This window comes from Lolium rigidum, chromosome 7 (assembly GCF_022539505.1).
Source record: "Lolium rigidum isolate FL_2022 chromosome 7, APGP_CSIRO_Lrig_0.1, whole genome shotgun sequence".
NCBI lineage: Eukaryota > Viridiplantae > Streptophyta > Magnoliopsida > Poales > Poaceae > Lolium > Lolium rigidum.
Window position 1 is genome coordinate 53902911 of NC_061514.1, and position 71677 is coordinate 53974587.

General features: G+C 44.2%; 3 protein-coding genes across 4 annotated transcripts; all 3 read left to right on the forward strand.

Moving 5' to 3' along the window:
• Nucleotides 1–3778: 3778 nt before the first annotated feature.
• LOC124677394 lies at nucleotides 3779–8637 on the forward strand. Its single transcript, XM_047213382.1, has 7 exons — nucleotides 3779–4242; nucleotides 4553–5935; nucleotides 6005–6208; nucleotides 6590–6682; nucleotides 7383–7838; nucleotides 7951–8049; nucleotides 8367–8637. The coding sequence occupies exons 1-5, from the start codon at nucleotides 3823–3825 to the stop codon at nucleotides 7833–7835; spliced, it is 2553 nt and encodes an 850-aa protein (XP_047069338.1). The 5' UTR covers nucleotides 3779–3822; the 3' UTR covers nucleotides 7836–7838; nucleotides 7951–8049; nucleotides 8367–8637.
• Nucleotides 8638–16410: 7773 nt separating this feature from the next.
• LOC124670913 (protein FORGETTER 1-like) lies at nucleotides 16411–34610 on the forward strand. Its single transcript, XM_047207373.1, has 32 exons — nucleotides 16411–17034; nucleotides 17258–17323; nucleotides 17455–17628; nucleotides 17717–17847; nucleotides 18023–18099; nucleotides 19746–19927; nucleotides 20080–20157; nucleotides 20906–21038; nucleotides 21846–21906; nucleotides 22104–22185; nucleotides 22485–22613; nucleotides 22841–22984; nucleotides 23073–23175; nucleotides 23725–23853; nucleotides 26129–26202; nucleotides 26672–26841; nucleotides 26927–27020; nucleotides 27788–27885; nucleotides 27963–28098; nucleotides 28189–28295; nucleotides 29273–29368; nucleotides 29446–29533; nucleotides 29629–29746; nucleotides 29949–30060; nucleotides 30131–30254; nucleotides 30328–30405; nucleotides 30559–30677; nucleotides 32132–32185; nucleotides 32347–32449; nucleotides 33084–33212; nucleotides 33928–34039; nucleotides 34223–34610. The coding sequence occupies exons 1-32, from the start codon at nucleotides 16534–16536 to the stop codon at nucleotides 34252–34254; spliced, it is 3834 nt and encodes a 1277-aa protein (XP_047063329.1). The 5' UTR covers nucleotides 16411–16533; the 3' UTR covers nucleotides 34255–34610.
• An 890-nt stretch (nucleotides 34611–35500) lies between these two features.
• Nucleotides 35501–39026, forward strand: LOC124679012 (organic cation/carnitine transporter 7-like). Of its 2 annotated transcripts, XM_047214847.1 has the most exons (6): nucleotides 35501–35923; nucleotides 36410–36681; nucleotides 37077–37314; nucleotides 37696–38251; nucleotides 38350–38552; nucleotides 38692–39026. In XM_047214847.1, exons 1-6 carry the CDS (start codon nucleotides 35843–35845, stop codon nucleotides 38914–38916), a joined length of 1575 nt encoding a protein of 524 aa, XP_047070803.1. In that variant the 5' UTR covers nucleotides 35501–35842; the 3' UTR covers nucleotides 38917–39026. The 2 variants fall into 2 exon arrangements, with proteins under 2 accessions (XP_047070803.1, XP_047070804.1); XM_047214848.1 differs by lacking the exon at nucleotides 35501–35923 and having other exon boundaries at nucleotides 36564–36685.
• Nucleotides 39027–71677: the final 32651 nt, after the last annotated feature.

Below are 71677 nucleotides of genomic sequence, written 5' to 3' on the forward strand. Positions count from 1 at the left end.
ATAAATGAAATCCACATTGCTCTTATTCCTAAAAACATGTTCCTTTAGTCCTAGCTGATTGTAGACCTATTAGCCTTTGCAATGTGATTTACAAAATTATTGTGAAATGTGTTGCTAATAGACTTAAACCTCACTTGCCGGACTATGTGCATCCCTCTCGACAAGCTTTCATTTAAGTCAGACGTATAAGTAACAATATCATTGTTGCTCAAGAAATTACTCACTTGTTTGCCTTAATTAAGTACTTGGAAAAATAAGTCTTTCATGCTTAAAATTGATCTAGCAAAAGCCTTCGATAGACATGAATGGGATTTCATTGTGTCAGCTCTCGCACGTAAAAGGCTGCATGGCCATTTCATTTATTTAATTTACTCATGTGTTTCCTCGCCAACTTTTTCTGTTGCTATTAATGGATAATCGTTTGCGAAGTTTCAAGGTAGTAGAGGCATCAGGCAGGGATGTCCTCTGTCACCTTACTTGTTTGTGCTAGCCATAAATGCACTATTTATCGCTTTGCAGCAGGCTATGTCTCACAATGGTTTTGCAGGTATTTCTCTTGGACCAAACTACCCTTCAATCCACTCGCTCCTTTTTGCAGATGATTTATTAGTTTGTGAGCAAGAGACACTTCAAGAGACAATAAGAATGAAAGAAATTCTTCATCATTTCTGCCGAAGATCAGGCCAGACTCCAAATTGGGCCAAATATGGAATAATTTTCCAGTAAACATGTTCCTAAAAATATTGCTCAAGAAATCACTAATTTTTTTCCAGTACCTCCGATTTACAACACCTTTGTACACCTTGGACATCCTCTCATTCTTCCATAAAGAAATAGAGCTTGTGCCTACAACTTTGTCCTTGACAAATTCAAATCCAAACTAAGTACCTACTAAGTACCTACAAAGCCGATAAGCTTTCTCAAGTTTTTATGTCCAACATCCTCTTCTCCAAATAGTTTATTGCAAAGCTTAATGCTATCATCAGGAATTTTTGGTGGACAAGAGTAAGAGAAGAGACAAAGTCGAAATCTCTGTATTAGATCTTGGAAGGACATTTGCACTCCGAAAAAAGATGGAGGTCTAGGAATTCAAAATTTGCTTGCTATGAATAAAGCACTTATTCTCATGTCAGCTTGGAGAATTGTGGAGAAGCCAAATGAATTTCTACATGCCGTCCTCAAACCCAAATATTTCCCAAACACCTCCATTTGACTCCCAAATTCAAATGCTCCCAAATCGGCCTTTTGCGCCTCAATCCATAAAATGCTTCCTCTTCTTATTAAAACCCACTCTTTCTACTAGATAACCCAAGGCCGTGTATCCATATGGAGCACACCCTGGTGCAAAATTTGTGCTAACATTTATGATACTCTTATAACTCAATCCACAAACTACTCTTATCCAGCCCAAGTGAGAGATCTTTGGCTGCAAGACCAACAAGTTTGGAATAATCAGCTCATTGACTCGCTTTTTACTCAAACTATGGCAGAAAAAATAAAATCCACGCCTATTATCTGCTCACTTGATGAAGACATTCTCTGTTGGAAACTTACCAGTACAGATAAATGCAACACCAAAAGTGCTTACAAGGCTTTTCTTCAACATCTTCAGGGCAATGGAGAACCGAAACCAAGAGAGGTAAGCCCAGACACTATTCAACCTTTTAAAAATGATTTGGCAGAACAAGCAGGTTATTCTAAGGGTTCAAGATTTTGGTTGGAGGGTCCTTAGAAGAGCATTGCCTACTAGTGCATGAGCAGGTAAGTACTCCAAACATATCAACAAGCTTTGTTGTAGATGTGGCATGGAGGAAACAAATTACCATCTCTTCTTCTCATGCAATTGTGCAAGAGTGGCATGGTTCTTACATCCTTGGTACATCAAAACTGATATGCTTCTTCAAAACACAAGTTCCATAACAAATGTTATTATGAAACTCTTAGGTATGAACCACCCTGCATGCCACTATTCCAAATGTCCTAACTTTTATGTGGTGCTTATGGAAATCAAGAAATGATCATTTATTTAATAGGAATCACAGGCATCCTACCCAAGTTTATTGTATGTCTAATGCTTTACATAAAAACTTGGAATTTCTTGATATTCTACAGGACAGAAAGCGGAAGACACAGGCACATAAGTCGCAGGTACATATGTAGGAACCATAAGGTGCATAGGATCCAGACAATAATCAACTACCACCAAGAGGGCACACAATCAAATTTGATTTGCTCATCACTGGATCCAAGATATTCTTGGATGCATCACAGAAAGAAAGAAAAAGGCGCCAGGCTTACCTTGGGCAACAACCACAACAATAGGTACCCAATGTGCAGGTTAATTAGAGAGAGCAATGTTGAGTATTTGGTTATGATCAAGCATGTGTACCCAATGTGTCTTCAGTCTTAAAGGCAGAAGCAGAGGCATTGATTACTGCAACAAAATTTGTTGCAACTATGTAACTTTAGGGGCATACTTTCCTAGTTGACAATATCATCCTTGCTTCTGTTGTTGCTTCAGCTTCAACATCTTTGGAATAGGTTCCTTGGAGATCAGAGGCCAGATTGCTGAATATTACAACTTAACAAGATATTCATCAGCACATGTATACCACATTAAAAGAGATCTGAATGGAATAGCTCATAATTGTGCTCATCAGGCTCTCAGGCATACTTTGTCTCACTTCTTCTTCTTCTTCTTCTTCAGCTCGTAGAGGAATAGCTTGTCCAATTTTTCTAGTTCAACGGATGCAATCTTTGAATCTTGTAATACATGTTGTAAACTAGCTATGAGACGAATGAAAGTTTGGCGCCTAAGGGGCCCCAACTTGTTCAAAAAAAAAAGCCATAACATGGACTGCCGACCCAGTCGTGGAGCGAAGAAACAAAAACTGCCAAATTTTTAATGTTTCGCTGTTTGATTCATCTTAGGAGCCGTTGGATGAGCCACAGAGAGTGAATATAGGGGGCTTCGAGAGCGGCGATGCGACGCCTTTTGCAGTCGGCCATCACCGTGGAGCAGTGGCGTTTCTCCTCCTCCCACGCCTCACGCGACATGTTCGTCGGCTTCTCCTTTGGCGCCACGGTGCGCGTCTTTGACGGCGCCTTCGTCAGCGCCTTCGTTGCCTTCACCGGAGCCTTTTTCTTCGGCGGCGAGGGTTTTTCGAGTTGGAGTCTGGATGGGAGATGGAGCGATGGGCGGGAGAAATGAGCGGCGGAGGGGAAGGGGTTTTGGGGGGAAATGATGTATAATTTTGGGATGTGTGGCTGACAGGCGGCTTCCACGCCCAAAATTATTTGTTGCGTGAGGCGTTGGCACGTCCGATTCGCGCCCTTCGCGAAGGGGCCGACACGGGGTTGCCGAGGCTTCTATTGGGCTCGAAATTGCGTCGGCGCGTTTTGGCGCGTGCCGGTGCGCGCCTATTTTTGATGTTACCCCCAAAATGCTACCGGGGCCGCTATCGGGGGGCGCCGGTGGAGATGCTCCTCTGCGTCTTAGTATTTTTCAGAAAGCATCCAATCAAATCCAGAGACCAATAGTTGTGTCAAATATTAGACTATTGCATTTTAGCTAGATTGTTGCAAACCAAACACGGGCTTAATTTTGCCAAAATTTTGGTAAGTACAATGGCTACAACCCAAACAAAAGAACCTTACCAAAATTTTGGTCATGCCCTCTCATTGGTCATGCCAAAAGTTTGGTCGGGCTAGTTGGGGCTGAAACCAAACGTACCCTCAGTGACTTGCCTTGGACCTTCTTCCAGTGTTCCCCTCCCAGCCGCCGCCAAAACAGAAACCGCGCCCTACCTTTGCTCGAATGCGATGGCGCCACCGCCGCTAGCCACGGCGGCGGCGGGGGCCAAGCCTCACGAGGAGATCCTGGAGGTGCGCTGCGTGGGATGCAGAGAGACACTAGAGGTGGAACGGGGGCTGACGGAGTTTGTCTGTCCCGACTGCGGCACGCCGCAGTCGCTCCCGCCGGAGCTCATGCCGCCGCCCCGGCGGAGGGCGCTTCCGATGCCGCGCAGCGCTGCGGACGCGCGCGGGGCTCGGCTTCCATGCGGCGCCTGCGGCGAGCTCCTTAGCGTGCCGGTCGGGCTATCGCGCTGCGCCTGCCCCTTCTGCGGCGCCGAGCTGGCCGTCGACTCCGCGCGCCTCCGGAACTACATCCTGTCCTCCGCCGCCGCGGCCGTCGTGCCGCTCGCCCCCGCGGTTGTCTCACCCATCGTTGCTGCTCGGGAGGTATATACATTTCTCGAGTATGTAGGGCAGTAGGGTTTGTGTAATTTTCGTATTGCGGAATCGAAGAAACTTCAACTCAACTGAAAGCTACCATTTTTTTGCATCGTAATACCTTGCTTCACCTGAGGCTGATTGCAAGTGTAGAACAAATAGCCTTTCTCCCCTCATTTGATGAGTTCATGTATGTAACTTTGTAGTGTGCCTAGCTCTAGACCAGTCGGCCAGAGATCTGGATGCACACTCATGCTGGAATTTGGGTATCGGTCAGCTCTTTACCTAATAGTTCGCATTTTCTTTTCCTGTGATGCAGACATGGCAGGAGCATTCTAGTTATGCAATGTATGCAGGACTACCCCGAGCAGAACCTAATGCCAGGCTAATTCCTACGGGGAGGACACCGATAGAGCGTCCCAGCCGTCTCATTCACGTCCATCGGGATGAACAGAAGTATCCTCATCATATGACTGATAGAGAGGAGATACCTGTGGCCAATGAGACTGTTGCAAACAATAGCCTTCAGAGAAATCGACTTTCATCTGGCCATCGTACTTTGGGTAATGAGGAGAGACATGTTTTTCCTCTAAATGAGGTCAGAGATCATGTAAAGGATCAGCACCCTAGTTACATAGTTCAGCCAAAGCGAGCGAAGATGGCACACCTGCATAGAGTCATTCATTCAGAGGAGATGCAGGAAGAGCCTCTCAGCCATGAAGTGTGTAGAGAGGCGAGACGTACTGAACTGATATACGAGACTGCTGCAACTCATAGAAACCAGAGAGTTGGATGCTCCGCCGCCCCCCAGTCATTAAGTGTAGAGGACAAGCATATGGAGACTCCTAGTGAGATCATACAGCAGGCGCACAAACACCCTTATCATGAGAGTCATGCAGAGGGCAGTCATGTAGGGTGTCTGGACATGGATGGGGTGGTTCACCCGCCGTTCAACCAAGCAAATCATGAACCTGTAGAAAGTGACCATGATGACCTGCAAGATTTTGCTCCTAATATCGAAGTGCCATCAGTTGCTATGGAGGACGACCCAATGGAATGGGGGCCTTTTCAGCGGCGTTCCGCCTCTCCAGATTGCGAAGTGTCAGTTGCCACGGCAAACACTGAATCTGTAGAAAGTGAGCAGGATGAGCACCATGATGTATCTCCAGATCAGAGCAGACATGAGTCTGAACCTCCAGACATTGATGGAATCATTGCTGATCTTTGCCCTAGCACACCTTCTGCGCATAAGATGGCTCAAGAAATCTCTGATGAATCAGATGCGTCTGATTCAACCACAATTCCTTCAAATACTGATATGTCTGACCCTGAGCGTTTCGCGCGTAATTATTGTCTGGAGGTCAGAAGGGCCCTTGGAAAGAAGAAACCTAACGTGTTTCTTAACCGTTTGATGTCTCAGGGTTCCAATAAGGCATCCCTGCATGATTTAAGTGATTCTGAAGAGCAGCAAGAAGTCAAAAAGGGAAAGAAACGTCTTAGTGTCAAAGTATGGACCTTACCCAAGACTGTACGGATACCAGTTTCCTTGAACACTTCGGGCCTGCCAGTTGGAGAAAATGCAACCATGTTGATTAACTTTCTGGGTGTACTAGCACGAGATGCAGTATTGGCACCTCTCACGTATATAAGTTGGAAAAGTATTCCAACAGAGAACAAGAGTGTAATGTGGCACATTGTTAAGGTATGCATTATTAATATTGTTCTTTTCCCTGCCTGTAACGTTTTTCACACACACTATTCTTTGGTGTAGCTTAAATTTGATGTGGATCCATCTCATGAGTTGCCGGTCATGACATTCATAAGAAACAAGCGGAGGGTTTGGAAATCTCAATTAAAACGGACACATTATGATACCCATGTATCTGAAGAGGAACGCCTTGCTGATCGAGATCCTCGTGTCCCAAAAGAACATTGGCAAGTCCTTCTTGCGTATTGGAATACTGAAAAGTTCAAGGTAGTGCTGTCCATTCTCTTTTATTTGTTGTAACATGTATCCCTTTGTTTCAAAGTATATGTTCTTTTAGCCTCCAATCTTTCTCAAAATACTTGTCGCTCTACATTTCCAATGCAATTTAAGTCATTGTTTTTCTACTTTTCCCTTAACCAATGTCATCAGGAAAGAGGTAATTAACTCCCCTTGTGCTTGCATCCCATGCTTTGGGGAAGAACAAGTGGTAAGTTAATGACCTTTTGAGGAAAAAAGAGATGGGCACTATAAACATTTTACCAACACTCTTAATTCTCTATACCCAACTCTAAAAGGACATCTATTTTGAAACAGAGGAGTAGATGCTTTGAATAATTTTGGATGATTGATATATGCCTTTGAACACAGGCTATAAGTGCTGCAGGTAAAGCTTGCAGGGCCAGATCAACCTATATCAATGTTACCGGATCAAAGAGCTTTGCACGGATACGTCAGGAAGAGGTAGCTCTTGTTTCTTTGTTTTCAGTCTGGATGATTTATTTGTATGTTACTCAAAGTTTTATATAGCGCGCTATCTCTTCGCTATAGCCGAATCACAAGGCTCCCGCTAAAGATATGCCCTTTTAACGCTAAATAGAATCTCCCGCTAATAGCTCGCTAAATCCCGCTAAAACGCTAAATAGGGCTAAAAAACACTGCTATTTCTCCCGCTAAGCCTATATTTGGATTTGAAAGTTATATCTGCGTATGTAACATTTATGCACTACTTTTATTACTACAGTCATCATTATTGTTCGGTACAAGTTTGTATCATTGAATTTCTTTTCATATTTATAGATGATATGAATATTTGATGCCTAATTTTTCTAGGAATTTACTTGTTTTGTAGAAAATGCTAAACGGCTTAGCTCGCTATAGTTTTCTTAGCGCCTGGAGATAGTCGCCGCTTAGACACATAGCCCGCTATTTTAAACTTTGATGTTACTTGAATGAAAAGAACGAAAAAACTATGAATTATACCAGCAAGTCAATTACTACCTCTGTCCATAAAAGGATGTTGGATGTATCTATACACTTTTTAGTGTATAGATACATCCGAATTTGGACAAATCTCCGACATCCTTTTATGGACGGAGGGAGTATTAGAATTTACATGTAACAAAAAAATCCAAACTTAAAGTTTTTGCCCTGGTCTTTGCAGTCACGATCCGGTGACCCAGCTCACGAGAATCTAGAAGGTTCAGGAGGCGATTATGCATCTGTCATGGGTGCAGAAAGGAGGGGTAAGACACGCAGGCATAAATCTGGGCCCTCCCCCGAAGACCTGCAGGGAAGGTCAGCCTCGCAAGCTGCGAGGACCAAAAGAAAGGCTGGAGATGAAGCCTCAAAACTGAAAGAGGAGGTTGTAGTAACAGAGGAAATTCGAAACCCCCAGGTCTGGGCAGCCTCTAAAGATGCGAGGGCTGAAAGAAGGGCTGAAGAAGAGGCAGCCGCTCTAAGGAAGAAGGTGATAGTGATGGAGGAAAGCCAGAAAAAGCTGCAGGAGGACTTGGCAAGAATGACGAATGCAATGAGTGCCATACAGAATATGATGTCCACCGGTGGCTTACCAAATGGATCTATGGGTGGACCAATGGTGCCACCAAAATTATAACAGGTAATAATCCTTATAGTAAACCGATTTACCTGTGTGAGATATGTAGTAGCTGCTATTGACTTGTGAGTCGTGACCATGTATCTGAATCAAACTTTTTCTTGTTACATGGCAGGACCAAAGTGCAGCGGGCTTCCACGATGTTTTACAGCCATATATTGATTACTCAGGGTATGTGATCCTTCGTCGCCTAGTCTTCAGACTGGATGAGACGGTAATGCCATCTAAATATCCCAAATATGACTCCTCAAGGTCTGAATTGTGAAACAAAAATAAGAAACCAGCAAAATGTCAAGAGTATGCACATTTTTAGCCACGAAGGAACAACTTTAGTGGTGTAAAAAGAGCATAATGTTATAGCAGTGAACTTCTCATTTTGCACCAGGCGCCAAAACAATAGTTTCCATGAAATTTACAGGCATAAAAAGGCCTAGATAATATACATGAGTAGCTATTCGATGTTTTTTTTTGTACCCTGTGCACATTTGAAATATCGGCCATTTACTTTCTTTGCCTCGTTCTGTTTTGCAGATTGACCTGATCGGCTGATGCTTGGGGGTACATAGCTGCAGTAGCTTTTGCCTTTTACGCTTTGATTTTAATTTTAGATGCACTGTCTTCGGTTTCTCCGGTGGAAGTGATCACATTCAGCCATATGGTCGTAATCTCTTGTCATGTTTTTTCTGTTGTCATGATAGGGTAATTAGTTATTTATTGGCTATGTAGAACTAGGAACGTATAGCATGTTCTACCGATGCATGCTACAACAACGGGATGTTGCCCAAATGCTTCTTAGTGTTCACGGAGTGTTTCGTCGGTTGTTCATGGTACGCACGCCTACCACAACGCTGTCACTGGTTATCTCTACGTTCCGCTCCTCCACAAGGACTGAGAAGTTCGGTGACAGAGCTGGAATCTGTATGTAGCATTGTACGCGTCTAAAGATTTAATCTAATTAAAGTTTTGGTGTCTCATTCCAAGAGAGCTTTAGAATAGATAATTGGTTTCTTATATGAGATGATATCAGTGTAAATTGGTGGAATCAAAAGTAGGAATTGCATATCTGTGCACTTCTGTTGCCGCTTTCTGAATATTCCAACGAGCAAAGTTCTATTTCGCCACATGCCACTTCGTTGGAGATACGCAATTTTTAAGCACTATCCTCCCTGCTAGTTTGTTTCTCCTCTTCGGCCGTCTCTTTGCCTCTTCTTGTTTTGAGCTCGCCTCACCCCATCTGCGTCCGCCTTGCTGCCCCCACGCCCGAATCATATCTAAAGGATTAAGAATGTTGACTAGAAAAGGAATGGATATATGCAATGCAAGGTGTTTAGTGGGGTGCTTATAAAATAAACCAAGCATTTTGTTAAGCTCTAGTGTTTATTTGTATAGCAGAGGAGCCTAGTTAGGCATATGTCTAGTGTAAATGAACACCAATATTTATATAAAAACCGATTTATTTTTCTAAACATCTCTCTAAGCGCTCCTGTTGTACATGCCCTAATGAAGTTAAACAAATTAATTGATTTTAGAAGGTTCACCAAAATATAACTATATGACTTGGCACACTAGCAATTATAATAACAAGAAAAAAACTAGGACTTCCACTAAACAAGACGCACAAAGCATACAGATTAGCCAACAAGATATAAATAATCGAAGGGGCATGGAGACAACGGTGTATTTCCGGAGTTGGAATAGGGTCCAGTGTCATCGTTGGAGAGGCTTCAACACAAAGTTCCCTTGACTACAAAAGCCTTCGAGAAGGGGTCCTATACTCCTATGTCTGTGGCTCTGTGCCGATGAGGCTTGAACAAAGCTCACAAAATCATGGTTTTTTCTGTCTCTCTTTGAACCTCGGTCACCAAGTCCGAGCTCAACCACTACTCTGTCCGTTCTCAAATAAATGGACATTTAACCTTAAACTTTGTCCATAAAAGAGTATAAGTCTATCTTTTCAATGCATTTTAGAGTAGCAACACGGAAATCAAACTCAATAATATTCAACACATGTTATCTTAATTTTTTACATACACTTAACTTATTGAAGGTGAAAAAATTAAAGATAATAGATGTTGTTTTGCATCTTCCCAATTCATTTTTCCCCTTTTGCTAATCTATCTTGAAAATCCTGCACGTCCACTTATTTTTGGACGGAGGGAGTAAGTTAGAGGTTTGAACACATAGTTCCCTCGAAAATAACAGCCTTTGGAGAGAGAGGGGGGTCATGCGTCTTCACTAAAGAGGCTTGACCACAAAGCTTCTCGACCACTAAAGTGTAATTCTTATTCTCATTGGGTTTTGTCCATGAAGTCTGAGATCAATCACTGAGGGCAGATCTTGAGGCAATCTCTGAGGTCAGGACAACTTGGAGCAAAGATCCAAGTTGTCTAGAAGTGAATATGCCAAGTTCAGAAACAAATCTTGACCCCTGGAAGTTCACTATAGATTTTGCAAAGAAGATCTTATACAACCTTGACAACAAAGATCCTCTGGGTCCACTCGGGATTTCTTTTGGCCCTTAGGGTAGGAGTAAATTAGTATAACTTTTGGCGACAATGAATGTAGCACTTGTTTACGAGTTTTATTTGTCGAACCCCTCATCGTGGTATTGTCTCCCTATGAATGTGACAAAAGTCACTAAACCATGGAAACTGAAAATAATAATTTCAAGGTGGGATATCTTCTTTCCCATTTCATTGGGTGGGTTGGAGACGGGAGGATAGTCTAAAAAAATCCATGAGTCCCCACAACTCCAAGAGCAACCATCATGATGAAGAGCTTGAAGGGGATCAAAAAATTTCTTGGTCGAATCTTGGATCCAGTCCCAAATCTTACGCCTCGCCAGATTTGTGCTTGGCACGAAGAATAGAAGCCATAGCCCAAAAAATAGACGAGTTGCGAGAGCCCCCAAAAGTCTCTCCATCCATTCGGGGAAGAAGGGGTCTATATAGATCCACTTTTGCACTTACCCGTGGTGCACCTACGTGTGCTACCGTGGCGCACTGTGCGCCACTGCGATCACGCCATTTGTAGTAGCTTACCGTGGCGCACCATGAGTGTGCGCCACGGGTATGTACAAATACGAATAGCGCACCATGTGTGAGCGGCACGGATAACCCAGGAAAAGATTTAAAAAAAGGTGTCGCCTCGATCAGCTCGGGGAGGCAGGGGCTGCAGAACGAGGCGCCGGTAAACTCCGTAGCGGTGTTGCCGTCCATCAGGCCGCGTAGAACGCCCCATCAGCGACATAGTAGGGTAGGTCGAAGCCGGTGTTGAGCGCCAGCCGCCCTGAATCAATCTTGCAGCCATCGGGGTTGTAGGGGAGGACGCGATCGATGTTGAGCACCTGAGGCTGAGGCTGGCGTTGAGTGCCCTACCACCCGAATCAGGCTCTCGCTGGCGGTGTTGCAGGGGTAGCTCAGCCATGACATTCGGGGGTTGCAGAGCTCCATGCACGGTGGATGAGCTCGGGGACGGAGGAGTTCGTGTGAGCTCGGGTGAGAGAGAGATGGAGGAAGGAAGAAGAGAGGTGGGTGAGAGAGAGGACGAGGAAGACCAAGAGAGAGAGAGGATGGGTGTGTGGATGCCGCCTCAACCAATGGTGCACCACAGGTAAGTAAGACCATTTCAAATATTTTTTTGCAGCGAAATCTAAAACGTCTGAAAACTCTATTTTTCCTTTTGAATTTGAGGATTCTAAAAAAGTATCGGTCATAGGCCGTCAAATTTGGATGTAACTTTTTTGCAGATGCGGTTTCATATAAAAAGCCTTCTCGATCCGATGTCGTATGCAAAATCTGGAGCCGCTTTACCAAAACATAGCATCTTTTTGCAAAATATGTCAAAAATTATGTTTGTTATTTTTCTTACCAACTATATTATGTAGCATAACTACATCTCAAAGGATTTTAAAATTTGAAATTTTTATCATTTTTTCAAGATTGAAAAGACGATCCAAGGGGGGTACTTGTGGCCCATGGGCTTATTTATTGGGTCACAAGTAAGGTCATATACTAGTGCCCCACCTTTTCCTTGGTGCGTCACGGACAATATTAGCGGCGAAACAAAAAATGGTTCAGCATGGGTAAACCATCCATCTAAGAAATGATTTTAGAATCCGATTCATTCAATAGAAATAGAAAATGAAAAAAATATGAAAACAAATATAGAAGAAACAAATGTATATAGGGTATTATATATACCTAGGTTAGATTCATTATGTAATCCGATATATGGAATTCTCTTCTATATAGTTCAGACAATTCACATTATCATTTCAATTTGTACTTTTTGAGTTACTTCTCCACACTAGAGATAGAGCTTAGAAGTATACTTCTCCCTAATAGAGCTTATGAAGTAAGAATTTCTTGGTTGATTGTATCCTTAACCATTTCTTTTTTTTGACACGAGGAACTCACCATGAATCCACTAATTGCTGCTGCTTCTGTTATTGCTGCTGGATTGGCCGTAGGGCTTGCTTCTATTGGGCCTGGAGTTGGTCAAGGTACTGCTGCAGGACAAGCTGTAGAAGGTATTGCGAGACAGCCAGAAGCAGAAGGTAAAATACGAGGTACTTTATTGCTTAGTCTAGCTTTTATGGAAGCTTTAACAATTTATGGACTAGTTGTGGCACTAGCGCTTTTATTTGCGAACCCTTTTGTTTAATCCTAAAAAGTAAAATAAGCTCTTTCGATTAGATACTTTTTTCTTTTTTTAGTAAAATGGGTATTTGCTTCTGCAATTCCAATTATATCAATACTTTATTTTATTTACTCCTATTTATTACTTCTGGAATTCTCTATTTATTGGGACAGGCAATACCCCGCCCCAGGAGGGGCTCAGTTGAGTATGATTAATTTAGAAGATATGCTCGCCTTCTTCCTTCCCGTCCTTAGTTTAGGAAAGTAGAAAGTTTTTTTCCTTTTATTTTAGGAATTTTTGGAACATTTCAACAAAGAAGGTCTTTCTTTCACAGGTCAAACAAGACCTAAGACTTAATCTAAAAGAAATTACTAGATTGAATCTATTTGCATTAAAAAAACCGATCAAAAAAGGGCGAGCGAAGTAAGTGATCGAAAAACTTTGTTCTTTGTTCGTCCTATCTATAAGACTATAAGAGGAGAGCATATGAAAAATGTAACCCATTCTTTCGTTTTTTTAGCTCACTGGCCATCCGCTGGCAGTTTCGGGCTTAATACCAATATTTTAGCAACAAATCTAATAAATCTAACTGTAGTGGTTGGTGTTTTGATTTTTTTTGGAAAGGGAGTGTGTGCGAGTTGTCTATTTCAAGAATAGATTGGATCTATCCGGCTGCACTTTAGAATATTTTTTATTATTTTAGGATAAATAAGAAAAGGGTGCACGATCTCGACGAATTACTTCTGAATAAATTTAGAAATCACATAATATGGAAGAACCATAGCATTTCGCGACTCATTGGTAAATCCACTTTGATTCTCTATAAACCAATAATGTGAGACTATTAACACGGTTAAAGCTAAACTGCTTGAAGTCCAGGCAAAAAGGGGTACTCTTTCTACAACTATATTAGTATTAGTACCGAAATGCTTTAAACGGGAAATAGCTAATGTAGAATTTATCTGATATAGAACACTCATCTATAGCCGCATTCCTAGTAGTGTTGAAAATATGACAGTTGGGGTTTTATGGCAAGTCCAGATACCTAGAGCTCACATACAAATTTGGGAAAGCTCCAAGTTGTACAAAGGAGAATATGGCAAGAAATAAAAATTTAAATCCTCCAAAGTTCACTCAAAATTTCTCAATTAAGATCTTGGGCATCCTTGACAATAGTCATTATTTTTTGGATCCACTCTAGATTTCCTTTGAGAGAATATTTAAAAGTAGAGTCAACTCTTACATCCAACATGTATAATATATAGCTAGCTATATCAATGTACTAATTTTGTGATATATGTCCCACCTCACACTCTCATGAAGTTCCTAGAAGCATGTGTTGCTCTCTTGCATGAGAGTCTAGTTCTCATCTCTCTCCTCTACTCCCTCCTCCAACTCAGCAAAAATATATTATTCTAATCCTTATAGACATATTACATCATTGTAATGTACTTGCTCTGGATCTTATGATATGAGTAAATTAGGACACATTTTGGCGAACAAAGCGTAACACATGTTTACTAGTATATTTTGTTGAACCCCTCGTCATAGTAGTACAATCTCCCTGTTACTCAAGGTGACAAGAGTCACAAAACAATGAAAATTAAAATAAGTAATTGGGAGTGCCTGTTGGAGGTAGGGGGGCGGGAGGATCGAAACCATACAGCTTCCACCATTGTGGTGACTCTCACTATGTACACATCTCGATACATATAATATTCCCTTCAATCACATATCGAGTAAATTTTTAGTGGCAACTTAAGAGTGCATACATCAGTTATTCCTAGTTGGCTTGCAGTTATACCATTGATCGGTTGGTTGCCCAAGTGGAACATGATCTTATGCATTAGTCGTTTTACAGATACATGTATAACCATGTCAATTCTACATCTCAACTAGAATCATTAATTTTGTTTGGTTTATAAACCTTGCCGCATCTCAAGCTATGATGCATTCTCTATAGACTATTTGACATTTGAGTTACAAATGTCTCCTTTTGTTTTCTTCAGATTGAATATATCGATCATATCTCATAAAAACAACAATGTAGATCAACCTACATGCAATAGATATCATGAACAAGGACAATCTTGTTAAGATACCACTCATAACACTTCTCTCGTCCTTCACATCCGCCCTCCTTTCTTTTGATGCTCATTGTGCATGGCTACTACCTCCCACACGCCGCTCGGCTACCTCGCCAATGCTAACAAAGACCAATTCTATCTTGACAAGCCTTCATTGTACCTTCCTTGTGTTACTTGTACTCCTCTCCTCTCTCAACACCCTTAATCAACATGTATTTGTTCTTCAATGTCAGTTGATCCACTCTCTAGGAAATTAATCTTTAATTATAACATATAGACTCGATCTCTTCTTGAACGTGCGAACTAGCATTTAGTATAATCTAAGCCCTACCTACGGTTTATAATTTCTCAAGATGGGAGTCTAGCATTGTAAAACATCTCATTATCTAAAATGCTTATTAGTATAGTTGAAAGTTCAGGTGTGACATCAAAGTAGGAAAATACAATGAGGAGCATAATTGGGCCTATAAGGTGGGCTAGCTTGCTCAAGTTTGATTTACAAATCCCAAGCTAAAAGAATCTCGTCCGTAACTTCTGCTTCAATAAATTCACATATTATCTTTGTCTGATATTTATTTTGTCACACTTTGGTTTGTTAGATGTTATGAAGCCATGCCATTCTTTCTTTCCTTTGAAGGATTTATTTGCGGACAAACAAGTCAAGATACTATTAATACTTTCTCGCAAAAAAATGCTATTAATATTTAAGTTCATTTTATCATAGTGCAATTCTAAAATATTCCTTCTTGTATAGTTGTGTTTTCTTATTTGCTTGTTCCGTCACTATGTCCTAGCTACTCCGAATAAGCAATACATGGGTCATAGTAATCTTTACAATGTGCAATACATGGTTCAGTGATGAAATTGATTTTTTACCTCGAAAATGGTTCGGGGGTCGAGATAGACTCAAGATCTTTGCAAGCCAAATACGAGTCAACTCTTCAATTAATTTCTAGCTTGAGTCAAACTGAGATTGCTGTAATATGAGTTGAATGGATAAAAGTTAAAATACTCTAAATTTGCGACACTAGGTGTCACAATAAATTAGAAACATTGGTCGGAAACCTTCCTCTCCAAAGTCAAACTTCACAATTATATCATTCCGATCTAGAAAACCATTGCAAATCCATAAGTATAATAGGAGCCAAAAGCCGAGTTTAGTCTATATTGCCAAACTCAACTCATATTTTACCTTTAGGCTAGCCATAGTGGTAGTATCATAGCTAGTATCATGCACGTTGGTCCCACAAAAATGCTGATGTGGCAGCTAATTAAGGAGGAGAGAGGAGATTAGAGTAACATAGGTAGATACTGTATCATAGCGCATGTCACGAGAAAAGTTAATGCCAAACAAATCTTGTGCACAAATTTGCATTGAGATTCTAAAAAGCAATAAATATAGCATGACTATGATACTACTTCATGATACTAACCACTATAGAGATAGTATCATACACAAGTATCATATGCATGATACTACTATATGATACTTACCACTATGATCAGCCTTAGTGGCGCACCGAACATTCTATATGAGGTGTTTCTATAGATGACTCGAGAATTCACCTATCCAAACTAAAACTTCACAAGTACTCCTTCCGTCGTCAAAATTTGAATGTATTTAAACACTATTTAGCACCTGGACACATCTAAATTTTAGCAAAGTTAAGGCAAGTTCGATAAGACAGAGGTACATCAGCCCAGTCTACAAAACCATCGCAAATCCGAAGCACATTCGAAAACAAAGACGAAAACAAAATTCAAACCCGACCCTTGGAATGTTCTATAGCCAGGCCAGTAGGCAGGCACAGAGTCGCAGACCCAGACCGACCAACCCACTCTGCTGCCGCTTCGGTTTCTCCCCCCTCCTCGGCTCCTCTTCCTCTTCGCTACCCAACGAAGGAGGACCGAAATCAGGCACAACACCCCCGTTCCCTCCTGTCCCCTCCAAACCCTCACCGCCGGCGCCGATGGCCGGCGGCTCCTCCTCCCCCTCGCCGCCCCCCGCGCCCCTACAGGTGCGCTGCGCTGGCTGCCGCGGCGTCCTCGCCGTCGCCACCGGCATGACCGAGTTCATCTGCCCCATGTGCCAGATGGCGCAGCGGCTGCCCCCGCAGCTCATGCCCAAGCCCTCCTCCTCCCCGCCCACTTCCTCAGCGCCCGCACTCCCCGCGCCGCCGCAGGCCCGGAGGCGGGCGTCGCAGACGTCGCAGGCGCAGGGGGTGGACCCCACGAAGATCCAGCTCACCTGCGTGCGCTGCCAGGCCGTACTCAACGTGCCCCACGGCCTAGCCAACTTCCGCTGCCCGCAGTGCGGCGTCGACCTTGCCGTCGACGTCTCCAAGCTCCACAACTTCCTTACCGCCACCACCACCACCAACGGCGCGCCCCTGGCCTCAGGGGCCACGCCTCCATCGTCTATTCCTGCTCCCGTGTTGCCCACCGCAGAAGTGCCCGAGGAGATCAATGAGGTAATGTTTGCAGCATTTGCTGTATATACTGATTCATCTAACATTATCCACTGTTCAAGTAGCGAGGCTGCTAAATAGTTTGTCTGGATTGATTGTGACATTTCTCACAAACCAGCCAGCTGCTCTGGTGTATTATCTTACTTGAGCATTAATGTCCGCTTCATTGGTGTATAATTGGGCTAGCAGCCATGCCCTTACTGTGTTTAATTTTTTCCAAACGCAGGTTGCAGTTGATGTTGAGCGCGAAGAAGATGAAGGTGGCACCGTCGGAGAAACTTTCACTGATTACGTAAGACCTCCATTTACTTTAACCGCTGAGTCCGTAAAATGCTTTCTAGTACTTCTTACAGTTATTATTATTATCTCTTTATCCAATTGCTTTATAATTTTCCGTATCTGCCCACATTTCCACTTCTCCAGAGGCCTCCCAAGCTATCTCTTGGTCTGCCTCATCCAGATCCAGTAGTGGAAACTTCTTCGCTGTCAGCCGTACAACCTCCTGAACCGACTTACGAGTTGAACATCATGGATGAATTGGACAAGACTAAGACGTTATCTTGCTTGCAAATTGAGACATTAGTTTATGCTTGTCAGGTCAGTTGGCATTCAATGATTCGTCTATTCATGGTTATCTGTCTTACTTATGGAACCTCATGTAAATCCTGATGATGTTGTATGACAGAGGCACCTTCATCATCTCCCTACTGGTGATAGGGCAGGTTTTTTTGTTGGTGATGGTGCTGGTGTTGGCAAGGGCCGAACAATTGCTGGATTAATCTGGGAAAATTGGCAGCAGGGAAGGCATAAGGCAGTGTAAGACTTCTGGCAAGGACCTCCCAGCCAGTTGCTGCTTTGCTAAACTTTTGAAATATAATTGTAGCCATTCTGTATTCTTCATTACTTACCATTAGCTAAATTTGTATAATTGTAGGGCATTCTGTATTCTTCATTACTTACCGTTAGCTAAATTTGTACTCGCGATTTCCAGGTGGGTATCTGTTGGTTCTGACTTGAAGTACGATGCACGGAGAGATTTAGACGACGTTGGTGCAAAATGTGTGCAAGGTATGAAACCTATTAAAATTGAGCGTTCTTTTAATCTCAAGTCAATGCCTCTTCATGACACATGGATGTAACAACACAATGCTTATCAAGAAATGCTAGCAGGGAGTGATCGAGTGTGAATGTTTCTCTTTATTTACAGATTGCAATAATTCGTAAATCATAGACTATTTCAATCTAGCAATAAATGCATCGTAATATGCCGTATATTTACTATATTTTGCTCTAAATTATTAATGAAGTTAACCAAACATGATATAGTCAATTTGTGTACTCTGTTGCAAGTAGTTGGCAGGAACTGGGAACCTAGCTTTGTAACTCTTGTGAGTCTTCTTCCTATTTCCTGTAACTATAGCAGTAGCATTTTAGTCCAGTCCACCCATTCTATGTCTGCTGCCTAGCTATGAATAGTTACTGATATCCAGCAATTTGGTCCTATGGTGACTTGACTCAACGATCTGCAAATCATTTGCGTACTTTTCTCTCTAAAAGATGCAATAAAGAGCCTAATTACAAGCCTAGGAATTGGTCAATATCCACAGTACACGAACAGCACACTCATGGCTCGAATGCCGTCATGGCAAAACAAGTTGCAGCCCTGTCGCACTGCATCCACAATCTTTCCTCTCTCTTGACGGCGTTTAGTGTCACTGCGTATCTGGATGCCGGCCATGGCATTCAAGACTTCCAGATGCATCAAGTGAAAAGCCAGACAAGTAATACAGTGCCCTTTTTTCCGTTGGCTGGGTGGGGTGGTTATGTGTATGTTTAAAATGTTTATGGGCTCGTTTGGTTTTAGCACCGGCAAGACCTAACAATCTTGGCGTGACCAACTTTTTTGGCAAAGGAACTGTCTGCCCGCTGTTTGCCTGCGAATTGGCGCGAAATACACTATCCCGGGGCAGACACTAGGCTGGGTTAGCCAATTGGTGTCCATCCAAACGAGCCGAAGAGTCACGGGCGTGCCAAGTTCTTTTGGCAGGGCCAGCTTTGGCATAGAACCAAACTAACCCTATATGTGTATGGATTTGGTATGTATATGAGCTTATTACATTCTAAATTTGAAATATTATGGTATAACTCTAAAATACGACGCCACAGTATGAAATTATGAATGGTATCTGTGGCACATTGAAAAACCACGAGAAAAGTTTAAGCAATAAACTGTAATGTGTAGCGACAATAGAAGTGCATGTGTTCCCTACATGTTTGTTTTCTTACACAGTGCACTATCTAAACATAATATTTTGTTTACAAACATACAATTAGGGTTGGGATATCTTGTGATCACAGAAATGTCCAGTAGGATCATTGTATGATCATATGCTATGTATTAGGATAATGAGAACCTCAGATAAAAGACGATGCATAACCTTTAAGTTGACTTGTACCAGAATATTGGTGCTGTCCTATTTATTTAGATAATTAAATGATTGAATACCAAGGGTATCAACCGGCACTGTACTCACATGACTTTATTTAGGAGTTCCATGAGACTTCTGGTTCTCACGCTTTACACCGTTCGAGAGAAATTCTCCACAAAATAGAAGTTATTTTCTTCCAACTGCTAGGTAGATTGTTTTGTGTACTCAGTTTGCATTTCATATTTATGGTTGATATTTCCAACTCTATATTTCATATTCATGCAGTGCATCCTTTGAATAAGCTACCATATTCTAAGCTAGACTCAAAGGCAATTGGGATCAAGAATGGGGTAATTTTTGTAACATACAGCAGCTTAATAGCATCATCTGAGCGAGGCCGTTCTCGTTTGCAGCAACTAGTCCAATGGTGTGGACATGAGTTTGATGGCCTTCTAGTGTTTGATGAGGTAATGTATGATTTAAAGATTTGGATTTGCAGCGAGAAGAAAGAACAAACAGAGCTGAACTTTCTGTCTTTTTTTGCTATTGCATAATGTTTGTTTTGTTGCCATGTTTGTATACCTGAGTGTACTGTGCTTACATCATATTTCCCTTGCAGTGCCACAAGGCCAAGAATCTGATTCCTGATGCAGGGAGCCAGCCCACTCGCACTGGTAAAGCAGTTCTTGAGATCCAGGTGTGTATACAGCTGGAATCATAATTTAACCAGAAAATAAGTCTTTATTGTTCACTGTGTTTGCAACCGTGCATTAATCTAATCTGTACATAGTGTATCTTTGGTACTCCCTCCGATCCATAATAAGTGTCGGGGTTTTAGTTCAAAGTATTTTTTAAAGAAAATTAGGGTCCATTTACGTTCAACAAGAGACAAATATTCCTCCTACTACCATGATCTGATGGGTTGTCAATATAAGAGTGTGCAACTTACATTAATTTGTTGCTGCATGCCAAGTTTGGACTTTTGCAGTATGAAAAAACAATATGATATACAGTTTTCAAGTGTGCACCTGAAACGCATATCATGCTATGCATTTTATATTGTAAGGTACTTCAGAATTAGACAACAACATTTTATTGGTAAGTTTGCACCCACAGTGCATATCTTGCTAAACATTTTTCTAGAGTAAGGTATTTTAGAACTAGAAAACAACATTTACTGTGTGTCATTCTTGTCTTATTTTAATAACTTAAAATTTTGTAGTGATAAACAAATTCCAAAGACACATATAATGCTGAAGGCATTATTCAGATTTTGATACTATCTCAACATTTTAACCTTTAGCTCAGTTCTACCATGATATTTGCTTCAATGATGCACATAAATTATGGTAATATTCGATATTGCTTCGTCATGTTTGAAATAATATATATTTGATATATATATGTTAAATTAATACTATGATATCACCAATATGACATCACAGGAAAAATTACCCGAGGCTCGTGTTGTGTACTGCTCAGCAACTGGTGCATCGGAACCAAGAAATTTGGGCTATATGGTTCGACTTGGACTCTGGGGCGATGGAACATCATTTCAGGATTTTCCTCAATTTTTAGGTTCAATGATTTATCCTTTTACTTTAATCTTTCATGTAATAGTTAGTTGAAAACAGATGCTTTAAGCTTTATAACAGAATAAGTAAATGTTCTCCTAACTAGATAGATTTGAGCGTGCAACACAATACAATGTTGCAAATGCGAGCTGTCCTTAAATATGTTTAGATTGCAACAGTAGAGTCATTTGTGCAAATAATGAATTGGTTGGAACCACATACATCTCATAAGGATCACTGGAAGTTTATGGAAACAGACTGCTAATATAGTTGTGGGACAGTTGAGATTGCATCAGTCGGATCACCTGACTTTACTGTGGAAAGGATGACTTGGTTGGTACCAGACACATCTCGTAAGGAACCAGCAGAAGTTTATGGAAACAGACTGTGCTAATATAGTGGTAGAAGACTGCCTATGGTTTATTGCTGCTCCGAGTATTCAAGATGCACCTTTAGTTAATTTAAACTACTCCCTCCGATTCATATTAATTGACTTCAATATGGATGTATCTAGACACATTTTAGTTCTAGATACATCCACATTAGAGTCAATTAATATGAACTGGAGGGAGTATCATTTCTGGAGTGCACCCGGTGCCGCATGTTTAGTTTTTGTGCAAGACACTGAGTATTTGTGTTTTGCGTTATGTTCAGCAGTTACTGTGTTTTTTTGGGGTTCTACGAGTCTTGTTAGTGAAGCATTGCATGCCATATATTACTTCTCTATGCTTTATTGGAAGCAACTGCTGTAAATTCCAGTAGAATCAACCAAATGTTTGTAGTCGTTCATACTTTATGGAAACATTTGCAGGCGCTCTTGAGAAAGGTGGTGTGGGTGCTCTTGAACTTGTTGCTATGGACATGAAAGCTAGGTTAGTGTTCTTTCCAGATCTCATGTACAATGACATGAAGAGTCCAGCTGAATGTGTACCAACTACCATGTGCCTTTGTGTTGTGTGAATGGGAAATTGACTACAATTCATCTGACCTTTTCTGTTCGAAGTATTGTCTGATGCTTGCTCTTTACAGAGTGATATATTGAGTGCTCCTTTCATTAAATGTCCTGCAGGGGTATGTATGTTTGTCGTACACTAAGCTATAAAGGTGCTGATTTTGATATTGTGGAGGCTCCTCTTGAAGAAAGAATGATGGTAAAATCACAAAATGTTGGCATTTTTTTTTCCCGTCTAGTAGCTTAATTTGTGGTGGCATGGTTACTTTGCACTTTATGTTTTTTTCACACTCGATGTTTCCTTATTCATTAAAGTGATACTCTTTGTAGTTTGTATCCTAATTTATTGTTTGTTTATTTGTGTTTGAGAAAAAAAAGTTTACTGGTGATATTTATGTGTTACAGTCAATTGATTTTGCGCAGCCTTTCTATCCGTGTCTTCACAAAAATTACTGTTACCTCATGATAAAGTTACACCATCTTGTATTGGCAATGCAGAATATGTATGGAAAGGCAGCCGAATTCTGGGCTGAGTTGCGGCTTGAGCTCTTATCAGCAGGTGAATTATCTGGAGAAGAGAAAGGCACTTCAAATCAAATATGGCGGTTATACTGGGCCAGCCATCAGGTGTTGCTTCCTTGCATCTTTTCTAGAAACTAACTTCTCAAATTTTATTGCCTTCTCCAATTCTGCATCCTTTACAGTTCCATGGCTGCACTGTTTTCGAACATCATATTGCCCTTCTTTTCAGCATAGCTTACAATATAGCATAAGGAGCATTGGTAGATAAGGATGCCTTCGAAAAAGTAGCTATACATGTTATTCATGTAAAATTGATGCCTTATATTTTGCAGCGTTTCTTCAGGCATATGTGCATGTCTGCGAAGGTGCCTGCTGTTGTGAAGTTGGCTAAGGAGGCCTTGGCTGAGAATAAATGTGTGGTGATTGGTCTCCAGAGCACCGGAGAGGCTCGAACAGAGGAAGCTGTCACAAAATACGTGCGTTAATGTCTCCTGCTAAACTCCCCCCCCCCCCCTCTCTCTCAACGTTGCTCCTTACAAATTGATTATTTCAACTTTGAATCAGGGTGTTGAAATGGAAGACTTTGTTTCTGGTCCTCGGGAGCTTCTTCTTAAGCTGGTAGAAGAAAATTACCCTTTACCCCCCAAACCTGATTCTTTTCAGCAAGGTTTGTGCTTGTTGTTCATTGTTTCAGCATTAATCTTAGCCATGTTTTACCAACTACGGCATCGTTTTCCTTGTTGCATGCAAAATTGTATGTGTAATGCATGAAATACTGTTACCGATAAATTAGTATTCAGCCTAGCGGTCTTTCATTTCTTGTTCAACTATACATTTCAAAATTTATTTCCATTGTCACGCATATTCACACAACAACCTAATATGTTTGAATGTAACCCTTTTCCATCTAGGGAATTCGTCCAGCGTTCCATTTAAGGGTATTTCATATTTCATGCTAGTGATCTTTCCTTTTCCTGTTCAACTATACATTTCAATTTTTTATCCATTATCACTCATAGTCACATAAACATGCTAATATTTTAGAATGTGACTCGTTTCCATCTAGGGAAATGGGCCAGCATCCCGTTAGGTGTATTTCATATTTCATTTTGCATCCTTCCTGAATTTTTTCATTTTGTTCGTCATCTTGTTTCAGGTATTTTTGTTCTTCTAGGTGTCTGCTTCTATGCTATCTGATGTAATTAATTTTTTGTAGGTGAAGAAAAACTTGCGGAGATCCAGCGTAAGCGGCATTCTGCACCAGACATATCTTTTAAAGGGCGATTTAGGAAAGTAGCAAAAATGGAAGATGTGAGCGATGATGATAGCGGCGACTATTCTCCATGTAAGTTTTTTGGGAGTCTCTTGATTATAGTTTCAGTTGCCAACCACTTAGCAAAACCTTATTGCTTTGTACGGTGGTGCTCCTGGGTGTGTCACTTTATGTGATAGCATCGCTGTGTTGAAAGATAAATTTAAATGTCAGCACTAATATGATTTTGACAGCCTTTCAATTTAATTTGTTCCAGTAATCCTGTATTGTGGTACTGGATACAGCTGTCTAATTACTTTCTGGGAATATCGTGGTAACTTTTGGAAATTACCAAATCAAGCAGATGATATCAGATACAACTGGTAGTGTACTCACTGGAAACAACATTACTGAAATCACCAAATATATATGTATAATCTATACTCACAGGTGATGAGCATATCACTTTTTGTATATTTAGGAAAGACACCACCTTTTGTATATATGTATGAAAGACACCACTTCTTATCAATGATTACGAGTCGACGAGTTGCTAGGGTACCGACTCATAGACTAGTCGCGTGACTAATCACGACTGGCCGCAACTAGTTGAGTTTTTGGGTGAAACGCAAGTAACGACTCATAGACTACTTGAGCGACTCTTAATCTTTGCTTCTTATACCTTCATCTATAATCTATATTTGCTCTTGTGTTGGCTGTATTCAAGATTAAGTTATTTGAGCTGAGCAACAAAAGAAAGTAAGTGACCAACATAAAATATCTTCTGTGGGGGAGGATTACTGGGTCAGACACTCCTATCATTGGAAGCAATGTATGAATGCTTACTCAGTCCTCAAGTTATGCATATATTTTTCAAATATCGGGAGTGATGGCTATGATACATACAAAATTACACATGTAAGATTGCTACAAGCAATTTTATAGCACTCTTTTCAAAGTGCAGCCTTTTTTTTTGAAAATGCAATCTGCTGCTGGAAAGTAAAACACCTAGAATGCAGTCACAATGAAAATATAACATCCTAAATATAAAGTGTACTCATTGACTCCCCAATAGTGTGAAAATGTCAAAATGCGATATCCTGCAATTCCAATAGAAAAATACCATTTGTGAAAAATTGAACGTACTTAATAAAAAGGGTGGATCCAAGCACAAGAATGCTACATTTTGAGAATAGAAGCACCAAGTGTGTCCCCTTGTTGCAATGAGTGACTACCAGGGTTGCTGCCTACTGTTGCTACCAGTTACACCAGGACCTTCACGTGCAGCGCCCTTTTACTCGACTACCTCTGTGCCACGTGCATTCATATGCAGCTGTGTGTACACTATATGCCTCAGCTGGTGTCCATCTCTATGTGGACCTTGAGGTGCAAATGAGTGGATATTGTTGGTGCCACAGAGAAGGCAGCGAAGGTGGGTCACAAAGAATGACGGTACACTGAGATATTGGGGTTGGAGGCGATTGGTGGTGGAAGGTGCAAAGCAATGGCACTGCAGAGCTTAGAATTTGGTCTTGCACAACTGTGCACAACTGCCGGTGATGGACGAGAGGTTGTGCAATGGGGTCCAGAGGGTGGGGTCTGGAACTGCGGATTGTGGGATCCCAGGGAGAAGACGATGGGGTAGGTGGAATGATGACAAGTTAATGTAAGGGGATCTTCTTAATATGTTTTAGTGTCTAAAAGCGTGTAGATATCAAAGCCACGCCAAATAAAGTTGTAAATTGTAAACTGTGATGTAGTGTGCTTAATATGCTCAGGCATGTTTCCAGAAATTTAAAATATAGCAACTTCAGTTAAATTTTTTAAATAGGAAAGTAATGAATGGAAGATCTGTGTGACACGATATGAATATAACAGTGGGAAATTGGATAAAAATATTAACAGTGAGGTATAGAAGTGTTATCTCTTGCCCTCTGCCTTTGTGATCTCTTTATCACTGATTAGGTAGACCAATTAGTGCTTTACAGGCAGACATGGAACAATCAATATGATTAGATGAGAATGAGTTCCCTAGATAACAGGAAAAGGACTACAAAGTATCCCCTGTCATATTTAGCAATAAGATGTGTAATGAATGTGCAGAAGGCTCCAGTCTGAACTTAAATACGCAACACATAATTACCCAATATAGCAAAATATCTCTTACATGCCCACTGCATGCCACACTAACTTTGTGCTGTAATAGTTGTGCAGGTTGCAACTATACTTGCTGAGACAGCTGCTTTTAGCAGTCACAACAAATGCTACACTATAGCATGATGTTTTAAAACACAAACCATTGCTAACATGCTGAGCTTGTTAATTTATGATCTCTTGATTGATTGTTAATCTACTTACAATGTTTCAGCTGAGTCGTCAGATCATGAATCGTCATCATCAGATGAAGAGTTCCACATGTGTCAAATCTGCAACTCAGAGGAGGTGACTTTTATCAGTTGCTATTTGCTACTTTCGTGTTAAACATACAGATCTGTATTATTGAACACCATTATTATTAAATCTATCACTTTTTTTTGTCCTTATTGATCTGTTTAAATTATATAGGATGTCACGCCATTTGCTAACTTACCTCGTGACCCTGGCTGTGTTTGTAATTTTCTTTTACACTGGTTCAGTACTATTTGCTAGATACATCCGAATCAGTGACAAATAATATGGAACATAGGGAGTATTTAATATTGTAATGAGTAAAACGTCTATGGTCATTGGTAACAATTGCAAAAGTTGATTAACACTGTAGAATGTTTGCAGGAGAATATCATGTCTGTCAAATAGTACAATTTTTTTGACTGTGAAACTGTAGGGGCTTCCCCTACGGTGTGTCAAAGAGTACATTCAGTTGAGTTTTGCATTGTTAAGCTTTTTATATAGATATTATTTTTATTTTCAGGAGAAGAGCCTGTTGCTCAATTGCTCTGGTTGCTCTCTACGTGTTCACCCTAGATGCTTGACACCACCTTGGACTGGTATGCTGACTGATGATTGGTCATGCTACTCATGTAAGAAGGCTGAAGGCCAGGAACAGGAACATGATGCTAATGTAGCTGATTTTTCAAAGAGGTATATGTGCATTTGATGAATCAGGGTCCTCATCAGTTTATGGTCATCTGCACAGTTTGTAAATACTTGTTTGTCTTATTGTCAGGTACGATACCGCAGTAGAGAGAAAGTTAAAGATTTTGGATGTGATACGTTCTTTGGATCTCCCTAATAATCCTCTGGATGATATCATTGATCAGGTAGTTTACACTATTTTTTAGATGTAATCATTGATTCGGTAGTTTCAACTTATTTATGCCTAATAGCCGTCTTGAATTTCTAAGATTCTATTGGAACTTGTAAGCATACTGACTGACATGAAAAGGAATGAATATGTTTAAGTTATAATCAACTACTCTTCACGAAGATTGTCATTCCCCACCCAGTTAGTGGTGGCCAGTGTGGCCCAAATGTAGTAATGATATGCTTTGTCCCACATAATGCTTGTGGATCCAAGCATAGCATTTTTGGATTCACTCTTTTGGATGAAGTGAGGTTGAATATCCAAAGTCTTAACAGGCTGCTACACATTTGTAAGCCCATGTCATATAGGGGACTGAGCTGTAGATATTTTAGCCCTTGGCGCACTGCAATATTCTCTTACACCTACCTTGTTATCCTCTAGTATGAACTCATGGAATATTATGACGAATCTTCATTTTGTCTCCTGCTTTTTGGTTGTCTTGGTATATGATTATTATGAGTGGTGGGCGCTAGGGTAATGGATGGTATCACAATAGTGCATTTCAGAGCAGAAGAAAGAGATGTTGGAGGTGCAAAACCATTCGCGCTTGAGTAAGCATTGCTGGAAGAGCTTCTTTGGTGGCATCTGCTTTTGGCTGAAGATGAAATCTTATATCTAGAACCTGAGATTAATATGATACGGATAACTTCTATAGATTTTAATTAAGCTCGTTCTTGGCTTTAGGTAGTAACATATTAAGCCATTTTATTTGGATTTTTGTAGCTAGGGGGGCCTGACAAGGTCGCAGAAATAACTGGACGACGTGGTATGCTAATAAGAGCTTCAGATGGGAAAGGCGTTGTTTATCAGGCCCGGAACGCGTGAGATAGCTTACTTATGGTATTGTCTTGCATTTTCTGGTTCAGTTATCCCATATGCGTATGTTTATTGCCTGCAGGAAAGAAGTCTCAATGGAGATGATCAATATGCATGAAAAGCAGCAGTTCATGGATGACAAAAAACTAATCGCAATTATATCTGAAGCGGGATCAGCTGGTGTTTCTCTACATGCCGACAGAAGGGCAAAAAACCAGGTTTGTTGTACCTCCATTTTTCCATCTGTTGCATCTACACCAATTATCCATTTGGAATGCTGCTAAAAAATGCTTGAACACACTTTGCAGAGAAGAAGAGTACACGTAACACTTGAACTCCCTTGGAGTGCAGACCGTGCAATACAGCAGTTTGGGAGAACCCATCGGTCTAACCAAACTTCTGCACCGCAATATAGGTCTTCTATCTGTTCATCTGTCCAGCTTGGGGCTTTCTTGTAGATGTAGCTTTTGAATTTGCACTGTTTTTTTCTGAAGTTGCAGTCTGCTATTTAGTGCAAACTATAACCAAAATGAAGATTATTTTATGCTATTGTCTGCTTCTGCATGAAGAGTTAGATCCAGACTGAAGTTCTTTCATTTAGTGAAATAAACACATGTGAAGCATACGTAGAACAATTATTGAATTGGCAATGTATATGTATAGGAACAGGATTTAGTGAAATAAACACATGTGAAGTTTTTTCATTTAGATCCAGACTGAAGTTCTTTCATTTAATGAAATAAACACATGAGAAGCATAGGTAGAACAATTATTGACTTGGCAATGTATATGAAATAAACACATGTGTATGGCAATGTATATCTGCTGATGGCCTGGAACCTGGAACACTTGGTGGCTTGCTAATGCATATGTATAGGAACAGGATTACTTCTATTTTTAAAATAAGTATAGGAATGAATATGAGCTTGTTTTGTACGCAGTATGTTCCAAGTTGCAAATTTACAAGGGTATATGTGTTTTCCAAAATGCTTAGGCAGGTTAAGGACTAGGTCTAATTGTTAAAATTAGGCAGGTTATAGTTACTGCATTACATGCCATATTTCCTGCCAGCTATCTAGAAGGCCTTCTAATGTTTTGAAGTGATTGTGGACTCGTTGTAGAGAAATCTAGTCAACACCAATTTATCTAGACTGGTTAGTTTCAGAGTTAGTAACTAGTGCTATGCACGATCATCCAACACTCATATGCTGAGGTAAACAAGCAACTGTTGGTTCAGTGGGTGTGGGATGCGCTCTGCTAATGATGGTCATTCTGGCTCAGTTCATGTTATGTTGAATTATTTTCTTTTACATTATATGTGTGATCTAGATGGTACTTAGGTAGATAAATTAGTTACATATCTTAATAACTAATTTGGAATGCCAATTGTAGGCTTCTTTTTACCAATCTTGGTGGTGAAAAGCGATTTGCATCAATTGTGGCAAAAAGGCTAGAGTCTCTTGGAGCTTTAACACAAGGAGATCGCAGGTTTTTTGCTGGTCTCAACTCTCAACCAACTTTGTAATGAACATCAACAATTCTGATCCTAGATTTAACTTCTGCAGGGCTGGACCTTCTCTGAGTGCTTTTAACTACGATAGCAATTACGGAAAGAAGGCACTAACCATGGTGTATAAGGGAATAATGGAGCAGGTTTGTATCATTACAGTTATTTTATTTTTCTACGATTTTTCCTTTATTTTTCATGCCTTGTACACCATTCTAAGAGTTGGTTTCAAGGTGACCAGGATTCTTTTCCAGTTGTTCCTCCAAGTTGTTCTGACAACCAGGCTAGCATCCAAGAATTCATTACTGAGGCAAAGATTGCTCTAGTATCAGTTGGAATTATAAGGGATTCCATAGTATGTAAGTTTATCTAAAGACTCGGTCCCTCGTTGACGTCATTACCATTTCATTGACGTCATGCAGTATTCCTACATTGAACCATAGTAACTCATCCAGCTTCAGAATGATCATAAACTGAAGTTGCACCTGGCAGTATTATCTCAAATTTATGTGTCCTATCTTGTGCCTAATGGAGAAAAAAGCTCACTAAATTTATTTACAGGCAATGGGAAAGATGCAGGGAAGCTTTCTGGTCGTATTGTTGATTCAGATATGCATGATGTTGCTCGTTTCCTTAACCGCCTTCTGGGATTAGCTCCGGACATCCAGAATAGGTGAGGCATAATGCACAATATTTGTATTTATGCATAATTGTTTGGTCATGCTAACACATTTTGTGAGCAGGTTGTTTGATCTTTTTACTAGTATACTTGATGTTGTCCTTCACAATGCTCGAAGAGAAGGACAGTTGGATTCTGGAATTGTTGATATCAAAGCTAAGAATGTTGAAATGAAAGAACCACCTAAGGTAATGCTTCTTGCTGATCATTTTTTGGGAGGTTCTACTGTCAATTCTAAATTAATATCAAGTCTTGGTGCAGACCGTTCATATTGATAGCTTGTCTGGCGCTTCAACAGTACTGTTTACTTTCACCATTGATAGGGGAGTTACTTGGGAGGTAAGAAGACACATTTGGAGACAACAATTTTTTTTGTTGATAACCATGTGGACATGATTGGTAGTTCTATTTGAGCGCAATAAACACTTACCGTACACTGCTATATTTATCATATGTGCGTGATTTCTTTCATGAACATGTTAACGCGTGAAGTCCGCAAAGGCAATGCTTGATGGGAGAGAGAATGATAGTGCTGGCTCTTCTAATGATGGGTTTTATGAGTCCAAAAGGGAATGGATGGGGCGAAGACACTTCACTCTAGCACTTGAAGGGTATGTTGTGTTGAATGATCAAGATATTTATTGTTTGGCTATTTATGTGAGATATAAGTTGGCATTATTAAGTAAATCCCCCTTCCATCAATGGGGAGAGGGAATGATAAAAGTTGGAACCGTTGCAAAGAGGTATAAATCTGATAATACCACACCCGTGAAGACTTGTAGGTCTGGAGGCCATACGTATGTTGCAACGATTGTACTAAGCAATATTGTCGATGTAGAATATTCAACGGAACGGCTGCCTAGAGATTCTCTTCCACAGACCCCACAATATGTGTGAGCTTTCAACATTGGGTACGCCCTTTTAGGATATTGAGTGGAAAGATTAAAATGAATTATGATCCTTTTAGTACTTGTTGGGTTTCAGGATTCTGCAGGGAAAATTGTACCATGCTAGTTTGGCATATTGCATAGAAAAATATACTCCCTCCAATTCATATTACTTCATTCCAATATAGATATATCTAGACACATTTTATTTGTAGATACATCCATTTTAGCATCAAGTAATATGGATCGGAGGCAGTAATAAAAAGACCGAGACCGTATTGTTTGGTTGGAAATAGTAACTAATTTTTTTATTTTAAAAGTTGTCAAAAGTCACTTATTCTCCTCAAACTATTAGAGAACTACACTTTTAAGAACTTAGTACCAAACCCAAAGTTTGTCTGTAAAACGTTGCAAAATGTTGGGTTTAGTCCCACGTCGGTTGTGGTAGGAGGCAGAGCACGACTTGCAAGGGTGTGAGGGTGGCCCTTCCTCTCAGTCTATTCTTTTAGGGGGAGAGGGTAATTGTGTTGCTATGTGGTTGGACCTGGATGGGCCTGTGGTGGCGCCTGGAACACAAACAACCACACTTCTATCTATTCCCTTGAGTGTGACGATGTGTACCCACTACATGGACACACTTACCCCCTCCTCCCACCCCCGGCGCTCACATTTTGCTTTGCTGGATTGAGATGCCATGATGAGCAACAAATGATTACCTGAGTGCTTGCATGATCTCATTGGACAAGCTGTCCCAGTGGCATCACAAGGCTATGAGGTGGCTCCTTCTCGTGATGTTTAACAAGTGTGGCATCCAGCGTGCCTGACCTGTCCATAGGCAAGCACACTGGCAACCCAATCCTCGCCATCACTACAGCGGCAGGAAAAGATGTATCGTTTGTTGGGCTGTTGCCAGTTATATTGCAATCCTTGAAAATACTTTTTGTGATTTAAGTTCTTAATGTTGTATTTGGTAGTTTCACAAGAAAGGTAATATTTCATAATTCACTTTTCAAGAGAGGAGATGCAATCACAATGGCAACAATGTGGGACTGGGATGAGATTTAGCGACATGCATATATGAGTGGTTTATTTAAATATATATACAATATTTAGTAGTTTTCCTTGCTTGCGAATTTTTTATGTTATACAAGTTTATGTTCTGATTGTTCACATACCAGCTCAACTGAAGGAACATACAAGATAGTTCGACCTGCTATTGGTGAAGCGTTAAGGTATTTTCTGTTCATTTTTGGCACAAACCTTTATACCATTTGTTTTAAATGCAAAAAGCTTCTTGATCACTATCTCTAGCTACTGGATGGCTACCTAGCAGATAGTGTCTCATGTGTAGGAACATAATTTGTATTTTGTTATTGACCCTCTACTTTTGCAGGGAGATGCCTTTAACTGAACTGAAAAGCAAGTACAGGAAGGTGTCATCAATAGACAAAGTTAGCAAAGGCTGGCAGGATGAATATGATGTTTCATCAAAACAGGTAATGTGGAAACAAAAAAAGAACTTTTTTGTGATGACAGTTAAACATGATGAGATTTATCTAGAAAATTCCTGGGTGAATGAGGATTGGACTTAGGATCTCACACTCATGCAGCCCTGCACGTCACTACCTGGCACCCATCCATGATCGAGTGTAATTTCGTGTGTTCACTCATTTCATTGAAATAGGGAAATTTTGGTTTGCAGAAATCAGAGAGAAATACAAGCTGGCAAGAGTCTTGATATATATAATTTGGCTAATAAATGAGCATACAATTAACGTTGACATAAATATTTCTGGAAATATTTTGTGGAAAGGTATTCACATCAGCAAAATGGAAAAGTTTAACCATCCTAATATGGGAACAGTCGCACGGAGCTGTTGTGCTTGGGAATGTTTTTTTATTTAATTATTTATGTATGGAGCAAAACCCTTTAAAAGATATTCAAGCTCCATGACTGACCTGCATGCAAATCCCTGGTGCCGCTGTGTATAGTGATCCACCGTGTTGCGTTCATTTCATTTTGGTTTCAGTTTATTTTCCATGTTCACCCTACCTACGGTGGATACGATTTTGTACTATTACCCTCTTTTATATGCATTACTTATCCAGCGCCTTTCTGCCTCATTTCAGTGTATGCATGGATCCAAATGCAAAGTTGGGAGCTATTGTACTGTAGGAAGAAGGCTGCAAGAGTTCAACATTTTGGGTGGTCTTATACTCCCAGTGTGGGGTACAATAGAAAAGGCCCTAGCTAAACAGGTTTGGCTCTGGCACTTGCAAGTCGTAGTGTTGCTAGTTATTTTTCGGAGTTGAATGGTACTATTCATGATTACGTGATTGGTGGTCCTTGGAATCTTGCTTAGCCTACTTAGCTGTCTTGTCCTATGATTTTCTAGTTGACATAGAATATTTGTATTGACCCAGTGAATGCATATACTAAGAAAAAACATTACGGTGTTGAAAGAACAAAGCTAAGTAGATTTTTTGCCTTATAAGGAGGCAAACAGTATAAGTGTAGTTATGACGAAGAGAACAATAGCAGCAGGGCTACACCAAGCACTTTAATGAAGCCACGTGAAATCTGGAGGTTAAAGGGGCAAGTTCCATGTTAACTAATGTCAGGAGCCTTATTTAGAGTTGAGATGACACATGAAGATATCTTTCCTAACGTGACAGGTTTATCTGAGTGGTAAACAACATTAGGGAGCCATATATGGATAGCATTGGATTTTTTAATCCGAAAAGATAGAAATGTCTTTTCTAGTTTTCTGTTTATGGATGGATGTCAATCGTTGGCCCTCAAGAGTTCAACCATATGTCTTGTCTAGCGGTAATAGTAGAAACCTGGAGTGTCCCTACAAAATGAATTTGCAGATTGATTTTGCTGCCGGTGTAATTTTATGCTTGAACCGGATAGCTGGGCCATTGAAGTGTTTGCTTAATGCACCTATGTTTTGTTGCTGAAATTGAACAGGTTTATCAAAATCACAAAAGGGTGCGTGTTGTCCGTTTAGAGACAACAAATGACAATCAGCGAATTGTTGGACTATTCATTCCGAATGCAGCAGTGGAGTCAGTATTAACAGGTTTGTTATTATTTCCCAATTTTTTTGTCATGTAATTCAATGGGGCAAAGAGGAATTTGATCGTTTTTCTGTAATACGGTATCTCCACTCAATGTTCTGTTAGATGTTGAAAGCTCTACATATGCACTCTTAGTCATTCACATCAATTCAAAGCAGTGACCTGTAAGTATTACTCTTATGCAGGCTTACAATGGGTCCAAGATGTTAAAGATTGACATGGAAATACTTGATTGCTGACATTCATATTGGCGGTGTTGATCACTTACTTGATGTTAGGCGCAGCAGCTATCAGAGGCTTGGCACATTTAATTTTGTTTCTAGGGTGTTGCCAAGCTAATTTGTCTAATTTATTGGAGTTCTCAGCAGCTAGTAAATACTAGCAACTTTTGTATGTAATATATACCGTGTACATCAGCGTCTTCTCCTGTTCACCGCTTGGTTTATATGTATTATATTGCTATGTAAAGCAACCAAAAGCTCAAGTACATCGGAAAGGAAAAAAAAAGGCACCTCATCAAGATGGTGACATGGTGTCCTGACAGCTCATGATAAGTTGTTCGAGCTTTGTGCACCACATTGTCTACCAAGGTTGGAGGCTGGAACGAACCAAGTGGGTGATCTATGATTTAGTTTGTCCAACATGTTTTGATTTACCTTGCATTTTGTTTCGGTAGATCATGATAATTTTATGTGGTCGATCTGCTTTGGCCCTTTTTACCCTTGATTTTGTGGTTGGGGCCTAGTTGAAAGTATATTTCATCTTTCCAATTTGTATTTTGTGTTGTGCACTCTACATGAGTAACGTTTGCATTTTTAAAAAAAACACGAATGATAGTCTAACGTTCATGCACGGGAGCCATCCAAATGTTCATGTTGGAAACATGAGATTCCCAAACAGCTATAAATCGGTGAATGGCACGAAAAGAATTCATTATATTTTTGGAGATGCAAAAAAGACAAATTTTTGACAGTACACTGCTAAAATATACGTACTATTGTACTACTATTTATAGTCAGAAATTTGTCTTTTTTGTATTTTCCAAAATACAAAGTATTTTTTAATGGAACTTTTTTGACTACACTCCTCGTGTCTAAATCTATCTACATATTTAATGCCATAATTTTTGAAAACATAAAAGAGCGAGGTTTTGAAATTTTTCAAAAATCCAAAAGTCCAAGGAGCACTTGTGCTCATGTGCACATGATACTTTCCGGGCAGAGAGACCCTATTTAAGTTTAGATGGATGGACGATCCGCCAACTTTTATTCTTGAGTTTCTCACAGACCATGTTTTGATGATCGATGAAGTTGTGTCTCCCCAAAGCGATGGTAGGAAGTCAAATTTGATCTTCCTGGCCGAGCATGGAGCCGTACACGCCCGTGCCTGAAGCTGATAAAACAAGGATCTGTGTGGCTAATCCAGACAGATACGGGATGATGCGCTCATGTGCCGCCCGCAGCCGCTGTACCCGAGATGGTTGACTGCGACCATCTCCAAACTCCCCGCGTCAAACTCCTCGCATTTTCGCGTCTCCTTCCCCACCAGGCCACCACCGCTTCCAACCTACGACGCGGACCCAGCCAGACTCGTCGTCGTCCCAGAACATCGGAGAGAGACAGGACACAAATTGGATTCGGATCGCTCGTCCATTTCCATCCCCGATCGATCCCCTCAGCCCCACGCCTGCGAGCAAGCAAGCAAGGCTCGCCTCCGCCGGATCACGCGCGCCACGGCGCAGATCCCCCGGTTTGACCCGAGCAAATCCGTCAGGCGGCCCGGAGGAGGCTCGTGGGTCGAGCTTGATGCTCCCAGCTCGCCGAGGACCGCTGCGAGATATGAATAAGCCAGCCTCTCCTCCGGGCGGACGGCTCCCGGTCGAAATGGTGAGGATTTCATTCCCTGAGCTTCATTTCTTCAGATTCAGTCGGGTGCCCGTTGTGAGTTGACCGTTTGCTTTGAATGCGGAGAGCACGTAAAAAAAAAGGGCGAGCATGGATGCGGATGTTTTTCTCGACGCCGCAAGTATTAGTGCTCTTTTGGCAGTTGGTGGAGGGATAGTGGATATCCTTCTTGCATCAGTGCTCAAGCTGCCTGGACAGTTATGGAATATCTAGTATATCCGGTGTATTCAAGTTTCCGTCCTTCTTTTGCTTTATCTGTCCATTTCTGATGATTTTCCGTAGACACTGATGATAGATTTTAGGACGATTTTACATATAGATCAAGTTAAGCAAAGAAGCTAATGTTACATGAATCTGCATAGTGGAAAACCAAAAGTAGATGCACCGATTTTCCATTTCACTTCAGCCAGCCTTGGGCTACTCCAGTAACCGCTACATGAATAACATGTATGATCTCTATTTTTCCAGATGGAGGACGAGCAATCGGCCACATACACCGTGGACGACGCGCTTCTGTCTTCAGGTTTCGGGAGGTACCAAATATTGATCCTTTCCTATGCCGGGGTCGCCTTGATTTCGGAAGCGATGGAGATGATGCTGCTATCGTTTGTTGGTCCATCGGTTCAGCTGGAATGGAACCTTACTGCTCATCAGGAGAGCATGATTACAAGTGTTGTTTTTGTCGGAGAGCTGATTGGAGCTTACTCTTGGGGCGTCATCTCGGACCACTATGGAAGGAGGCAGGTCTATTCATTACTTCTTTCATGTAGTTTTCTTGCACATGACCATATATATTCCTCCCTTGGCGATTTCTAGCATATTACAGACCAACCTTCTTTTTTTCCATTGACAGCTATGACGTATTACTGATTGTAGCTGGTTACTAACAGTCACTCATTCTGGCAAAACAGCATTGTTAATAGCCAAGTTTGGCATTTCTATGTTATGAAAAAGTTTGTTTCACGAAATGATGATCCCCAAGGGGTCTGTTTCCATTTGAGATACTTAAATCATTACAGAGATGTGGGAAGTAGAGTATATGCCTATTTAAATTTTATGCAAACCCTAACTGATTTCTATTGTTACTGTTTATCGCCTACAAGCTCTTATTTTGTGCTGCATTTGGATTTTGTAGGAAGGGGTTTCTCTTTACTGCCATTGTGATGAGCGGAGCTGGACTCCTTAGTGCCTTTGCTCCCAACTATGCATCGTTAATGGCTCTAAGGTTCTTAGTGGGTATTGGCCTGGGAGGAGGACCTGTTCTCAGCTCTTGGTTCTTGGAATTTGTTCCTGCTCCAAGTAGAGGTAGATGGATGGTGATATTTTCAACATTTTGGACTGTCGGGACTATCTTCGAGGCTTCTCTTGCATGGGTATTTTTTTTTATCCCTCGACATTCTGAAACTGGTATTCTGACAGGTACATCAGCAGTAAACACTATGCATGATATCAACTTGGAAAGAAACTTATATCATAAGGGCATAAGATCAAAACTTTCCCACAGTATTTTAAACTTTCTTATCATCATCGATCCCTTGAAATAGTATTTGAAACTATACTCACAGATATATATGTACTTGGTTACTTGGATGCGAACATTTCTGTAATTTAACAACGTACCATGTTTTATGTATTCAGCTCTTAGTTAAAAAAAAGGCATATATTCTCATAGAGAGAACAGACATGTGTTATACTTGAATTATTCCAAGATGTTGGTCTTGCGTCTAAAATGTTTTTCATCATGGTAATGGCAGGCAGTTATGCCCAGGTTTGGCTGGAGGTGGTTGCTAGCATTGTCATCTGTCCCATCTTTCGTCCTGCTTTTGTTTTATGTTATCACACCAGAGTCACCAAGGTTCCTTTGCATGAAAGGCAGAATACCGGAGGCTGTGGATGTGTTGGAGAAAATGGCAAGATTAAACAATGTACCTATGCCTTCTGGTAGGCTTGTTTCTGACAAAAACATTGAGCTAGATGAAGTTTCTGAGTCTGCAACACTCCTGACTTCTGTTGCTGCTGGAAGTGATGGTGGTGGTAAAGAAGAAGAAGAAAATGACAACATTAAGGAAGATGAAGGTTCCAATTTTGGAGGTATCAAGTCTGTCTCAAAGCTGCTGTCGCCAAAATTGTTCAGAGCAACTGTACTTCTGTGGTTGGCTTTCTTTGGAAATGCGTTTTCCTATTACGGGATTGTTCTGTTGACGTCAGAGTTAAGTAATGGAAACAGGATATGTGCAAAAGAGGAGGTTGAATCCGTACACTCGAACGAGTCAAGCCTATACAAAAACGTTTTTATCTCTAGCTTTGCAGGTTTGTTCTTAGTATTCATAATATTGTATGCTTATATCATTCCACTGCATACAATATTTATGCTGAGGTCCGATGCTTACATGTTTTCCTTGAAACAGAGATTCCAGGGTCAGTTGCTTCGGCCTTGATGGTGGATAGAGTTGGCCGAAAGCTTTCAATGGCGTCGATGCTCTTCACTGCCTGTGTCTTTCTGTTCCCGCTAGTGTTTTCCCAGGCAGACATACTAACAGGAATCTCATTATTTGGTGCCAGGCTCTGCATATCTGCGAGCTTGTCCATTCTATACATATATGCTCCCGAGGTTAGTTCTGTTTGTTGTACTGGGTGGTTGCTATATTAATATAGTGGGGCAAAAGCCTATTTCAAGGAGTAACAGAAGCTGAACTTATTTGCAAGGTGTTGATGCTGAACTAACCACATCTTTGTTGCATCCTTTCCAGATCTATCCAACCTCGGTGAGGACAACAGGGATCGGCGTCGCCAGCTCGGTAGGCAGGATTGGGGGCATCCTGTGCCCTCTCGTCGCCGTTGCTCTGGTGCACAACTGCCAGCAGACGGCCGCGATCCTCCTCTTCGAGCTTGTAGTCTTCCTCTCGGGGATGGCTGTCATGTTCTTCCCTTTCGAGACGAAAGGTTCTAGGCTTAACGACACCGAGGGGATCTGAATTGATGCGGTGGTTGTATTTTAGCACCCATTTTTGTGTGACTGAGAACTGTGATGGCATACTACTGAACATTCTTGATCGATACCAATATCAGTTAGTGTTATATCTTAGCCACCGGGAACTTTCCCCCCCTGAAAACGCTTCACATCGACCTGTGGCCTGGGGTATGAGGAATTTGCAGAACTGATTAATCTGATAACTTGTTCTCGTCTTTATTTCATGATCTACTTTGAAAAGCAGCCGCAGAAATGTGAAAGAAATATCTGCAACAGGGCAATTCTGCACTGTTTTCCGATTTTCCGCTAATCAAGTCTGCAAGCTGAATATTTCAGAACCATGCGTCCATTGCTGGAACCATACGGATCACATCAGCCAACACATTTCTGGTGTTAGATTCAAGCTTTTGCAGGGCCGCTTTCAGCGATAGGTCAGGACAAGACGTTGCGGTCGCAATTTTTATAATTTCTCACTGAGTTGATGTTGAACTGATTAATTTCCCGTGGATCATTTCGTGGTTGAATACTTTTCTTGAACAGCTGGGTTGCAACTGGGGTGTGCTCTGGCTGTTACAAGTGTGCAATGGCGCTCATGACTCTACGCTGACCTATTACTGATAGCTGGGTGAGGAAGGCAAGCAACATAATATTGGCAGCTATGGACCTATCGTCTGTATGGGAAATGTTAGCTAGTTTGTAAAAGATTCCATCTGGTGACCCTGCCTGAAAGTCCAGAGTCAAGTCATTGCGGAGTTGTTGGTCTCTTGACCGACTGACTCTTCTAATTAAGCATCATTATAGATTCAGAAAATTGAAGCATCATTGTAGATTCAGAAAATAAATTAAGCATCATTATAGTTGGTGCTTAATAGTATACTTGGATGATAAGGTCTCCATACAAAAATCAAAGTTCAGTTAAACACACTAGCTAGCCTGCATAGATCTTTCTGCTACAAGTTTCTCATTTTTTTTTATAGAATTCTTACTACTAGTACTACTCCCTCCAAATCAAATTAATTGACCCAATTTTAGCTAAATATGGGGCTTTCATTTCCCCCCTCCCCCCCTCTCTCGTGAGTAAACAGTGCTTTGAGAGTCACTTGCTCTCCGCCGGCTCCCCTCTCCCTCTCCTCCGGCGGCCTTGCTGGCCGGAGTGACTGGGAGAGGGGAGGCCGGTTCCCCTCTGTATATAGTAGTTTAGGTCTAGTTTCTGTCCCCCTAGTGGAGTTTGGCGGCATGCCGGCGGATGGAGAGCTCCTCGCGCTTCCAAGCGGCGCTGGGTGGCCGGTGATGAAGATCCTGATGGTGCCAGCGGCGTGGTGCTGGTGGGCGCCGTTCAAGATCTTTCTTTCGCTGTCCGAAAATAAGCTTGAAGATGCGGTCGGATTCGAGGTCATGGTTGTAGCTTTGTGCAGATCCATGGCGGCTCATGGTTGGTGCATCTGGTTCGGAGCTTGCCGTGGTGGCGAGAACGGCCTGATGCCCCAAATCTCCATCTGCTTGCTCATGGATCTGTGCAAGGGGAGTATTGAAGCAGCTCCGGGAGTCCCTCCACGGATGTCCTCGGTAGGCAGCCTTCTGAACTGGTCGTAGGGCGACCACTCCCTCCTCCTTCGTCGGCGACGGTGTACTCCGGCCGGCGACTGCAGGTCTTGAGCAACCTCCAGGCCATGATGCCACAACGGAGGCCCTTCAGCTTCGTTGGAGTTAGCTCCCGCCTTCATGCCCCAAGTGGTTTTGTCCCCGGTGGCATGAAGATTGGCTCCGGCGAACTCGACGGCGGTGGATCCGGAGCTGGACTGGATCGCATTTTCAGTTCTCAGTCAAAGGTCCTTAGTGCAAAATGTATGGGTCGGTTTGTAATTTTCTACTTCTTTAGGACCCTCTCTGCAATTTGTACCTCCACCGCTTTTAATGGAAAGTTGCTCTAGGTCCTTCGGAACCTCCCCTGTTCAATTTTTTTTAGCTAAATACAGATATACTCCCTTTGGCCGGATTAAATCTACGCGGAGGGGAGCTAAAGCTAACGTATCGCATGCACAGACTCGCGTCGATTAAATAAGTCCAGAGGTACTATCTAGTTGTGTTTGCTAGATACATCTATATCTAAACAAACTTGATTCAACTAATATGAATCACAGGGAGTAGTATACTTGGATGATAAGGGCATCTCCAATGGGCGACGCAAATAGACGTTGAGCGACCGTTTGCGTCCGTGGATACTGAAAATGCGTCTGGGTCTTGCTCCAGCAGGGTAACGCAAAGTGACCAGGCTGTCCGCGGCGACTCAAACCTAGCCTAAATACGCGCCTCGGATGCGTCTCTCCGGACGCTGCGCGGACGCCCAAAGTGTCCGCTCGCGCCTGGCGGACGTTTCGTCGGGCCCGCCTGCCAGCGACCCTGGCTCAATGCGTCTTCTCAGGCACGCCAGCGACTAGCGCAACTGTGTCGTTTCGGCAGTCTGCGCCACGTTAATGGCGATGCCTCGCCTGCCGAGGGGCCGCCGCCCACCTCCGTGTCAACACCCGGATTTTTAAGTCCAGATGCCTATTATGCCATACATCGCAATCCCATGATTATTGTTGTTGCGAGACATAACAGTTGATATCATCAAGTCATCATTCATTACAAACCATAGTCGTCTTACAAAGGTGGATCACATGATCCAATATTACAATACTAGTTGATCTATTGATCCACGAACATCACAAATAGCGGAAGCGAAGTAAGAGTGGACTATCTAATCCACAGGCCAACGCTTGACGTCAGGAGTAGTCCTATTTGTCGTAGATGTCTTGTTGTCCTTCGTCTTGGTACTGTTGCTCTCCTTCATAGTCTGGCCATTTGAATAGCCAGAGACACAGCCGTGAGTACTTCAAAGTACTTGCAAACTAACTAGTGTAAGTACTATCAACTTTATTCAAAGGATGCTAAGCTCTAGGTTTATTTGCATAAAGCCAATTTTAGTTCACAAGCATTTGACAAAAGACTCTTCATATGCTAACTAACTCAAGTGGGAGCATTAGTGTCATTCCCACAACTCAGTTGTGATTTAAGTCAAGTCACCATTCAATCACCAACCCTTTTCAAGAAAACATCTGACACCGGAAACAGTATGGCCCTTCCAACCGTCTATAACCGTGGACACGGCTATTCGAATAGATTTACACTCTGCAGAGGTTGCACACTTGTGCCACAACATTTGATTACATCCGTCAGGGATAACCCTGAATCATCGTAACTCAGTACGCAGATCATCAGCCATAACCTTTCACTTACATACCCTAGTATAGGCACCTCTCCCCATGAGCTTGGCCTCCCAGTGAAGACAAACCGTCAGCCTGGGAACTGCACAGGGCTTGGGCCGGACATTCACCTCAATTCACATCATTTCACTTTCAACAGAGGCAGCCTCGGCATAACCCCTATGATGCTTGTTCAGATGGAACCCATACTAAGATGCATAAACTTCCAGTTAAGCCCTACCCATAATCAGGTATTGTGGGAGTACTAAAATAATTGGAAAGGTATCGCATCCAAACCCAACATCAGTTTTTATAATAATTCACCATCTCAAACCAGTCATATTCACCTTCAAAAGGTATTTCAAAAGAAAGACTCATCATTCCAAGATTTTCAAAATTCATTTCAAAACACCAGTTCCCATCTAGAGTAGTCACTTTTATTTGTTAGCACTAGCCATGAGGGGTGCTACTTAGCTCATAAACTTCTTAGGCTAAGTTGGATACTCTTGCTCTACTCTATACTTAGACCAAAGTTAACTATAAAAGTAAGCTTTAAATTAACAAAGTAAAAACTTTCAAGGTATAAACTTGGGATAGGATCATTGAACATAAGGTAAAGTGGAATGGTGACTTTCTCAAGAGAGCTTTGTACTTGCAAGAATATTAGCTTGCCTTGATTGGTGTACTGATCAAAGTGGTCTTCCTCTTCCTGGTAGTAGACTTCCTCCTCCTGGTACTCTTTCGTACTAGCATCTAAAAACGGATACGCGGTAACAATCACCAATCAATTCTTAAGAGCTAGACTAATCACACACAAGGTTCACACAATGCTAATCTATCACCACATTACTAGCATGTTGGATGGATTGTTTTCTTCTTTTAGGAAAATAATTTCCTCTCATTACAATTAGTGATTAGGGCTTCTATTTAGGTCTTTGAGGAAATAATTTCCTCTCATTGAATCTTGTTAAGATTTAAGTTCCTCAAATTAGTAATGGATGAATTCAAGTTGACCAAGGTCGACAATTCACCATTAGCAATTTGGGGCAAAAGATTTAAATGAGGTAAAGTACCTCATGCAATTTACACAACTATTTGATCTAAGATCCTCAAGTAAGCAAAGATGATACCATGTAACAAGGGTCATCATATTACTTCACAACACTTGGGAAGGTGATTTAAATGAGGTGCTACCCTCATAGATTTCAAATTCTAAATTTTGAAAAAGATTTAAATGGGCTAGTATTGACTACTTAGCCAATTTTTGATTCTAGCCCATGATCATACAAAGTAACCATGTGATATTTTTGCATAAACAAATATAGGGTTTGAAATGTGAATCATATCAATTGGATTCACCTCAAAATTCATTTTGGTTGATTTTCTAAATTTATTTGAAGTCTGAAAACTCTCTGACTTGTTATTTTTGTCACATTAATTCTATAAAAGATTTTGGTTTGAAACCAGTGTGGTTGGATAGAGCTTTTCATAAGCTTTCCAACAATATAAAGTTGGTCAAATTTGGTTTGGCAGATTTTGTTTTATTTAAATTCAAAGAGGACACCAGTAAGCAATTTAAAGGATTTGATTTAAACTCAGTTTGAATTAATGGGCCACGCGGGAAAACTAACGGGCCAGAAAGGGAGAGAGAGAAGTGGGCCGGCCCAACTGCGCGTCCAACGCGAGCAGGCCGCCTGACAGGGTGGGGCACGCCTGTCAGCGCCTCATAACTCCCGAAACGGTACGTTTTAACTGGGGCCGTTGGATTAGAACCGGATCGAACGCACGAGGGGCGTCGTCATCTCCGGCGAGCGAGGGCTTACTGGCGGCGAGGGTTTGGTGCTGGCGAGCTCACCGGCGGTCGGCGAGGCAGGGCGTCGACGGTGCTCGAGGTTGTCGACGACGGCGGGTTTAGTGGTGGTCGTGGGAGCGCCTGGGGTGGTCGCAATCGACGGCGGCTTGCAGGTGTTCTGGCGGGGCTCCGGCGACGAATTGGCGGGCTCCGGTGATCAATATGGATGGGAGAGGAGTGGAGGATGCTCAGGAGGAAGAGGGGAAGCGAGGGGTGTGTGGAATTCGTCTCAGGGTGTGTTCTATTTATAGAGGCGAGGAGGTCTGCGGAGGTGCGGCGAGGTCAAGCATGGCGCGGCCGCTCTGGTGCTCGAAGGGGCAAGGCGACGTGCACGTGAGCTTCCTGGTATCAAGGCGGTTCTAGGGAGCGTGATGGCGAGGCTAGGAGGTGCCTAACCGTGTCGGGTGTGTGCGAGCACCTGCGCGGCAGTGGCGGGATCTTGCTTCGTCTCCGGCGACGGCGGGTGCGGGTCGGCGAAAAAGGGAGTGTCAGCGGCATTCAGGGTGCAGTGGTGAGTTGCTGGGCGAGAGAGGGGGTCCGGGGGTGGTCTGCTGTGTCGGGGCGACGCGTGCCCGTGTCGCGCTCCGGCAGGCGCGCGTCGATGTGGCCATCACTACTAGGAAAAGGCCTAGCCGTAAGACTGCCAGCAGTGGCGCACCATGACTGCCGTGCACCACTACTACTTAGCAGTGGCGCACCACAAAACGGTGGGCCACTGTTACAAAAGTAGTAGTGGCGCACCTTGATAGTGGTGCGCCATAAGTAAGTGGTGACAGGAGGCCAGCTCCTCCCCCAACCTAGTAGTGGCGCACGTCACCGGGGTGCGCCACTGCTACATTCCTTACCTATGGCGCACGTTGGTGAGGTGCGCCACTTGTAGGAGGTGTCCAGAGCCCGTTTAGAGATGATATGCTTAGCAATGGCGCACTTCGACGGTGCGCCACTGCTACATAGGTTACCTATGGCGCATGTCAGCAGGGTGCGCCATCGCTAGGGGTGGCCGAGCCCATTTAGAGATGAGAGGCTTAGCAGTGGCGCACCACTTAGCAGTGCGCCATTGCTATGTCACCCTAGCAGTGGCGCACGGCTAGGTGGTGCACCACTACTAACCTGGGACCATTTCCTGCTTTTAACCCCTCCACTCACATGTGCCACCCACTTTCCCCAAACACTCTTCCACCACCACCTCCCACCAAATCTGGATCTGGTCGTGTTGCCACCTCATTTTCACCTCTTCATTCACCAAAATTAAGTTGGTAAACTTAATTTTCTTCATAGGTAAGTAATGGTGAAGCTTTCTTAGCTCAATACCCTACTCAATCTCAACTTTTTACCTCATCCAACACTCTAGGTCTCGCCGTATCGGTAACTTTGTTGGTTTTATGCTTTGTGTGTGACCAGGTTCCGATCGTCTTGCACACGTCACGTACACGTGTATGTGCACATATGTTATGTGCGAAGCTCGATGATCATGTGTTGTGCGCATGCGCGAAAAGCGTCACGTGCATGTGTGTTGTATGCGAAGCCTCCGGATCCACATGTGTTGTATATGCGAAGCCTCCACACATGTATTGCATGTGTTTTTGTTTGCAGGGATTTGAAATGCGATGGAGTTGCAAATATTTTGCCGAAACGTTGATTCATTTCCGTTTCGGCGAATGTTGGGCATACTACGCATATACATGTCCTATTTTTAGGGAAGGTCATGCCAAAATTTTCTTTTGGTACGCTAAGACATCCATTTTCTCTATATCCGCAGGCGACCATGGTCCGCATGATGAGCGAAGGCGTTGTGTCTAGGTTTTTGAAAGCCGCGATAGCCGAGATGATTAGAAATAACCAAAAAGGAGATAAGATGTCCGTGTCGAAGATGCAAGGCGACGAGCCTTATGGACCCTAAAGCCGATATGGTGCGGGACCACCTTCTCATGCGTGGTTTCATGGATGGCTATCGGTGGGAAGGCGACGAAGATGATTATGAATTTGTCCATGGGAATTCAACAAGAAATAAGGAAGGAGGTGATCAGGATGTAGAAGATCTCGGGCATGATCAGGATGTAGAAGATCCCGGAGATGATCATGATCACAATGTAGGAGATCCTGGACCTGATGATGAGGAAGATCAAGATGGAGGTCATCATGACGATCATGAAGATGAAGACGATGGACCATCGTCGATGGACTGGGTGCGAGGACCCTTATCTTCAAGAGCTGCTTCTCAAGCGGACGAGTAACGCAAGAGCTGCCGCCCGAGAGAAAGCCAAGATGGATCAGACCGGAGGTAGACGCGGTTACTCCATTGTATGAAGGATGCAGGCCGGAGGATACCCGCCTGAAAGTAATGCTCATGGCTCTGGAGATGAAGGTAAAGCACAAAATGACCGACACATCCTTCAACGACAACATGTCATTCTGGCAGGAACGTCTTCCCAAAGGCAACACGTGTCCGACTAGTATCGAGGAGGCCAAGAAAATCGTGTGTCCTCTGGATTTACCGCATGTGAAATGCCATGTGTGCTTGAACGATTGCATCATTTATCGGAACGAGCACGCAGAGTGTACCATATGTCCGGAGTGCGGCGTCAGTCGGTACAAGAAGGGGAAGAAAGCTCCTCGGAAGGTGGTGTGGTACTTTCCGATCACTCCTCGTCCGCAGCGGTATTTCGCGGATCCTATGCAAGCAAAGCTAATGCGCCGGCACGCGGAGATGAGGAAGGGAGAAGATGACGCGAGATGATCCGAAGAAAAAGAAAAAGGACAGGATGTTGAGACACCCTTCGGATGCTAGCCAGTGGAATGCGTTGAACCTCGAGTACCCAGAATTTGGGGACGATCCTAGGAACATAAGGCTGGGCGCGAGCACCGATGGAGTCAATCCGTTTGGCAGCCGGAGCAGCACGCATAGCACCTGGCCCGTGTTTGTGTGGATGTACAACCTCCCCCCTGGTTGTGCATGAAGAGGAGTACATTCAAATGAGTATGCTAATTGAAGGGCCGAAACAACCAGGGAACGACATCAATGCGTATATGGGGCTTCGAAAGAGGAGCTAGCCACGCTATGGGACACGCCTGCCAATACGTGGGACGCCGCGACGGAAGAATATTTCCCTATGAGAGCCGCACTGCTCACGACGGTGCATGACTTTCTCGGTTACGGATATGTCGCGGGGCAGGTGGTCCACGGATTCAATGCATGCGTCAGGTGCATGGACGACACAACGCACCGCCAGCTAGATAGAGATCCCGGGTCCTCGAAAACGGTGTTCATGGGACATCGAAGGTGGCTTCGCGAGGACGACGCATGGAGGAAACGCAAGGATCTGTTCGATGGTCAAGACGAACCCCGAAGACGGCCACGTACGAGAAGCGGCGAGCAAATAGACGAGCTATTGAAAAATTGGAAAGAGTGCCCACCGCCGGGAAAGAAGCGAAAGGCGCCGGAGCCGCTGCTTAAGGTATGGAAGACGAGGTCTGTTTTCTGGGACTTGTCGTACTGGAAGATCCTCCGTGTGCCTCACAGCCTTGAGGTCATGCACATCACGAAGAACGTGTGCGAGAGTCTGCTTGGTACCCTCCTCAACATGCCAGAGAAGACCAAAGATGGGCCGAAAGCAAGGTACGACTTGCAATCAATTGGGATCAGGGAGGAGCTTCACGCGGGACGCCCTAATGATGATGATGATGATGATGATGACGATGATGAGGCGGAGGACACGCAAAGTCGTCGCAAGGGCAAAAATGCCAAAAATATTGAATATTACTGCCCCCCCGCGTGCTTCACTCTAAGTCAGAAGGAGATCGAGCAGTTTTTCGACTTGTCTCCTAGGAGTAAAACTTCCTTACGGTTACGCGGGGAAGATAAGCAGTGTACCTAGACAAAGCGAAGCAGAGGTTCGAGCGGGATGAAGTCTCACGACTGTCACGTGCCGATGACGCAGATACTTCCGGTTGCAATCCGTGGGATCATGGACGCGCACGTCCGTGAAACGCTTTTTGGCCTATGCAACTTTTTCGACGTCATCTCTCGGAAGTCTGTTGGCGTGAGGCAACTTAGAAGGCTACAGGAAGAGATCGTGGTGATACTGTGCGAGCTTGAGATGTACTTCCCGCCCGCATTCTTCGACGTTATGCTCTCCGACGTATCGATAATTTCTTATGTTCCATGCCACATTATTGATGATATCTACATGTTTTATACACATTATATGTCGTATTTATGCATTTTCCGGCACTAACCTATTAACGAGATGCCGAAGAGCCGATTCTTTGTTTCTGCTGTTTTTGGTTTCAGAAATCCTAGTAAGGAAATATTCTCGGAATTGGACGAAATCAACGCCCGGGGTCCTATTTTGCCACAAAGCTTCCGGAAGACCGAGGAGAGTCGAAGTGGGGCCACGAGGTGGCGACACACCAGGGTGGCGCGGCCCGGCCCCGGCCGCGCCGGCCTGTGGTGTGGGCCCCTCGTGACGCCCCTTGACTCCGCCCTTCCGCCAACAAATAGCCTTCGTCGCGAAACCCCCGCATCCGAGAGCCACGATACGGAAAACCTTCCGGAGACGCCGCCGCCGCTAATCCCATCTCGGGGGATTCGGGAGATCTCCTCCGGCACCCTGCCGGAGAGGGGAATCATCTCCCGGAGGACTCTTCACCGCCATGGTCGCCTCCGGAGTGATGAGTGAGTAGTTCACCCCTGGACTATGGGTCCATAGCGGTAGCTAGATGGTTGTCTTCTCCTCATGTGCTTCATTGTCGGATCTTGTGAGCTGCCTAACATGATCAAGATCATCTATCTGTAATTCTATATGTTGTGTTTGTCGGGATCCGATGGATAGAGAATACTATGTTATTTTGATTATCAATCTATTACCTATGTGTTGTTTATGATCTTGCATGCTCTCCGTTATTAGTAGAGGCTCGGCCAAGTTTTTGCTCTTAACTCCAAGAGGGAGTATTTATGCTCGATAGTGGGTTCATGCCTCCATTAAATCTGGGACGATGACCAGAAAGTTCTAAGGTTGTGGATGTGCTGTTGCCACTAGGGATAAAACATTGATGCTATGTCCGAGGATGTAGTTATTGATTATATTACGCACCATACTTAATGCAATTGTCTGTTGCTTTGCAACTTAATACTGGAAGGGGTTCGGATGATAACCTGAAGGTGGACTTTTTAGGCATAGATGCATGCTTGGATAGCGGTCTATGTACTTTGTCGTAATGCCCAATTAAATCTCACAATATTCATCATGTCATGTATGTGCATTGTTATGCTCTCTCTATTTGTCAATTGCCCGATCGTAATTTGTTCACCCAACATGCTATTTATCTTATGGGAGAGACACCTCTAGTGAGCTGTGGACCCCGGTCCATTTCTTTACATCTGAAATACAATCTCGCTGCTATTGTTCTTTACTTGTTCTTGCAAACAATCATCATCCACACTATACATCTAATCCTTTGTTACAGCAAGACGGTGAGATTGACAACCTCAACTGTTTCGTTGGGGCAAAGTACTTTGGTTGTGTTGTGCGAGGTTCCATGTTGGCGCCGGAATCTCGGTGTTGCGCCGCACTACATCCCGCCGCCATCAACCTTCAACGTGCTTCTTGGCTCCTCCTGGTTCGATAAACCTTGGTTTCTTTCGAGGGAAAACTTGCTGCTGTGCGCATCATACCTTCCTCTTTGGGTTCCCAACGAACGTGTGAGTTACACGCCATCAAGCTCTTTTACGGCGCCGTTGTCGGGAACGAAGAAAAGCTACACCACAAAGATTTCTAACTCCCACGTCAACTACACGCCAGCATCTTTTTCTGGCGCCGTTGCCGGGGAGACCAAGACACGCTGCAAGGGGAGTCTCCACAACCCAATCTCTTTACTTTGTTTTTGTCTTGCTTTATTTTATTTACTACTTTGTTTGCTGCATTATATCAAAACACAAAAAAATTAGTTGCTAGCTTTACTTTATTTGCTTGTCTTGCACTCTATATCAAAACACAAAAAAATTAGTTACTTGCATTTTACTTTTGTTACCATGTCTAGTTCTGCACCTGTTACTTCTTCACCTGAGGAATTAGTCTTCACTTTTAAACAAGGGGACGGGGAGAGTTTTAAAGATGCTTGGTCCAGAATTTTTACTTCTTATCGTAAAGCTGAACCTCAAATGACTCTAAGTTTGCTCCTTAGTAATTTTTATTTTGGTCTTATGATTCGCTATAGATATGCCTTGGATGCTGTAGTGGGAGGATATTTCCTTCATTGCAATGGGGATCAAGCTTTTAATGCCATAAAGAAGTTGGTTGCATCACATGATTCAGCTAATAACTTTGATTCAGCCCTTATTAGCATTTATAATAGATTAAACACTCTTGAGACAAGTGCATCTCGCTTGAATGAAAATTATGGATATGTTTGTAACCGTCTTGATCAAGTTTTAATGAACTCTGAACCTTCATTATGGGATCCTACTATTAAAATTGCTATTGGTGACCAAACTCTTCATGCTAATTGTGATATTATGACTGAATTTTGCCTAATGCCTAAGAATATTCATAAATCTCTGAAACTTTGGGAATTCGCTGAAGGGGGAGAAGGAATAACTCTTATTGATAACTCTGTTATAATTCCTAAAGAAATAGCTGCGGGTGTGCATACAACCATTCTTGGGAGAACAATATCCATTGATTATCTCGTTATTGAATGTGCAGGAACAGGACAAATCACACTCGGAAGATCCTCGTTGAAACTATTGGGAGCAGTCATAGACATGGGAGAAGGCACCCTAAAATTCACCTCTACACCCGGGGGTAGACATATATTCCCTAAGCCAAAGGGTAAGAAAAAGAACAAGAAAGGTAAGGGTAAAGCCCAAGGTAATGCCGATGCCTCATCTCTTGATAACACTTGATATACACTTTCTGCGCCTAGCTGAAAGGCATTAAAGAAAAGCGCTTATGGGAGACAACCCATATTTTTACTACAGTATTTTTGTTTTATATTTGAGTCTTGGAAGTTGTTTACTACTGTAGCAACCTCTCCTTATCTTAGTTTTGTGCTTTGTTGTGCCAAGTAAAGTCTTTGATAGTAAAGTGAATACTAGATTTGGATTGCTGCGCGATAACAGATTTCTTTGCTGTCACGAATTCCGATCTGCCTCTCTGTAGTTAGCTCAGAAAATTATGCCAATTTACGTGCGTGATCCTCAGATATTTACGCAACTTTCATTCAATTTTGGAATTTTCATTTGAACAAGTCTGGTGCCTCAATAAAATCCATCTTTACGGACTGTTCTGTTTTGACAGATTCTGCCTTTTATTTCGCATTGCCTCTTTTGCTATGTTGGATGAATTTCTTTGATCCATTAATGTCCAGTAGCTTTATGCAATGTCCAGAAGTGTTAAGAATGATTGTGTCACCTCTGAACATGTTAAATTTTTATTGTACACTAACCCTCTAATGAGTTGTTTCGAGTTTGGTGTGGAGGAAGTTTTCAAGGATCAAGAGAGGAGAATGATGCAATATGATCAAGGAGAGTGAAAGCTCTAAGCTTGGGGATGCCCCGGTGGTTCACCCCTGCATATTTTAAGAAGACTCAAGCGTCTAAGCTTGGGGATGCCCAAGGCATCCCCTTCTTCATCGACAACATTATCCGGTTCCTCCCCTGAAACTATATTTTTATTCCATCACATCTTATGTGCTTTGCTTGGAGCGTCGGTTTGTTTTTGTTTTTGTTTTTGTTTTTGTTTGAATAAAATGGATCCTAGCATTCATTGTGTGGGAGAGAGACACGCTCCGCTGTTGCATATGGACAAGTATGTCCTTAGGCTTTACTCATAGTATTCATGGAGAAGGTTGAATCTTCTTCGTTAAATTGTTATATGGTTGGAATTGGGAAATGCTACATGTAGTAATTCTAAAATATCTTGAATAATTTGATACTTGGCAATTGTTGTGCTCATGTTTAAGCTCTTGCATCATATACTTTGCACCCATTAATGAAGAAACACCTAGAGCTTGCTAAATTTGGTTTGCATATTTGGTCTCTCTAAAGTCTAGATAATTTCTAGTATTGAGTTTTGAACAACAAGGAAGACGGTGTAGAGTCTTATAATGTTTACAATATGTCTTTTATGTGAGTTTTGCTGCACCGGTTCATCCTTGTGTTTGTTTCAAATAACCTTGCTAGCCTAAACCTTGTATCGAGAGGGAATACTTCTCATGCATCCAAAATCCTTGAGCCAACCACTATGCCATTTGTGTCCACCATACCTACCTACTACATGGTATTTCTCCGCCATTCCAAAGTAAATTGCTTGAGTTCTACCTTTAAAATTTCCATTATTCACCTTTGCAATATATAGCTCATGGGACAAATAGCTTAAAAACTATTGTGGTATTGAATATGTACTTATGCACTTTATCTCTTATTAAGTTGCATGTTGTGCGATAACCATGTTTTACGGGGACGCCATCAACTACTCTTTGTTGAATATCATGTGAGTTGCTATGCATGTCCGTCTTGTCCGAAGTAAGGGAGATCTACCACCTTAATGGTTGGAGCATGCATATTGTTAGAGAAGAACATTGGGCCGCTAACTAAAGCCATGAATCATGGTGGAAGTTTCAGTTTTGGACATATATCCTCAATCTCATATGAGAACAATAATTGTTGCTACATGCTTATGCATTAAAGAGGAGTCCATTATCTGTTGTCCATGTTGTCCCGGTATGAATGTCTAAGTTGAGAATAATCAAAAGCGAGAAATCCAAAATGCGAGCTTTCTCCTTAGACCTTTGTACGAGCGGCATGGAGGTACCCCATTGTGACACTTGGTTAAAACATGTATATTGCGATGATCCGGTAGTCCAAGCTAATTAGGACAAGGTGCGGGCACTATTAGTATACTATGCATGAGGCTTGCAACTTGTAAGATATAATTTACATGATTCATATGCTTTATTACTACCGTTGACAAAATTGTCTCATGTTTTCAAAATAAAAGATCTAGCACAAATATAGCAATCGATGCTTTCCTCTTTGAAGGACCTTTCTTTTACTTTTATGTTGAGTCAGTTCACCTATTTCTCTCCACCTCAAGAAGCAAACACTTGTGTGAACTGTGCATTGATTCCTACATACTTGCATATTGCACTTGTTATATTACTCTATGTTGACAATTATCCATGAGATATACATGTTACAAGTTGAAAGCAACCGCTGAAACTTAATCTTCCTTTGTGTTGCTTCAATACCTTTACTTTGATTTATTGCTTTATGAGTTAACTCTTATGCAAGACTTATTGATGCTTGTCTTGAAGTGCTATTCATGAAAAGTCTTTGCTTTATGATTCATTTGTTTACTCATGTCATTACCATTGTTTTGATCGCTGCATTCATTACATATGTTTACAATAGTATGATCAAGGTTATGATGGCATGTCACTCCAGAAATTATCTCGTGTTATCGTTTACACTGCTCGGGACGAGCATGAACTAAGCTTGGGGATGCTGATACGTCTCCGACGTATCGATAATTTCTTATGTTCCATGCCACATTATTGATGATATCTACATGTTTTATACACATTATATGTCGTATTTATGCATTTTCCGGCACTAACCTATTAACGAGATGCCGAAGAGCCGATTCTGTTGTTTTCTGCTGTTTTTGGTTTCGGAAATCCTAGTAAGGAAATATTCTCGGAATTGGACGAAATCAACGCCCGGGGTCCTATTTTGCCACGAAGCTTCCGGAAGACCGAGGAGAGTCGAAGTGGGGCCACGAGGTGGCGACACACCGGTGCGGCGCGGCCCAGGCCCTGGCCGCGCCGGCCTGTGGTGTGGGCCCTCGTGACGCCCCTTTACCTGCCCTTCCGCCTACAAATAACCTTCGTCGCGAAACCCCCGTGCACGAGAGCCACGATACGGAAAACCTTCCGGAGACGCCGCCGCCAATCCCATCTCGGGGATTCGGAGATCTCCTCCGGCCCCCTGCCGGAGAGGGGAATCATCTCCCGGAGGACTCTTCACCGCCATGGTCGCCTCCGGAGTGATGAGTGAGTAGTTCACCCCTGGACTATGGGTCCATAGCAGTAGCTAGATGGTTGTCTTCTCCTCATGTGCTTCATTGTCGGATCTTGTGAGCTGCCTAACATGATCAAGATCATCTATCTGTAATTCTATATGTTGTGTTTGTCGGGATCCGATGGATAGAGAATACTATGTTATTTTGATTATCAATCTATTAGATGTTTTGTTTATGATCTTGCATGCTCTCCGTTATTAGTAGAGGCTCTGGCCAAGTTTTTGCTCTTAACTCCAAGAGGGAGTATTTATGCTCGATAGTGGGTTCATGCCTCCATTAAATCTGGGATAGTGACGAGAAAGTTCTAAGGTTGTGGATGTGCTTGTTGCCACTAGGGATAAAACATTGATGCTATGTCCGAGGATGTAGTTATTAATTACATTACACACCATACTTAATGCAATTGTCCATTGCTTTGCAACTTAATACTTGGAAGGGGTTCGGATGATAACCTCGAAGGTGGACTTTTTAGGCATAGATGCATGTTGGATAGCGGTCTATGTACTTTGTCGTAATGCCCAATTAAATCTCACAATATTCATCATGTCATGTATGTGCATTGTTATGCTCTCTCTATTTGTAAATTGCCCGACTGTAATTTGTTCACCCAACATGCTATTTATTTTATGGGAGAGACACCTCTAGTGAACTGTGGACCCCGGTCCATTTCTTTACATCTGAAATACAATCTGCTGCTATTGTTCTTTACTGTTATTGCAAACAATCATCATCCACACTATACATCTAATTCTTTGTTACAGCAAGCCGGTGAGATTGACAACCTCACTGTTTCGTTGGGGCAAAGTACTTTGGTTGTGTTGTGCAGGTTCCACGTTGGCGCCGGAATCTACGGTGTTGCGCCGCACTACATCCCGCCGCCATCAACCTTCAACGTGCTTCTTGGCTCCTCCTGGTTCGATAAACCTTGGTTTCTTTCTGAGAGAAAACTTGCTGCTGTACGCATCATACCTTCCTCTTGGGGTTCCCAACGAACGTGTGAGTTACACGCCATCATGGTGCATCTGCTGGTACATATCGTGGATGATATCATCCAACTGGGGCCGACGTTCCTGCACAGCATGATGCCGTTCGAAAGGATGAATGGTGTCATCAAAGGGTACGTTCGCAACGGGGCACGCTCCGGACGGAAGCATAGCCAAGGGCTTTCTGACCGAAGAGTGCATCTCCTTCTGCACGAGTTATCTACAAATCGAGAACCCCGTTGGCCTTCCCGTAAACAGGCATCTCGGGAAGCTCGCTGGATGGGGTCACCGCGACGGTAGCCGCGAAATGCATGTCGACTTCAAGGGTCGAATCGCCGACTTTGAAAGAGCAAACCTAGTCGCGCTACAACACATAGATGTGGTCGATCCTTGGGTGGTAGAGCACAAAACCTTCATCGCAAAGACGTACAATGATCAGGGCCAACAGAGGACGGACGGAGATATAATCAAAGAGCACAACTCAACCTTCACGCGGTGGTTCAAGGACAAGATGCTGACGTACCCTATAGTCGAGGATTCTTCTGCGGAAGAAAAACTCATATTCGCCCTGTCACAAGGCGCCGAACACAACCTGATGACATTTCAGGTGTACGATATCAACGGCTACACATTCTACAGCGAGGAAAAGGACATGAAGAGCAATTATCAGAACTCCGGGGTAACGATGGAGTCCTACAGCGGTGACGTCAAGCAGAGATACTACGGAAAGATCGAGGAGATCTGGGAGCTGAGCTACGCCGGAGAGAATGTGCCGATGTTCCGTGTCAGGTGGGCCAAGAACGTCATAAAAGAAGACCGGCATTTCACCACCATGGTTATACCCGAAGCCAAATCCAAGACAGCGGGCGCAAAGGTCACCGCGAAATATGAGCCATGGGTACTAGCTTCCCAAGTGGACCAATGCTTCTTCATTACCGACCCGCAAAAGCCCAGCCGTGTTGTCGTGAGGAGAGGCAAAAGGAGCATCATCGGAATGGATGGAGCCGCCAACGAGCTAGACTTTGACCAGTACGGCGATCCGAAGATGGAAGATGACAACGACGATGATGAAGAACCATACACAACAAGAAGAAGCAGGACCACCCTACCTAAAGGCCGTCCATTCAAGAGAAGAAGTCAAGGAGTTCCGGGGCTAAATTATTCAACCGCGAGAAAGAAGGGCAAGAAGATTGTGAAAAGATAATTATGTATCATTTTCTTGTATGAATAATGGATGTCATATTGTTAATCTACACATTGTACCGATCAAAATAGACATATAATTTATATTTTTGGATATTTTCTAGATTCTATAGTATTTTAAATATTCTACATAATTATAATTATTTATGCCTTTTATTTTGGTGTATTATGCTATTTATTATAGTGTTAAATAAATTTAATAAAAAAGTGAAAAAAATTGGGGCCGCCAGTGGTTCGAACTCGGCCGGCCGGGGTAAACCAAACAGGGGGAGCTAGCCATTACGGTGACAGTGCGATTCTTGTCAACCGTAGGTGCCGCGCTCGTTTTGACCTAAACCTAAAGAGGCAGTGGCGCACCCCTAGAGGTGCGCCATTGCTAAGCCTCATAGTGGCGCACCCCTAGACGTGCGCTATTGCTAAGGGGAGTCGGGGACTTAGAAAAATCCCCTTCTCTTCCCCGTCCCGACCAAATCCCTCCTCTTCTTCCTCGCGACTGCGCCCTCCTCTCCGCCGGCCACCATCCCTCGATCTGCCTCGCGGAGCCACTCCTCCCCTGATCCACCGGCGCCCTCTCTCCGACGCCGGCGGCCGCCCTCCCCGAGCGACGCGAGCGACCGGACCCCGGCGGCATCGCACGGTACCCCTCGATTCACCTCCCCGCCGGCGGCCGCCTCCCCTCGATTCACCTCGATCCCCACCCGGCCGCCTCACGTTCTCTGCCCCACGCAGATCCTCTCAAGCTCGCCTCGGAGCAGGAGCAGCACGTCGGCGACCTCGTCTGCGACCTAGTCGGCGTCCTCGTCTGCGACCTCCTCGCCGCCTTCCTCGTCTGCGACCTCCTCTTCTGCGACCTCGTCGCCGCGGAGCAGGTTCCTCCTCGCCGCATTCCTCGTCTGCTCCAAGACCACCGGCCGCCCCCGCCACGCACCGAACCACGCCGACACCGCTCGACGGCCTGCTCCAACCCCAATCTCGCAGGTGAATCCCGCTCAAACCGCTCAAAGGCTAGCATCTAGTGCAAATGACATTCTGATGATCCGATAAATGTGCACCTGTGTTGTCAAGATGCTTGCAGTGATAGTTTCAAATGACATTCTGTTGGATAGTAAACTAGTCTATGCAAATGTAGTTCTTTGTAGTTCATTGGAGTTCATAGGAATGCTCTCTGTAGTGTTGAATATGTCTATGCTATGTCTCTGGTTATATGCATATCATAAAGGTAGCAGCATTTCCATTGATCTTGGACTCTTGGTAGTGTAGCAAGAAAGGAAGGGGGAAAATCATGGAAAATATCATGGAAAAGCTGCTGCTGCTTGTTAGGTTGTTGCTTAGGTGTCTGCTGTCGTTAGATGTTGCTTAGGTCTGTCGCTGCTGTCGTTAGGTTCACAATTGCTGCTGCTGCTTAGGAGCAGATAGTGTTGTTGCTTAAAATTGATTTAGTAACTCACAAGTGAAATTTGAACACCTTGAACTGCAAGCCTGCTGCTTAGTAACTCACAATTGCATACTATTAAGAGCATTGTTACATGTAAATTACACTTGTTTATAAATCAAAACTCACAATCTTCCCATAGCCTATTGTTTATAAATCAAACCTGTGTCCAGATGTTCACATTTTTTGTAATTCAGTTTGCTGACATTATTAGTAGTAAAATGAAATCACTTCTGACTGTTGTAAGCTCAGTAGCGAGTAGCAAAACTCTCTAATCACAATCTGTCACTTCTACAGATTTTCCAAGTTTTTTATTGGTAGCAACCATGCATTTCATGTTGGTTTAGCTTATAAGTGTTCAAAATGTTCTTACATGTTTTAACCCTAAAGATCTGCTGGTAAATCTGCTACATTATTTTCTTTTGGTTGAGGGATTGCTTGAAGTCTCCTCTAGATTAGTGTATGATATCGTTATAGCTTCATCCAAGCTGGTTCTTTACGTCACGAAAGCACCGGGAGAGTAAGACCTCTTATAATTGATATTGCCCTATTGTACTTGTGAAGTTTTAGGCTTAATAACGAAAAGAAATAAGGAGTTAATAGAGAGAACACCAAGTTAAAAACAATATGAGATTTTTAAACCTGGGTACCTTACTCCGTCGAAAGCATACAAGTGTCCGTAGGCTTTCAAAACTAGAAGGCTGAAAAAATTGTTTGTGTTCTTGACATTTGGAGTATTTTTGCTCGATGATGTGTGTTTTGATTCCGACATCCGTACAAGTAACACCACAATTGTTTTCACTGAAATGAATAACCACCATTGTGTACTTGTACATGTACACTCAAATATGAATAACCACCATTTTAGTTGCTAGGTTGATTGTTGCTGCTTGCTAGGTTCTTAAAGTTACTTGATTTGTTACTTGATTTTTCTATTCATTTAATAGTTTACATCATCTTTCACAGCCCTTGAACAAGAGCACCTGACCGTCGCTGCCGCATCTTCCTCGACCCGGAGCAACAACTCACCTCTCGGAGACTCCACGCGACTCACGGTGAGCAACACCTCACCTCTCCTGGTCCTGATGGTGCTTGCTGCTGGTGCTCCTAGTGCTTGCTGCTACTAGTGCTTGCTACCGGTGCTGATGGTGCTTGATGTTGGTGCTCCTGGTGCTTGCTGCTGGTGCTACTAGTGCTTGCTGCTGGTGCTACTAGTGCTGATGGTGCTTGCTGTTGGTGCTGATGGTGCTTGTTGCTTCGCTGTGCTGCTGCTTGCTTGCCGCTGCTTGGCTGCTTGCTAGCCGCTTGCCTTGCTACGCTTGATGATGCTTGATGCTGCCGCTTGCTGTACTGCCCATGGTTAGCTGATGCATATGGTGTATATGGAGGAACAATTGTGTATGTGCCATGGTGCTCAGCTGGTGGATTGTTTTGCATGTGTATATGGTGTCATTTTCTTGTGCAGGGATCGACAGAGTTGCCCATTATCGCCGAAATGTTGATTCATTTCCGTTTCGGCGAAAATGGGGCACTCATATGTCCATAGATTAGCATAGGTCATGCCCAATTTTTCCGTGAAATCTTGCGCTAATTTATGCATTTTTTCCTACTTAGTTCGAACATGGCCGACAACGATGAGGCCGGCGGCAGCGGCAGCAAGCCATTCTGGATGCTAACCAATGAAATGGAGGTGATGGAGTCACAACCTCGCCGCGACGATGGCGAGGATGATGGCACCGATCCAGAGTACCGAGCGGACGATGCCGCCGACGATGACACCACTGATGGTGCCGGCGAGGATGACCACACCACGGATGGTGCCGGCGAGGATGACACCGGCAAACCGAAGAAGCTACGGAGGGAGCGTCGCCCAAATGTGCTCGGCATCGTAGAAGCGAGGCATTCACTGAAGTGAACGCCAGTGGGCAACCAACGGCGCCCCCTGAGTTAGTCAAAGGGTACTCGGCCCAACTCGGGTGCATCCTCCGGAGCACGATCTCGATCAACACCGATAACCTCAGGCATCCTGACCGAGCGAATTTGCGCACCCTCCTCTTCAAGAAGCTGCACGAACGATACGAGTTCCCGGTGGACTGCTCAGAAAAGCGTCTCATGCGGAACAAAGTGCACAATGCCGCCCTCACGAAGATGAGCACCGCCCTCGCTAGTTGGAGGAACCGAGTGAAGAAAATGATTAATAGTGGTGAGAGTTACGAGAAGATCAAGGAGTCAAATTCCTCGATCACCGAGCAAGACTACGCTGATTTCAAGATCAAGTGCGAGAGCGAGTCAACGTCGGATTCTAGTCAGTGGGGGAAGGACATGCAAAAACTGAACTTAGGCACCCACAAACTTGGTCCTGGCGGTTTTAGGGTGTCGCAACCGAAATGGGATGCCGCGGATGAGGAGCGTGTGAAGAACGGCCTCGAGCCCCTCTTCCCGCAATACAAAAACAAGCAAACCAGGAAACTTTCTCTGGCCCGGTACCGTATTGACCCGAAAACAAAGGAGCTCACCACCACTCCGGATGTGAAGCGGTTTGAGGCTCTTACGGTAAGGAATGCACCCGCTTAATTAGCTCCTTTATGGTTGCATTCTTATTGATGAATCCAAATTTCTAAATGGTTCATGCATGTTCCTCCCGTAGGCTAAGGAGGTTCTTGCGGAAAGTGAAAAGGAAGCTAGTAGCGGCGCGGGGTCCACGAGCTCCTCGCAGGTGTGCCCCTTGGGACAACCCTTTAAATAGGGCGTTGAATGCCCACAAGAAGAGGGATCCATTGAGTAAGCCGACGTCGGCTGGTCGTGTGGTCGGCGAAGGATGCTCTATGAAATGGTCAGAATACTATAAGTCGGGGAAAAAGGAGAAAAAGGCCACCATCGATGAGAAGGAGGTCGCACATCTCAAGGCACAAGTTGCGCAGATCCCGACATTGGTCCAGGAGCAAGTGCGGCAACAAGTGCAACATATCGTGGAGACCCAACGAGAGGACGCAACGACGGCAAGTGGAGGACCAAGTGGGCACGACGCTTAGCTCCATCATCCCTACCTTGGTTTCCGGTGCGGACGCGTGGTATAGGGGAGGAAAAAGGGGCCTCCCCGGTTCCCGGTTCCACGGGCAGCAACTCCCACAACGTGGAGCCATCGGTTAGTCCGCGAGCGGCAACAATGGTGTCTCCGGCGGCGCCAACATTGGTGGCTCCCGCAGCGCCAACCTTGGTGGCTCCCGCGGCGCCAACCTTGGTGGCTCCCGCGGCGCCAACCTTGGTGGCTCCCGCGGCGCCAACCTTGGTGTCTCCCGCGGCGCCATTACTTCAGCTCAATGCACCCGTCGCTGCGGATAATACGCCGCCCGGCACCGCGCCAACAAGCGGCCACTCCATCAATGGCACGCCCGCCGCCGGCGGTGCCTCGACCTTAGCCGAGCTGGACGCCATCACGGTAACCAACCCTCGTCTCCGATGACTTCCATATCCTTGACTTTGACTACGCTAGCCATCCCTAACGCCCTACATGTTTTCCGCAGGGTGCCGCCGCCGACGTCCCATGCACTCTCCTGCATTTTGTGAACGGCGAGTTGATCGATGTCGCCATGGCCAGAATCGTTCAACCGAGCAACCGCCAGTTACACGGTGTACCCATGGCACCCGACGTGTATAGGATTCAATTGGTTCGAGTGCTTAGTGGCTACGACGACGTGGTACCTCCCTTTCAACCCCATGGCGCCGATGCAGATGAGGTCCTTACCCTCCACCAATGCTTCAATTGGTCCATGGTTTGGCCAAAGAGCCGGATTCGGTTGGGGGCGAGCGACACCACCCCACGGACAGCACCCTGAGCCGTGCCGGCGCCAAGCCATGGCAAGACCACCCCAACGGTGCCGCCATCAGCCGACGAGGACATGCATATGGCACAAGATCCGAACGATGGTCCGGACGAGGACGATGACGTTCGCCAACCCGGACTGCCACTTCGATTTTGGGGCGGACTACGATCTCGAGTAGCCAACCCTCTCAAGCTGCCGCCGAGGGAAAACCTATTGCAACAAGCGGCGCCTATTCCGTTCTCGGAGACGCCTCCAGCTGCCGACTTCACCGAGACTCAGCCGATAGCCGAGGTGAGAAGTGTTATCGGTCCTAACACACTGAAGAAGGCTTGCGAAGAGGAGAATGCAGTCCCAGTAAATATGAAGCCGAAGAGACGGAAAAGAAAGAAGAAGGACGACAAGTCTGCCAGCCAGCCGGCACCTATCCGTGCTCAGGACGGGCCACCAGTGCCCAAGAATATCGAGTCGAGGGTGCATGTGTCGGGTGAGCGGATGCTAATTCAAAGATTGTACGATGCTGCACCCGGTCCTATGCGATCTCCGGTTGACGGTATTCGGTTTATGGAGGAGCGGCGTATCGGGAGAAAGATCATGGATACCCGAGTGTATGTTGCCAAGGTGCCCTCGGGCCATGGCTTTGTCGATAGTGGCTTCGCGGAGAAGATCTTCCTACGGTATGATGACATCTTCGCCATGCCTGAACGATTATCCGCTGCACTACACCTTCATTTGCCTATACTCGCTCAACAAGGCGATGCGGATCATTAGACACAACATCCCGGACATCGCGATAGCCGACCCCTTCTACATGCGTGCCGTCCACTTGGCCACCGCCGGAGACCGGGCAGTCGCGAGTGGATACCTCAAAGACTTCTTTCTAGCGAACCAGAAGAAGTGTAACCTCCTCCTGCATGTATTTCCCGAGTAAGTCACCCCTCACCGTACCGGTCTTAACTCGTGATTTTTTTAGATTTCAATCGTCATGTTCTTAAACATTATGTGTTCTACGCAGAGACAAAACCTGCACACTCATCTCCATAACCCCGAAACATTCCGTGGCCACATACCTCGATGCGGACGGTCAGTCAACCACGGGCTACACGAATGTCAAGGCCGTACTTGATGATGCTCTGAATGGCTACGTCAAAGCGAAAGGCCACATGCAGAGGCCAAATGTTAGGTACGGGAAGCATGTGTTCAAGCACCAAACAAAGTTTCCCTGCGTCAAGAAGCCGCCTTCTAGTAACAAGGATGCCTACTACGCCCTCTATCACATGGATAAGTTCATACGGGACCGGCAGCTTACGCTACCGAGCATCTCGGAGACTCGGGCCAACAAATTGTCGCGGGTCCACGACGACGGCATCAAGCAAGAGTTCTTTCGCATCCAAGTAGAGTTACGTGAAATCATCTTTCAAGATGTCATTAGAAGCGCGGGGAGTTCTATGCCTGGCTATCGGCCGTCGAACGGTGTCATAGACACAATGCTCCAAATGCGGAGTGACGACTACCGCTCATGGATGTGCTTGAAGAAAGGCGGCGGTTTTATCCACGCTCCTAAGTCCCTTTAGCCGAGTCTTGATGTGCGAGCCTAGTTATGTAGTTGTGAACTAAAGACGAGCTTGTGTTGTAATAAACTTTATCCAGCACTTTACTTGCATGTCCGTTTAATTACTAGTTCGGCTATGTTTGTGAACTTATATATATGGCTCTGTCGTTTTCCGCACTTGATTTGGTCCTTAATTTTGTTTGCATATGCTCGATGATTAGAATGATTGGTCACTTGTACACTCGGGGGTGGAGCAAGCGAGCACTGGTGTGATGGCACAAATATCCATGTCTTGTGCATCCTACCTGGCCTCGCTTACTCCATCCACGAATGTTAAAATTTGTTTTGACCAACAATGTATGAGGCCCTCGTCATTCCATTTGCTTTGGTTTTTCAGAATGCCGATGATTAGAATGGTTGGTCACCTGTACACTCCGTGAAGGCATCAGGTGAGCTTGGTGTGATGACACAAATATCAATCTCTTGTGCATCCTACCTGGTCTCGCTGACTCCTTCACGGAATGTTAATATTTGTTTTGACCAACAATGTATGAGGCATATGCTCTTTCTTCCATTTTAGTGCCGATGATTAGAATGTTCGGTCAATCTGTACACTCAGGGGTGTCGCTAGTGAGCCCGGTGTGATGGCACAAATATCAATCTCTTGTGCATCCTACTGGCCTCACTAACGCCATCCCGGGATGTTCATATTTGTTTCGACCAACAATGTATGAGGCCCTTGTCATTCCATTTGCTTTGGTATCTCAAAATGCCGATGATTAGAATGTTTGGTCACCTATACACTTGGGGGAGGGTCGGTGAACCTGGTGCGATGACACAAGTATCAATCTCTTGTGCATCCTTCTTGGTTTCGTGACCCCTTCCCTAAATGTTAATATTTGTTCCGACCAACAATGTATGAGGCATATGCTCTTTCTTCCATTTTAGTGCCGATGATTAGAATGTTCGGTCAAGCTGTACACTCGGGGTGTCGCTAGTGAGCCCGGTGTGATGGCACAAATATCAATCTCTTGTGCATCCTACCTGGCCTTACTAACGCCATCCCGGGATGTTCATATTTGTTTCGACCAACAATGTATGAGGCCCTTGTCATTCCATTTGCTCTCGGTATCTCAAAATGCCAGATGATTAGAATGTTTGGTCACCTATACACTTGGGGGAGGGTCGGTGAACCTGGTGCGATGACACAAAATATCAATCTCTTGTGCATCCTTCTTGGTTTCGTTGACCCCTTCCCTAAATGTTAATATTTGTTCCGACCAACAATGTATGAGGCATTCCATTTAATTCATACTAGCGACTTATCTCTTATTTGAGTTGGCACTTCTTAATTGCATTGGCCGATGATTAGAATGTTTGGTCACTTGTACACTCGGGGGAGGGGCTAGTGAACCTGGTGCGATGACACAAGTATCAATCTCTTGTGCATCCTACTTGGTTTCACTAACCCCTTCCACTGAATGTTGATATTTGTTCAGACCAACAATGTATGAGGCATGCCTTTTAGTTCATACTACTTGGATCGTTTTTGAGTTTGCTCTTATTCGTTGCAAACATCTATGAGCGTGCACTAATGTTTCTTTGGCTTGTGCATATGTACGCGGATATGACGTGGTATGTCGTGTACAAGGGCAAGGTTCCCGGAATCTACAACGGTCGGGAGGAGTGTCGGAGACGAGGTTCACCGTTTTAGCGTACTGACTACAAAGGGTACACCACTAGAGCGGAGGCCGAAGATAGATACGCACGCTATTTGGTGGGAGAGAGGAGGGAGCGGAGGAGGAACCGGATGAAGACCACTATCATCGGGATGGTGCTAGTCTCGACTCTAGCTCTCTTCTATGTGATTTTACTTTAGATGATCGATCTTGTGTAATCATTTGCGACTTTGTAACCCGTAACTTGCATTGTAACCTCGTAACTTCTCTAATGTGAAATCTTGTGAATCATGTGGGGCTAATGTGAAGAACTATGTATGGATGAGGCTGTGTTGTTGTGTATATGTGTTATATATCCTGTATTGTGCTATTGTACCATATACAACTCTGTATAAATACACTGCCGGGATACAAAAAAAAATCGAAATTGTAGCGGTGGCGCACTGGTCGCCCATCGGTGGCGCACTACCACTAAGTAGCGGTGGCGCACTGCCAAGGCTCCGATGGTGCACTGCCTCGTGATCCCCTACGATTCTAGCGGTGGCGCACCGAGCACTTCGGCGGTGGCGCACGTCCACACGCGGCGGTGGCGCACGTCCACACGCGGCGGTGGCGCGGCACCTCGGCTGAAGCGGTGGCGCACCCAAAGTCTAGTAGTGGCGCACCTTGGCTAGACGGTAGTGGCGCACTGCGGTGACCAACGATGGCGCACCAATTTGGAGTAATAGTGGCGCACTGCTTGGACATGTCAATGGCGCACCACGCAGTGCGCCACTGTTATCAAGGATAGTAGTGGCGCACCACTAGTGCGCCACTACTAGGAGTTAGCAGTGGCGTGATAACAGTGGCGCACCACTAGTGCCCACTGATGGCTATATGTGGTGCGCCACTGAATGCCTTTTTCCTAGTAGTGCATGCCGATCCTGGCGTGCCAGGGCGTCGCGGGCGCGTGTTGGTCTGGGCAATTGCGTGCTCCTCTCCGGCAATGGCGGGTACCAGCACGTTCGGGGAAGTAAGGGGGAGCAGAGGGACATGGTGGCCAGGGCTAGAAGTGAGAGAGGTGAGAGGGAGCATGTCCATGGGGAACATGGCCGGCATGGCCATGGCTAGGCCATGTGGTGGTTTTCAAAATTTCAAAGAATTGCAAAATTTCAAATTGGGTAGAAACTAGAATCTGATTTGAAGTCTCTACTTTGCTTGATCCTAGTTTGAAATTGGGAAAGAATTTGCAGGGGCGGTTTTGATCAAAGTTGTTCACCTTGATGTGGTCTTGGATGAGCTGCAAAGGTTTGACAAAGTTTAGTTTACAAAACTCTTAATACAAGGGCTCAAAGTGGGTAAAATGTTAAAAGTGTCACATATGACCATTATCATATGTGACTTGGTTTTTGATTTTCTCTTGATTTGATTTGGGTTTCTTTGGTTCAAAAGGTGTTATTAAGTGTTTAGTAACATTCTACAAGCAATGTGTTGACTGCCAAAACCCACCGGCGGGCAGCGGCCTTGTCAACACTGTAGAGCCGGGGGGAGCCTAGAGCTGCGGCTGGCTGAGACCCCTCCGAGCGACGGCCCGCAATGCTCTTCTGGTCACACGCGGCGTTGCGAAGTGCAAGGGCGTGCCACCTGACCTATACACGGTCGGGGAAGGTGATGAGGTTGCCTCGCTTAGTTTCTGCGGGGCATACATGTAAACGTTAAATACGAGCCTCGATCGGCTCTCAGGTTATCCTGTGAATCGGCTCAAAGAGCCGATCCACCCATGATCCGTACGGGGTGCACGAATACTTGGTGGTCCTGTTTGATCAAGATGAAGCTAATGAGATCTACCACGATTTAGGGTTTTCACCGCATAACCGGATCATCCTACTCCAGGTTGGGCCTTGCGGCCACGCACGGTGCTCGTAAGCCGATCCTAAACAAGGCCAAAAAACCAACATGAAGTTGGTCCTAGGAACATCCCGTTTAGGACTTGCGAACGCCACCCTACGTGCCACTGGATCCTCCCCCCATTGTAAGGCCAAACTATTGCGAGATATTAAACTAATCCTTGTAGAACAAGGAGCAATCGTAACGGATCGAGATCTACTAAATAATGATCAAGCGGGGTGCCGCCCCACACCTGAGATAGGCGTGAGGACGGCTAGATATGCAAGGGTTGCACTACGTAAGCATGCTTAAACGAAGAACAATGCTAACCCTAACACATCTAAAGATAACTACGTTGCTCGCCATCAAAAACGCTTCAGTACGAGCAACGCATGAACAACGTGGGGCTTGTGCTGCCTAGATCGCAAGATGCGATCTAGGCGAGCATGTCGCTTACGATAGAAACCTTCGAGATGAAGGAGTTGGCGATGCGTCGAGATTGGTTTGTTTTTGGGGTTGAACGTGAGTTGTTGTTTATTCCATAAACCCTAGGTACATATTTATAGTCCAGGGGACTTTCTAATGAAGGCGTACACTAAACCGTGCACGACTAAGATTCTATCTCTAAACTAAAATAGATCTAAAATGTTACAGATACACGGGCAATTAAACCCAACGAGGCCGATTCATATAATTCTCCACGTATATTTCCTTAAGCCCGTCTTGGCTGCGGCCCACCTCGACTCGGTCAAATTCGGTGATAACACATGCCCCCCTGGTTTTGGAAATGATATTTCCAAAATCATTACGTTTTCTTTCGTCGGGTCATGTCATGGCGGAGAGCGAGAACCATTGCGAGTATTTTTCGTCGGGTCATGTCATGGCAGAGCAGAACCATTGCTCCGCACAATTTGACCGTTGTCTTTGAGTACTGCCTCCTCGAAAACTGCTGTGGCATTGAATTTTTCACCGTGGCCCTCTTTATTTAACCGCTCTGAGCAATTCGCCATTTCACCATCCTGCTCTGTTCTGGCCATCGGCACCCAAAAACCCCCAAACTCCCACAGCCATGTCTTCCTCTTCTTCTTCCTCCTCGTCGGTCTTCCACGACTCTTCCTCCGAGCTTTCCTACGGGTCTTCCTCCTCCCGCGAGACGCCACCGGACATCCGCGCCCCAGAAGCATGGGACCTGGAAGACCACACTTCCTCTGTTTGGTCCGAAGACGACCAGTCCCTGACCAGCGGGGATGGAGATCTTCAGTTCCTCGCCGTCGGGGAACTGGAGTCGGAGAGCGAGGACGACCAGTTCTCCTGGGACGGCTGCCCCACCTCTGAAGAAGAGGAAGAGGAAGACGATGATGACGATGACTCACTCGAGGGTTATCCGCCAGTGAAGCGACTCCGCATGTGGTGGGACGACGACAGCAGCGACGATGAAGACGAAGACGAAGCTCCCGTAGAGGGTTACGGAAGCAGCGACGATGAACCCATCGGCAGTAGTGCCGATGAGAGTTCCGAGGACGACGACGAAGGAAGCGACGGCCCATAGATTAAGATCTACCAATATAGGCCTAGCAATAGTAGATTGGTCAATAGACCCTTCTTTTGTTCTCCCTTCCCAAGCAATCGGCTCTTTCTTTGTAAGGAATCCCTCAACTAATTTCCCCCTTGTCGATTGCCGAATGGAGTTGTCGTACGGGAGCCGATGGCAAAATATCGGCTCATCTTGCTGTCTGAGGCCAAGCTGTGTATAAACTTATTTTGCTAAAGTCGATATCAGTGTACCGGCTCTGTTTTCTGAAGTCGATGCCCGTGCATCGGCTGTACTTGCAAGCTGTTAATCTCCATATGTTTTTGTTTTTTTACTGGCCGATTCTGAAATCGGCCCCCACATCTTACCGTCCATCATCCCACATGCTTGGGAAATATTTCTTGAGGTGTTGACCATTAACGGCCACGGGGAACTTTTCGCCGCTCAATTCCTCCAGCATGTACGCATTACCCTTCAAGGCCTGGACCACTTTGTACGGGCCGTGCCAATTAGGAGACCATTTGCCATATGCCTTATCCCCGGTTCCCAATGGCAACACGGCTTCCCACACAAGATCACCAACTTGGAACTCCTTTGGTCTAACCTTTTTGTTGTAAGCACGAGCCACCCTGGCTTTGTTTTCCTTAATCTTCTCCAACGACCAAAGCTCCGAGTTCCGTTGCGTCCTCAATAGTGTCGCTCATCAAAGCTGCATATTCTTCGAGCTGTCGAGATCATTCCGAAACGTGACGCGTCTTGATCCAGCCGTAATTTCCCAGGGCAATACGGCCTCCCAGTCCATATACAAGCTGGTACGGCGAGGTCTTTATAGCTCCATGACACGACATGCGGTAGGCCCATAACGCTTCGATAGCTTCTCGTGCCAATCCCAGGGTTCTCGTCAATTTTCCTCTTGATCGGCTTGATCGGGCTTTGATTGGACGCCTCGGCACTAGTCAGTTAGCTTGAGCATAGTAGGGGGATGATCGGATCGGTTTAATCCCGACATCATCACGTGAACTTCCGAATTCCTTAGAAGTGAAGACCGAACCTCCATCGGTCGTGATAGTCATGGGAATTCCAAACCTATGAATGACGTGTTCTTTCACAAACTTGATCACGTCCTCCGATGTTACTTTTTTCATAGGGACGGCCTCCACCCACTTGGTGAAGTAATGCTGTGATAACCAAAATCCATTCATGTTTTTACCGATGCCGGATGGATTTTGCCGATCATATCCATGCCCCACCCGAAACGGCCAAGGTTTGATGATGGGGTTCATCGCTGATCTTTGGCACCATCCGAATTTTTCCGAACATCCGACATGCTTGGCACCTCCGTAATAGCTGAAGCAATCTTCAAGCATAGTGGGCCAATAAAACCCTGATCGCCCGATCAACCACTTCATCTTATGAGCCGACCGATGTGTTCCACGAGCGCCTTCATGCACCTCATGTAAGAGCCGATTTGACTCGATCGGTCCTAGGCACTTGAGTAACAACCCTTCTAATGTCCTGTAGAACATATCGTCTCCTATAAGGACATACTTCATGGCTCTGTATCTCACCCGTTTAGGTGCCCCCCGAGCCGAATCTTTCAAATAATCGAAGATCTCGGCTCTCCAATCATTCTGCTCCAGGAATTGTATCTGAACTTCTGCTCCGTCGGCTATGTCTATGTAGCTCGACGCCATTTATGCGAGGTTGTTGGCATCGGTATTCCGGGACCTTGGGATCCAATTGAAGTTAATGTACTGGAGCTGTGTCATCAACTCACGGCATTCCACCCAATATGGGAACAAGCGATTCACTTTCGCAACTATATTCCTCCGTGAGCTGGTTAATCACCAGCTTTGAGTCCCCGAAGAGCTCTACAGCTTCAGCTCCAGCTTCCAATAACAATTCCATTCCTTTACGTATTGCCTCATATTCTGCTACGTTATTGGTGCAAGGGGTAGATAATCTGATAGAGAAGGAGTATTCTGCCCCCCGAGGTGATACGAGTAAAATGCCGATGCCGCAACCACCGTCACAAACCGATCCATCGAAGAACATAGCCCATGCACGAATGGATAGTGCGGCTATATTGGTGCTGATCCGTTCAGCGATGAGATCGGCTAACGCTTGGCCCTTAACTGCCTTCGCAGGCTGGTACCGGAGATCAAACTCTACGAGCGCATAGCATCCATTTACCGAGTCGGCCTTTCAAAACAGGGGCCGACAACATGTGTTTGACGACGTCCGATTTGACGGATGACGATGATCTCCGCCGTCGAAGGATGTGATGGAGCTTGGTGCAGGTGAAGAATAAACAGAGGCAAAGTTTCTCGACCTCAGGGTATCTTGTCTCCGCGTCCAGCATCCTCCTGCTGAGGTAGAAAACGACTCTCTCAACGCCGTCGTAGAGTTGCACCACTACCGAAGCGATGGACGTATCAGCCTACGACAGGTAGATGTAGAATGGCTCTGTCTTGTCGGGGCGGAACTAGCACGAGCGGCGTTGTCAGATATCGCTTTATTTCATCAAACGCTCATTGCTGTTCTCGCCCCCGGTGAAACTCGTCGTCGATTTGGTCTTCACCGAGCGCCATGAACGGCTCGATTCGATCCCGACAGATTAGAGATGAACCGCCGGACGAAATTGATCTTGCCGATGAGGCGTTGAAGCTCCTTTTCGTGGTCGGCGGCTGCATGGTACGCACCGCCTCCTGACTTTTCAGGCCGATCTCAATTCCCCGTTCATGAACCAGAAAACCTAGGAATTGACCAGCCGTCACGCCAAAAGCACACTTCTTCGGATTCATCCTCAGCCCGAATTTCCGAGTCCGTTCTAGGACGCGCCGTAGATCGTCCAAGTGCCCCTCCATGGATACCGATTTGACCACCACGTCGTCGATATAGATCTCCACCAACTTGCCGATCAGATCATGAAATATATAATTCATGGCTCGCTGGTACGTTGCACCAGCATTCTTCAGCCGAAGGTCATGACCACGTATTCGAACAAGCCTACGCCCCTGGTACTCGAATGCGGTCTTGTGTATGTCTTCCGGAGCCATGAAAATCTGATTATAACCGGCGTTGCCATCCATGAAACTCAACACCTTGTGGCCGGCGAGCGGCGTTTATCAATGTTTCCGCCACGGGCATCGGATATTCGTCCTTTGGGGTAGCTCGTTAAGATCTCGGAAATCGATGGCCACGCGCCATCGGCCGTCTTTCTTCTCCACGGAACTATACCGGAGATCCACTCGAGCATACCTGCATGGCCTGATGAATCCGGCGGCCAACATTTTCTCAATCTCCTTCTTGACTTCTTCCGGAATCTCGGCCCTCATCCGACGTGCTCGTTGTTGGAACGGCCGAAATCCTTTCTTCGGGGGAGGCGATGCTCAATGATGCTCCTGTCCAAACCAGGCATCTCTGTGTAATCCCATGCAAAGCAATCCGGGTATTCCTTCAACAGGGCTATCATCTGTCCTCTGAGCTGCGGATCTAACTTCTTGCTGATAAAAGTAG

Excerpts from the sequence above, each read along its gene's own strand:
- LOC124677394 (XM_047213382.1), top strand. The coding sequence starts at position 3,823 with ATGGCGCCACCGCCGCTAGCCACGGCGGCGGCGGGGGCCAAGCCTCAC. Across the intron at positions 4,243-4,552 it reads CCATCGTTGCTGCTCGGGAG|ACATGGCAGGAGCATTCTAG; the intron begins GTATATACATTT and ends CCTGTGATGCAG. Across the intron at positions 5,936-6,004 it reads TAATGTGGCACATTGTTAAG|CTTAAATTTGATGTGGATCC; the intron begins GTATGCATTATT and ends TCTTTGGTGTAG.
- LOC124670913 (XM_047207373.1), top strand. The coding sequence starts at position 16,534 with ATGGCCGGCGGCTCCTCCTCCCCCTCGCCGCCCCCCGCGCCCCTACAG. Across the intron at positions 21,039-21,845 it reads GGATTTTCCTCAATTTTTAG|GCGCTCTTGAGAAAGGTGGT; the intron begins GTTCAATGATTT and ends AAACATTTGCAG. Across the intron at positions 30,678-32,131 it reads TTCACTCTAGCACTTGAAGG|CTCAACTGAAGGAACATACA; the intron begins GTATGTTGTGTT and ends TTCACATACCAG.
- LOC124679012 (XM_047214847.1), top strand. The coding sequence starts at position 35,843 with ATGCTCCCAGCTCGCCGAGGACCGCTGCGAGATATGAATAAGCCAGCC. Across the intron at positions 35,924-36,409 it reads GACGGCTCCCGGTCGAAATG|ATGGAGGACGAGCAATCGGC; the intron begins GTGAGGATTTCA and ends CTATTTTTCCAG. Across the intron at positions 36,682-37,076 it reads TCGGACCACTATGGAAGGAG|GAAGGGGTTTCTCTTTACTG; the intron begins GCAGGTCTATTC and ends TGGATTTTGTAG.